This window comes from Trachemys scripta, chromosome 2 (assembly GCF_013100865.1).
Source record: "Trachemys scripta elegans isolate TJP31775 chromosome 2, CAS_Tse_1.0, whole genome shotgun sequence".
In the NCBI taxonomy this organism is placed as follows: domain Eukaryota; kingdom Metazoa; phylum Chordata; order Testudines; family Emydidae; genus Trachemys; species Trachemys scripta.
Genome location: NC_048299.1, coordinates 225,977,258 through 226,049,346, shown reverse-complemented (window position 1 = coordinate 226,049,346; position 72,089 = coordinate 225,977,258). Strand labels below are relative to the sequence as shown.

Here is a 72,089-nt window from a genome sequence, read left to right as displayed (position 1 = left end):
GAAAAGATTCAGGAAAAGGCAACAAAAATGAGTAGGGGTATGGAACAGCTTTCCATATAAGGAGAGATTAATAAGACTGGGACTTTTCAGTTTGGAAAAGAGACGACTAAGGGGAGGATATGATAGAGGTCTATAAAATCATGGCACGTGCAGAAAGTAAATAAGGAAATGTCATTTACTCCTCATAACACAAGAACTAGGGGTCACCAAATGAAATTAATAGGCAGCAGATTTAAAACAAACAAAAGGAAGTATTTTTCACACTATGCACAGTCAACCTGTGGAACTCCTTGCCAGAGGATGTTGTGAAGGCCAAGACTATAACAGGATTCAAAAAAGAACTAGATAAGTTCATGGAGGATAGGTTCATCAATGGCTATTAGCCAGGATAGATGGGGATGGTGTCCCTAGCCCCTGTTTACTAGAAGCTGGGAATGGGCGACAGGGAATGGATCACTTGATGATTACCTGTTCTGTTCATTCCCTGTGGGGCACCTGCCATTGGCCACTGTCAGAAGACAGGGTACTGGGCTAGATGGACCTTTGGTCTGATCCAATATGGCCGTTATGTTGAGCTTCGTATTTGGCCAAATACTAAAATTAGAAATGGTTTATTTGTAATACATTGTTAAATTTGGGCTATCCTAAACATGTGCTATCCTGAATTAGGACATAATGCAAAGAATGGGAAAAAATATTATTTAAACTGGAGATTTAAGTGGTATGACTTATTTCAATTCTTTGCCACTGCTGGTGGGTAATTGAACATAGAAGAGTTCCCTTTTTTTTTATTTTATTATTTTATTGAGGAAAATAAAAACAAAACCAAAAATAATATTGGCAGATATGGCATGATTATATATTCATTGTATCTCTATTTAGGAAATTCCTGAAAATTTACTTAAAGCCGCAGAAAATAACCTTACCCTTCACTTAAGGAAGTTAGAAAAAGAAGGAAAAGTGTGTAAGTTTTTTCTTTTATAAATTATTTCTTACAGTATTTTGTTAAATTATTTCCTGGCACTCACACATTGATAGTTTTTCCACACAATTTTTGTAGTATTGGTAGTCACTCAGACAATTTAAAGTAGAATTACCTTAAAAACTAAGGTGATTTAACGTTAAGGATATATAAAGTTCTGGTAAAGATCATATAATATGTTTGAGAAACTGTCTGTGACAATAAATACTATTGTAATGCATATATTCAAGAGATCAGAATTAAAGAATATACGCGTTACAATAGTATTTGTCATCACATGCAGTTTCTCAGATACGTTTTATAATGTTTTTTTAAAAGTTTAGATCAGCTGTGATTACATAACTAATGACTTTTTTAGGCATTTGTTATTGAGGGGCAAAGTTAAAAATTGTGTAAGCTTATCTTTTACATTTCCTGACTTTTATAGTAATTAACTGCAATCTTAATGTTGTATTAATTTAGGGGGTTTTGCATTTTACTTTCAAGTTATTTTAAAATAAAAATGGTCAAGAAGATGTTCCAGTTCTGTAATAAGACCCCTTAAGAAAAGGCCACGTAATGGTTATTAATGTCTTTAGAAAAGTAGGCACTTGAAAACCTTAACAGGCATTTGCCAAAGGCTAACAAGTATATGTACCAGTATATAAAAATATAAATGTGTACAAGTGAATAAGCTGTCAGGGCTTGCTGAGTTTTAAATAAAAGCATTTAGCCCAATTTTCTTCAAATTTGTGGGGGAGTTTAAGTGATAAATAAAGTTTGAAGAAATGGGTTTGGTATCATTTTAAGTTAAAACATCTCAAGATAGAATTTTTAAAAAGGAAGCACTTAAGTCTAAATCATGTCTTCAAGCACAATCATTGCTTTGGTACCATAACTGTAGAGGCTGAGGAGGTAGTACTATGAACCATATTTTGTACATAAGAGCGATGCAAGCAGAATGCAGAAGGGCATCATTATGATCCCTTGAGCTCACTACACCTTTTAAATGGTGTAGCATGTGTTCTCCTATCCACTGCTGGACACTAGCAAGCACACTGAGGATAGGTCCTGGCCACTTCACAAACTTGGCTGAGTAAGACCCCTGTGGGCCTTATGTGCTGTTGACCATACTAACAAGTCCCTCCCTTCCTCACCCCCAAAGCCTCATCTGAGGGAGCACAATTAACAGGCTATTTTCTGGGCCTTGTGCAGATACCCAAGGAATAGATGAATAGAGGCTTCCCTTGCCCCTCCTAGGAGGAGCCACAACTTGCCCATTAATAAGCTGTGCACATATGCACAATAAATCACCTTAAATGTACATCTGTCAATTTAATATGTTCTGTTGTGCATGCTCAGTATGTACCTTTCAAACGGTCAAAAGTTGTTAGCGCCAATTTTTTTCCCCATGTAAGAATTTTTTCACTTCTTAAAACCATAAAAATTCACCTTTTGATAAGCAACCAAGGACACTGAGCTTCAGTCAAAAAAGTCTATGCTTCAGAAAGAAATGAGCATCTGAAATTGGCAGCCTTAACAATTATGGGTTGTTCCAAATGCTGGCTAGAATAATTCTTGTGACTTTTCTTCAACGTGTTACTTTTGATGCATATAGAATTAATTTACATGTTCCACCTTCCTTGGAAGAATGAAAACGATGTTTTCAAGTCCTTTATCCATATTGAGTATTCTTGTGGGAGGTTGATGGGGGGCAGCAAAGTTGAAAATATAAGAACTGTGGTTTTTTGCTTGCTGATTTGTACACTTTGTGATGCAAATATTAAATTTGTAAGTACTAATTAGAGCTTAGGTTTGTGATACACATGACAGCACAATACCTTTGTCAATATTTCAGTTCAGCTTAAGGATTTATATTAAGAAAAATACATATTATTAGTCCTGAATGAGTACTATACAAGTCCTTGTATATTCATACCACTGATCATTGACCTTTGATTTTGTTTTGGTACAAAGCCATTTTTTAATACAGTGTGAGCTGCAGTCAAAAGAAAGTTTCTTCTAACTTTCACAAAATATTTGTCCAAAGAAATCTCTTGTTAATGTGCAGCACTGAATATGCCTAGCATATTTTATTCCATTGTTATATGAAACCTATAACAGTAATTTGGCACATGGTTCTATCTAATGGAGTCACTAACTCTCCATGTAGTTCTAGAGACTGCAGTGTGGTTCTACACCTTTTTTATCACCTCATTTCAGAATTGTACTGCCTTTATTGATTTGTATCTTTTTTTTTAAGAGTGTGTATAGTAGTGTTTTATAATTTGTGTATATATAAACTCTGCTCTCTCCCTAATTTGGATGAAAGTATTGTAAGGGCCCTTACATTAAAGTCAGTATTTGACAGTTTAAAAAAGATGTCATGAATGGATCAAAACAATTTCTGCCAGGTTTTGAAAACCTTGATAGAAAATTATTGTGCTGTTAACCTAACAGTATGACTTACTTTCAAACTGGGTACAAACTTTAAAAAAACATGCTCTGTTGCCCAAAGATTCTTAATATTCAGAAGTTACAGTATGTTTTCCTTAAGTTTTATAATTATATTCATTAAAATTCATTCTTAATATGGTTTATATCCCTAGAAGTCTGGTTTTGTTATAGTTAGCCAATTTGTGAATGTTTAACAATCTCCAGTAAATTAAACACTTAACCTTAACCTTCAGTATTCAGGTGGACAGCATTGTGGCTTTAAAATAAAATCTCCTAGTGTGCATGCACAAATGGATTTTAAGATATGTGGTGTGACAACTTCATGTGTCCGAGGTTAGAATTAAGCTTCCTGAGTTACTTCATTTTGCTAATATTTTCCTTGTCCATAGCAAAAAACAGTTATATTTAGACCCAACAATGATAGCTTTCAGTGACTGACTTGGCCAGTTTTACTTTACTTTTTTTTTCCTTAACAGTAAATGAAAAATCTCCCAACTTCACGTGGAAAAGCAGTTTGTAAGTGAGGCAAGAAACAGAAACAAGATTAAGAGTACTCTCAAATACCTACACACAACCTCTTTATATAAATACATGAACTTGTATATGCAGATCATTGGATGGAGAATTAGAGGAATCCAAAAGCACTCTGCTGTTATGTAAAATCAGAACAACATTTTTGTTAAGAAAAAAAATTACATAATTCTGCTGTCTTAAATACATTTTATGTAATCTATTGTTACAAAGTACTCAGATAACAATGATTGTCATATTCTGTCTGATGGGAATTGAAAAAACTTGTGTATTCAGTTAGTCAAATGAAGTTACTGTGAACAGCTGTATGTTGTCTTTTTTGTAAAATTGTTGACTTTCTGCCAGTGACAGAAAACAGCTAGTAAAGGTACTACTATAGTATAAAGTAATTGATGACAACTGTAGTGCAAAAACTGATCGTGAAGGTGGCAGAGTGACTTTCACGATGACCTATTTTCACTTGTTCATACTAGTGCAAAAATGACTTTATTTGGGATTTGTGAGTGCTCAACCCTTCTGAAAATCCAGCCACTTTTATTAAGATATCTAAGTATTGATTTTTGGAGCCTAATTTTAGACGCCCAAAGTTGAAATTTTTGGCCCCTATGTGGGCTGTTGCTATTTAATCTAGAAAGATTCAATGCAAGAGCTAAGTGAGCAAAAAAGTAGTTTCAGCTTTTTGTAGGAAAAACCTTTCCTAGCAGATTCAGTGTAAGGAGCTACTATTAATTTTAACTATTCATGCCAGTTAAGACAAATGTTTAATAAAATAAAATCATAGCAAAAGTAATGCAAACAAAACTTTATATGTGCAAATGAAACAATGTCAGATTATACAATCACATGATTTTTAAAAATACTATACAGATAATTATTAGAGATGTATTGAACACTAAGCAATTGAAGTCCCAGGTGTTTGCCAGTTTTAAATATTGATTTATAAATTCTGCCCTCAGTTACCCATCAACGTCATATAAATTACAAAGGTGGAACAAGGCAAAATTTGACTAAGACTCTATATACTGTCTGTGATTTAAAAATACAGTAGAATGTTTTAATTGAAGATAATGTTGGACCTTAATTTCAGTTTTCTGTGTAGCTTAAACTTTTGAAGTAACTGAACTTGTAAATATTTGCACTACTGTGTGTATTCAAAAAGTACATAATGTCTGTATGGTTTAAATGTACCTTCTAATTCTGGCACAAATCTTGTTTTGAAATCACTTAATATGGAATACGGATTCATTTATCTTTCATGCCTACGTCCTTGGAAAATCCTTTAAAGACTTTTAAAATTGTTCAACCCTATATTTTCATATGTGGCATGTGCACATTTGTCAGGTAGATTTTTTTATGTAGGCTTTAGAAGTTGTATTGTTCCAATGTTAGTTGACAGCAAATACACATGGATTATGGACAGGGTGGATTTGATGTAAATCACTAGTCAGGAAGACTCGATTGAATCATGGATTTCTACATACAAGTACATTGTTGTTAGTTGTTATAACTTAATACATATTCTTCACAACTCAGAGATAGATGTAGGTTTCATTTTTAGAAGGTACACACTGTATGTTTTTTAAATGATTTATTTTGAAAACTTTTCAGGTTAGTTTTACAGCTATATCAGAAAATGAATGATTGTTTGGTTATTTCATTTACCAAAGGTAATTGAAGCAGATATTTATGAAGTTATTGGGAGGTGAACTATCTCCAGTTCAACAGGTTAATCATTAATATTTGGAGGATTTTCTTGCCATGCTGTATTAGGAGGAGAACATCACCAGACAGACTTTTAAATTGTTTTATTTAACTAAAACAACAACATTATGTATTCTGGATATTTTTTCTTCAACAGCAAACCTTAATATTTTAACAAAACAAGCATAGGAATTTTTAAATTTAAACATTCAAGTTTTTTTAAAATCAGATTTGTTTTTGTTAAAATTGTTTTTAACTAAAAGAGTTAAATGAAATAAAAAAAAATGTAATCAACTATATCAGCCAGGTCAACATGAGAAACTTAAATATTGATTTCTGCAACTAACTGAGTCGTCTTCACCTTCATTTTCCTGTTTGTTCTAAATCTGGAAAAGAAAAAACAAGCTTTCCTGCCTTTTCAGATCCCAAATGATTTCTCAGTTTGGAATGAATTAGTCCAAAGAAAGAAAATATTCTTTCTACACCGGCAGAAGAAGCTACTTCTGTTAAAAGTGAGATTATCACTTCAACAGTCTCTGAATCCAAGTGCTTCAGTGACTTCCTCCAGTTCACTGGTGTGACTTTCTTTAAAACATCATCAGCCTACATATATTTCTTGAATGGTTCTTATTCCCAAACTGGATCTCTTTTAGGGCCTGCTGCCATTATAGGTTTTCCCTTCTAGTGAGAGAATAGTATGGGAGATCTCAAATCAATGAAGGCTACACTCAGAAAGGCCTCAAGACTTCTGGAATTTGCTGCTCAAACAGTTTCACATTTGTTTCTACTACCTGTCCCTCTCTTCTCACATTTATCTCCAGACTACTACTTCTTGTCCAGTTCTATTCCACCCCCAATAATTCATTGAACTTTTTGAAACTTTGCACTTTTAGAGAGGAGAGGTAAGGGATTGACTGTGTACACAAATCTGCAGAGGGACAATAGAGTTGAGGTCTTATTTCTCACCTCTGTATATTATTTATTTATAAAACATTTTTGCTGTTAACAATCATGTTATCTCTGGAGACACAAATTGACAGTTTGAGAACTGCAAAACTAAGCATCTCTGCTGGTATCCTCTAGACTGAGCACTGAGTCCCATTGGGTAGATAGAAAGATGAACCTAAATAATCTATACAGAAGCCCCTGGAACCCCATAAGATTGGGACCTTAATCCATGAACTATTGATTCTCATTTACAAAACTTTTCTTAAATATTACATGAATATATTGTCTCATACTATAGAATTAGAATTTATAATTCCTATTCCATTATGAGAGGTTTTCCCCTCAAAAAGCATTTTATAAAAAAAATCCAATTTAATTTTAAAAAATTGGATTTTTTTTTTAAATCATTGATTTTTTATCCACCCTGATTATACAGAAAACAGCAGAAGGTCATTTTGTTGCTCTGCTCTTTTGAGTGATGTCTAACTTGTCAGCATCTCTAGGAATGGGTTGCCAAAATTGAACATAATCTACTAGGTGAAGTCTCACCAGAGCAGTATGGAGAGAAAATGCTACCTCCTTGCTCTGTGGAATCATCCTTTTTGTGTAGGCAAACTGTATTAGATTGGAGCCGAATCGTACTTGCTTGCTCAAGTCTAACTTTTGGTCCATTATCATTCTTAAGTCTTCAGCATTACTGCTTTCCAAGTTTCCATTCCTTGTATGTTTGTGCATTGAATTGAATTAAGATCTGTTAGCTAGTATTTTTCCAATTGAATTATTTCTGTCCATGTTTCTAATTTGTCAAGGTCCTTTGGAATTCTCTCTTTTGCCTTTCCAGTGTTTGGAATTCCTCACAGTTTACCCTGTGTGAATTTCTACTTACCATTTATGGTCCTGTTGTTCTGTAGCTATTTCATGAATTTGTCCCCATCTGTTCCATTGTTAGGAATAAAAATTCAATATATGGATTTCAAGGATCACTTTTTATTTTTTGAAAACTTCATTTGTTTTTTCCCAGTCTTTTGAAACTTCCCAGTTACCTGAATTTCATTTCAGAAAATAATGGTCAATAGTACATAGAGTAAGTTCATTAACTAATTCTGTTAATACTGTATGAGCCATATTTTCCAGAGTGGCTAATTTGTATATGGTCAAATGTTCCAAGTATTTCCTTATCTCTTTATCAATAACAGGGTTTTCTTTCCTATTTAGTCAGTTTTCTATATTTTCTTTGTTGATCATTATTTTTAGAGGTAGTATTAGCCATTTGTGTCAATTTCATCTCCATCATTTATTAAATAACCAACTTTCTCACTATTACTTATTTTCCTCAGACAGCTTAGATTTGTAAAATTTCACCCTTATCTGGCTAGCATTAACTCATCCTGCCTCTCTTCTCCCCTCCCCTGCTTTTATCTTGCTGGAAAATATGAAGCTACAGTCTACCGTGATTCTTTCATTAGGTATTACGGGATTGATACTTTTGCCTGAAGCCATGACTTTTGGACCTCTTCCTTTTCTCACTTACCACCACCTCTCTCCCCCCCCCAATATTATGAACAATATGTAATTGTTTGATTCACACCAACTATTTAATCATTCTTAACTTTCACAACATTGGGAACATTGGAGTTTAAGTTATCAGTAACTGATTTGCTTAGTCTTTAAGGATTTCTAGCACTCCTCTTTATTTGAATGTTGTGGAAGCTTCCTATGGGGAGTCAGAAAGAGGGAAAATCTTCTGACACCAAAATGGTATTTTGGACTTTTGCTTGTCATTCTTGTGAGTGCAGTGAATGATTAGTTTGTAGAACCTTCTGTCATACTGTCTGGAGTGGCTCACAACTCTGAGTGCCTATCTCAGGACCAACTGCCAGAAAACAGGGCAGATTTCCCAAGCTGGTGGTGTGTTCTATAATTAGAGTTCACCACACCAGTAACAAATGTAAACTCCTGGATCATTATACCAGTCTTACATTGGAAAGTCTAAGGCCTGGTCTACACTACGGGTTTAGGTCGACTTTAGCAGCGTTAAATCGAATTAAGCCTGGACACGTCCACACGACGAAGCCCTTTCTTTCGACTTAAAGGGTCCTTTAAACCGGTTTCTTTACACCACCTCCGACGAGGGGATTAGCGATAAAATCGGCCTTTGCGGGTCGGAATTGGGGTAGTGTGGACGGAATTCGACGTTATTGGCCTCCAGGAGCTATCCCACAGTGCTTCATTGTGACCGCTCTGGACAGCACTCTCAACTCAGATGCACTGACCAGGTAGACAGGAAAAGACCCGCGAACATTTGAATTTCATTTCCTGTTTGCTCAGCGTGGAGAGCACAGGTGACCACGCAGAGCTCATCAGCACAGGTAACCGTGATGGAGTCCCAGGATCGCAAAAGAGCTCCGGCATGGACCGAACGGGAGGTACGGGATCTGCTCGCCATATGGGGAGATGAATCAGTGCTAGCTGAACTCCGTAGCAGTAAAAGAAATGGCAAAGTATTAGAAAAGGTCTCCAAGGCCATGAAGGACCGAGGCCATAACAGGGACACACAGCAGTGCCGCGTGAAAATTAAGGAGCTACGGCAAGCTTACCACAAAGCCAGAGAAGCAAACGGAAGGTCAGGGGCAGAGCCGCAAACTTGCCGCTTCTACGCGGAGCTGCATGCCATTCTAGGGGGTGCAGCCACCACTACCCCAACCGTGTGCTATGACTCCGTCAATGGAGAAACACACAGGGAAGACGGGTTCGGGGAACGAGGAAGATGAGGATGGAGGTACTGTAAGTAGCTCACAGCAGCAAGGAAGCGGAGAAACCGGTTTCCCCAACAGCCAGGATATGTTTGTGACCCTGGACCTGGAACCAGTAACCCCCGAACTCACCCAAGACCCTCAGGGCACACAGGAGACCTCTGGTGAGTGTACCTTTGTAAATATTTGTAAACATTACACATGGTTTAAAAGCAAGCGTGTTTAATGATTAATTTGCCCTGGCAATCGCAAACAAAATTGCAGTACATCTACTGCAAAAGTCTGTTAACGTGTATGGGGATGGAGCGGAAATCCTCCAGGGACATCTCCAGAAAGCTCTCCTTTATGTACTCCCAAAGCCTTTGCAAAAGGTTTCTGGGGAGGGCTGCCTTATCCCGTCCACCATAGTAGGACACTTTACCACGCCAGGCCAGTAGCACATAGTCTGGAATCATTGCATAACAAAGCATGGCAGCATATGGTCCCGGTGTTTGCTGGCATGCAGACAATATCCATTCCTTATCTCTCTTTGTTATCCTCAGGAGAGTGATATCATTCACGGTCACCTGGTTGAAATGGGGTGATTTTATTAAGGGGACATTCAGAGGTGCCTGTTCCTGCTCTTCTGAACAGAAATGTTCCCCGCTGTTAACCACGCGGTGGGGGGAGGGGTGAAGTGATCATCCCAGAGAATCGTGGGGGGGGGAGGGGTGGTTTACTTGGGTTTGTGCCGCATGTTAACCGGGAAACCGCAGCCCCTCCTTTTACATTGAAAACCCATTTTAAATGGCCAACCCAATTCATCCTTGATATGGGAAATGCGCTGCTGTTTGAAACCTTTCCCGCATGTTAAGAAGGTTAAAAAAGCCAAATCACTGTGGCCTACCATGGCTGCCTGCAAGCCGAAATATGTTGCCTGGGGCACTGCGTGAGTGATCTCTCATACCAAACCGGCAGGCAGAGGAAAAATGCAACCTTGTAATGAAAGAGTGTACCCATTGTTCTCTAAAATGTGTCTTTTTTAACCACCTCTCCCTTCTCCTCCACCAGCTGCAAATGTTTCTCCTTCGCAGAGGCTAGTGAACATTAGAAAGAGAAAACGTGGGACGATATGTTCACGGAGCTGCAGATGTCCTCCCACGCTGATAGAGCACAGCAGAATGCGTGGAGGCAGTCAATGTTGGACATGAGAAAAGCACAATATGAACGAGAGGAGAGGTGGCGGGCTGAATGGCGGGATGAAAAGAGCAAGTGGCGGGCTGAAGACGATAGGTGGCGTCAGCTTGCAGACAGACGGCAAGAGTCAATGCTCCGTCTGCTGGAGCATCAAACTGATATGCTCGAGCGTATGGTTGAGCTGCAGGAAAGGCAGCAGGAGCAGAGACTGCCGCTACAGCCCCTGTTTAACCAACAGCCCTCCTCCCCAAGTTCCATAGCCGCCTCACTCAGACGCCCAAGAACACGGTGGGGGGGCCTCCGTCCACCCAGTCACTCCACCCCAGATGATCGCCCAAGCATCAGAAGGCTGGCCTTCAATAAGACTTAAAGTTTTAAAATGCAGTGTGTCCTTTTCCATCCCTCCTCCCCCACCCATCCCAGGCTACCTTGGCAATTATCCCCCTACTTCTGTGAGGAACTAATAAAGAATGCATGAATGTGAAAAAACAATGACTTTATTGCCTCTGCAAGCGGTGCTCGAATTGGGGAGGGTGGGGTGGAGTGGTTGGTTTACAGGGAAGTAGAGTGAACCGGGTCGGGGGGGGGGGGTTGGAGGGCTCATCAAGGAGAAACAAACAGAAGTTTCACACAGTAGCCTGGCCAGTCACAAAACTCGTTTTCAAAGCTTCTCTGATGCGCACCGCGCCCTGCTGTGCTCCTCTAACCGCCCTGGTGTCTGGCTGCGCGTAATCAGCGGCCAGGCGAGTTGCCTCAACCTCCCACCCCGCCATAAAGGTCTCCCCCTTACTCTCACAGATATTGTGGAGCACACAGCAAGCAGCAATAACAATGGGGATATTCTTTTCGCTGAGGTCTGAGCGAGTCAGTAAGCTGCGCCAGCGCGCTTTTAAACGTCCAAATGCACATTCCACCACCATTCGGCACTTGCTCAGCCTGTAGTTGAACAGGTCCTGACTCCTGTCCAGGCTGCCTGTGTACGGCTTCATGAGCCATGGCATTAAGGGGTAGGCTGGGTCCCCAAGGATCACGATAGGCATTTCAACATCCCCAATGGTCACTTTCTGGTCCGGGAAGAAAGTCCCTTCCTCCAGCTTTCGAAACAGAGCAGAGTTCCTGAAGACGCGAGCATCATGTACCTTTCCCGGCCATCCCACGTTGATATTGGTGAAACGTCCCTTGTGATCCACCAGGGCTTGCAGCAACATTGAAAAGTACCCCTTGCGGTTTACGTAGTCGGTGGCTTGGTGCTCCGGTGACAAGATAGGGATATGGGTTCCGTCTATGGCCCCGCCACAGTTTGGGAATCCCATTTCAGCAAAACCATCCACTGTTGCCTGCACGTTGCCCAGAGTCACTACCCTTGATATCACCAGGTCTTTCATTGCCCTGGCAAATTGGATCACAGCAGCCCCCACTGTAGATTTGCCCACTCCAAATTGATTCCCGACTGACCGGTAGCTGTCTGGCGTTGCAAGCTTCCACAGGGCTATCGCCACTCGCTTCTCAACTGTGAGGGCTGCTCTCATCTTGGTATCCTGGCGTTTCAGGGAAGGGGAAAGCAAGTCACAAAGTTCCATGAAAGTGGCCTTACGCATGCGAAAGTTTCGCAGCCACTGGGAATCGTCCCACAGCTGCAGCACCTTGCGGTCCCACCAGTCTGTGCTTGTTTCCCGGGCCCAGAATCGGCGTTCCACGGCATGAACCTGCCCCAGTGACACCATGATTTCCACATTGCTGGGGCCTGTGCCTCGTGAGAGGTCTATGTCCATGTCAATTTCCTCATCACTCTCTTCGCCGCGCTGCAATCGCCTCCTCGGCTGGTCTGGGTTTCGCCTTGGCATGTCCTGGCTCTGCATATACTCCAGGACAATGCGCATGGTGTTCATAGTACTCATAATTGCCGCGGTGATATGAGCGGGCTCCATGATCCCAGTGCTAGCTATGGAGTGTGACTGATAGCCCTCAGCATCTTTCTGGGCACTTGGCAGTTAGTGTATTACGATGGCCTTCAGGCCTATTGCACAATCTGCTGCTCAGGGAAGACTCTGCTAATGTGCGATGAGCCAACTTGTAATAGGACGGTTACCAGTCGTAATACACCATCTACTGCCAAAAGGCAAGGGGCTGGTGCAATGCAGCCCCACGGCTGCCAGCACCCAGATCGCCAATGAAGGCTACCAGTCTACTGCACCGTCTACCGCCAAAAGGCAGTTAGCAGCTGCTGCTGTGTAGCAATGCAGTCCCATGTCTGCCGGCACCCAGAGGACATATGGTGACGGTGAGCTGAGCGGGCTCCATGCTTGCCGTGGTATGTTGTCTGCACAGGTAACCCAGGTAAAAAGGCGCGAATCTATTGTCTGCCGTTGCTGTGACGGAGGGGGAGGGGCCTGACGACATGTACCCAGAACCTCCGGCGACACTGTTTTGCATCATCTGGGCATTGGGATCTCAACCCAGAATTCCAAGGGGCGACGGAGACTGCGGGAACTGTGGGATAGCTACCCATAGTGCAATGCTCCGGAAGTCGACGCTAGCCTCGTACTGTGGACGCGGTCCGCCGACTAGAGCACTTAGAGCATTTTATGTGGGGACACACACAATCATCTGTATACAACCGATTTCTATAAAACCGGCTTCTATAAATTCGAACTAATTTCGTAGTGTAGATATACCCTAAGGGGACAGTCTGTGACTTCATGGTATCTTGCTACCTAGACAAACTGAACTTTGTGGTAAAAGGTTATTAAAACCAAAAATCACACCCATACCAAGAGACTAGCCACTTACCCCAGATCAATTGGCACTCCAGAACTTACACCAAAGACAACATTGGCAGCCAATTCTATAGGAAACTAACTATAAGTTTATTAGCTAACAATAGGAATTGAGTCATTGAGAGGTTAACGCAGGTAAAATATATTAACAGGTGAGTCACAGTTTGTAATTCCATATGATGTTAATGATGTAATAAACTGCCAGTTTCCCAGAAGGCTTTCAGGGTACCCAGATTGTCTCTGGGGATCTCTGTTTTGCATCTGAAACACTTCCCTGGAACAGTCCAGTCAGATCTTTGAATCCATATTTATAGTTTCTTCATATAGAAAGCAAGCTGACACTGTCTCTACCCATGTGGGCTTTTCCTTTGATGATGGTGAGTGAAGAATGTACCTAGTCTTTTGACCTCTGACCATCATGTATATAATGGCCACTTGCTTTGAAATTAGCGTTCTATGTTTAAGTCCTTCATTATTGTGTCACAAGATTTCTTTGATGGGTTGTTTAGTTGCAGGGGTATACATAAGGTAAATGTGTATTACGTTATAACAGGAACATAAGTGAAAACATGCAAATAACATCCCATTAGTTTTCATGAAGTTTAACCACACAATACACTCTTATACAACTGACCATTACTTTGATCTGCACTAATACACAAGTGAATTGAGCCGAATACATTCTAGCATGACCTGGTCCACCAGCATCACACCTCCGTGTATCTACAATGAAGAAATAACATTAAATTTAAGATAAAATAGAATGCAGTGATTGTGAAAGGTGCCAGATTGATAGTCTCAGAAAGTGAAACTTCTGTTATCCACAGAATCAAGTCCAGTATGTAGAAGTGCATGATACCTCATCAATGTGCCAATATTATTCTGAAATATGAGGATAATTTAGTCTCTCGACTCTCTGCTGAGAGTATAAAAAGAGTTGGCAATTGTGGTGGAGCATTTTTTCAGAGAAACCTTCCTACTGGGAACTTTGAGATCACCAAAGATTACACACAACACATTTGGACAGCTGACAGACTACTGTCTTATTCGCTACTTTTCTGAGACAGATTAGAAAATTACTGGTGTGGTGAGCAAAATGTCAACTCTGAACTCCCCCCCCCCCATGTATTTTAATGTTACATTTTAAAAACTGACACTGGCTTTCGCCTTCAGAAATTACAAAGAAGTATTACCATCCTCCCCTTAGGAGATCATTATCTAATATAGTAATGACATCTCATGTAGAGCAGCAGCTCAATGAACAAAGGGTATGGAAATTGTTCTGGTCAGGCAGTAGCATGTACTGGGGAATGGGGCAGCAAGTAGGATAAATGCTTTTTATAAGACATGTTTAAGCCAAGAACCTGACAGTTGAAAGAATGTACCATGGTGCTGGGCCATTGTTCAGTACAATCTGAGAAAACATTACTTCCTTCAGTTTATGTTCCAATGAGGCTTCCTGTCCAAGTAAGGACCTGACCTGTCCCTGTTCAGTTTGAGGGAGAAAATTAACACCCAAAAATATATGCCTGAAAGCATTTCAGTTGTTACACCATCCCCATTCACCTTATCCATTTCTGCAATCACATCCATAGAATATTTTCCTGCTTGCAAAATTCGTAATTATCACTGGTTGCTACATTCTTTATAAATTAGAGTTATAAAGGATGGGTAACTTGCCTACAAATGTTTGACTTTTAATGCGTAAAGAAAATCTGGTATGATGAAATATAAGGGCCAAGTAGAACAGATATTAAAAATAACCGCTTGCAGAAATTCTGCAGTTTTGGAAGAAAGGAGATTGGGAGGGAAGAAGAAGGAATCCTTGTAGATTTCTGATGCCACAAATCATTGCCAGATATATCACCTGATATCCCCATTTAATACATTTCTGCTGTGACTTTTGAGCATGTCAAAGAGCTTCAAAAACAATTAATTACTGTTCCCAACACATTTATGGGACAGGAAAGTATCCCTATTTTACTGATGGGGAAAACTAGGGTAGAAGTCTGTTGAAACCCAAACCCTGAACTCCTGACTACCAGGCCTGTGTTCTAACCACAGATTCATTCTTCCTGTCTTATTTATTGCATGATTTCTAAATTATTTTTAACTCTGTGGATATTCTCTGGTCTTATTATCTTAAGAGCAAGTAATCTCTTATCTGACATTGAAGGATGCAACTACAACTGAGCATCTCCCAAAAGAGATCACAGTAAGCTGGTGCTCCAATTTTTTACCCTACTTCTGTGTAGTCTTACTTAGTTTCCTTCTCCCCTCCTGTTATGGCTGTTTGCTTTCCTCTTTCCTGCTTTATCTTTGTATTTTTTCTGCTGCAGTTGCAGCTGTGAGAATGTTTTCAAATAAATGAATTTTACATTTCATTCAGAAATGAGAGATTTTTGGTTGTCCTCTGGTAAGAAACTACAAAGCACTAGCCCAGTTGCTAGAACCCTGCAAATCCATGGATAACCACATCCATGGACCATGTTTGCGCATCGCAGATTGGATGCAGACACAAATTTTATATCCGCGCAGGGTTCTGCTGATTGCAAAGAAAGCTTTATAGCCTGCTGAGGTGGCCAGTTTTTTTAGTTCTAGAGGAACACAGCTGCCAAGAGAAGTTGTCATTTTCAAAAGTGAGGTGTTGTTTGGGCCAATTTAATGAAGAACCTTGAAGATTAATATTTAATCCACTGATACTCATTAAAAATATTTATAAGTAAATAGTTGCTAATAGTCTTAGCAATGACCTCTCTGTTTTTAATATATCACTTGCTATGTTTTTTACTGTGATTTTTAATTTGGAATTTTTAATTCTAACTTTTTATTTTTATAGCACAAGTTTATTCTGTTGGATCATGTGACTTCCAGTCTGACTGATTTCCTGGCCTGGTGTCAAAACTTTGCTTTCATTTGATCCACTACTGGGGATTGCCTTTTGTAACTGTTATTTTGCCTCTCAATCCAGCCCTTAGTGCTTTTTCACATGTCACTGCTTGTGTGTAGAACTTGATTCTCAAATATTCAATAAGGGCAGTACACTGTCTCATAGTAAATCCTTCTTAAAAGCAAAAATCTATTGTAAGTTTTGCTGAACATAAGACTAGCCATAGTGGGTCAAAACAATGGTCCATCTGGCCCAGGATCTTGTCTTCTGACAGTGGCCAGTGCCAGGTGCTTCAGAGGGAATGAACAGAACAGAACAATCATCGCATGATCCGTCCCTTGCATCGTCCACTCCCGGCATTTGGCAGTCAGAGGTTTAGGGATACCCAGAACATTGGGTTGCATCCTTGATCATCTTGGCTAATAGCCATTGATGGCCCCATCCTGAGGAACTTATCTAATTTTTTTGAACTCATAGTTTTGGTCTTCATAACATTATGAACACACATCTACAACCCCAACATAGCTTGACAACCACAAGAATTCAAAAATCATGAGTTATACACCCTCAAGTCATGACATCTTTTAAATGATATTGGGTTCTTTTTATATGCCTCTTTGTTCCTGAGCCTTTAGGGTATAGTAGGCCCAGTTCCACAAAAGCAGGAGCCTAAACACCTGAAAGAATCTTGGCCTAGCCTCATACTTTTCCTGTTGCCTGTCCCCTACATTTCATATACCTATGGCCATATCTACACTACAAACTTAGGTTATGTGACAAAGTTCCTCCTCTATCTTGGTGGATCCTGCGCTTATTGGTGGATTTTCTTGCCTCAGAGATTCACCATGTGGGTTGAGGAACAGCCCAGAGATATTCCCCTCTGGGAGAACCCACAGTCCAGGTCAATTGGGAGGTTTGGGGGGAACCCGGACCCACCCTCTACTCCAGGTTCTAGCCCAGGGCCCTGTGGATTGCAGCTGTCTATAGTGCCTCCTGTAACAGCTGCATGACAGCTACAACTCCCTGGGCTACTTTCCCATGGCCTCCTCAAAACACCTTCCTTAGTCTCATCACAGGACCTTCCTCCTGGTGTCTGATAACGCTTGTGCTCCTCAGTCTTCCAGCAGCACACACCCTCTCACTCTCAGCTCCTTGCACCTCTTGCTCCCAGCCCCTCACACTCCCCCCACAAACTGAAGTGAGCTCCTTTTTAAAACCCAGGTGCCCTGATTAGCCTGCCTTAATTGATTCTAGAAGCTGCTTCTTAATTGGCGCCAGGTGTCCTAATTAGCCTGCCTGCCTTAACTGGTTCTAGCAGGTTCCTGATTACTCTAGTGCAGCCCCTGCTCTGGTCACTCAGGGAACAGAAAACTACTCATCCAGTGACCAGTATATTTGCCCTCTACCAGACTCCTGTACCCCACTGGTCTGGGTCTGTCACAGTTAACTCAAGTTACATCAGCATACAGTCACCACAGTTAGTATGTCACTTGTGTGCATGCCTACTTGACTCGTTTTCTGCAGTGAGCGTACTTACCAGAAGTGCTTGTATCGATTCAGAGTGTGGTGCACCATGGATGATAAGTATCCCATTATGCAATTCGCCACTGTCCACCGCACTGTATTTTGGGAAGTTTTGGCAACGCATGCTGCGGCCCAAATGGGTCGCACAGGAATTACTTTGATCATGGGATCAACTTTCTATAAGGCAATGTTCACCATCCCCTAATTTTATATGTATTGCATATGTAGAATTATACATAATTTCCCCCCTTTTTTTCCTAACTCCCACAAACCCACGTGGCTCTCCTCAGTGCCAGCCATCTCTGACAGACGCATGGAGCCTGCACAGCTCTGCATTATTGTCATGAGCGTTGCAAGCCCAGGGTGCATGATCTTGCAGTATTTGCAGAACTGCAAGAAAAGAAGGGAGATGATGATTCCATGCAGAACAGATTGCTGTGGGACATAGCAACAACCAATTCAAACTTCTTGGTGGCATTCATGGAGCAACTACAGATGGTGGAGTATCAGTTCTGGCCCCAAGAAACAAGTTCCACCTGATGGGATCGCATCATACTGCAGGTTTGGGATTATGAGCAGTGGGTGCTGAACTTTTGGATGTGCAAGGTCACACTCCAGGATCTGTGTGCTGAACTCGCCAAAATGAGAACTGAACTGACTGTGGAAACTTGCAACACCAGATTGCTACCAGTCAGAGGTCTCTCAACTAGGGTTGCCAACTTTCTACTCGCACAAAACCGAACACACTTGCCCCGCCCCACCCTTCCTCCAAGACCCTGCCCCCCCACTCACTCCATCCCCTCTCCCTCTGTCATTCGCTCTCCCACCCTCACTTGGGGTGTTGTGGTACGGGGGGCTGAGGGCTCCACTGGGAGTCTGGGCTCTGATGTGGGGCTGGGGATGAGGGATTTGGGGTGCAGGAGGGTGCTCCGGGCTGGAATCTAAGGGTTTGTTGAGCAGGAGGGGGATCAGGGCTGGGTGAGGGGGATCAGGGCTGGGTCAGAGTTTGGGGTGCAGAAGTGTGTGAGGGCTCTGGCTGAGGGTGCAGACTCGGGTGGGGCTGAGGAGGAGGGGTTTGGAGTGTAGGAGAGAGCTCTTGGCTGGGGCAGGGGTGGGGGCGGGGGGATGAAGGCTCTGGCTGGAGGTGTGGGCCTGAGGATGAGGGATTTGGGGTGCAGGGGGGTGCTCTGGGCTGGAATCGAAGGGTTCAGTGAGCAGGAGGGGGGATCAGGGTTGGGGCACGGAGTTGTGTGTGAGGGCTCTAGGTGGGGCTGAGGATGAGGGGTTTGGCGTGTAGGAGGGTGGTCTGGGGTGGGACTGAGGGGTTTGGAGGGAAAGAGGGGGATCAGGGCTGGGGTTGTGACACAGGAGAGGGTTGGGGTGTGGGCTCTCGGTGGTGCTTACCTCAAGCAGCAGTTCCCAGAAGCAGCAATATGTCCCCCTCTGGCTCCTAGAGGGAGGCGTGGCTAAGCAGCTCTGCACGCTACCTGGTACGCAGGTGCCAGCCCCACAGCTCCCATTGGCAGTGTTTCCCGGCCAATGGGAGCTGAGGAAACGGCGCTTGGGGCACGGGCAGTGTGCAGAGCCTCCTGGCTGCCCCTACGTGTAGAATTCGGAGGGGGGACATGCTGCTGCTTCCATGAGCCACACAGAGCACTGTTTATGCTGTTTGGGGGAACCCATTTCAGTGATCGCTGCAAGATTTGCAGGTCGTTTAAGCCTCGGACCATGAGAAAAAGGGACATTAGACTCCAGGCTATTCTGATGGAGTTGGCGCTGACCCCGGCTCCGGCGTGCAGCTCTGAGTCAGCACCGGGCACCGCGGTGTCGGTGCGCGGCGACCCTTCAGTGCCATTGACTAGTCGGCACCGCTCCCCATCCATGGGGCATGCCAAGAAGGCTAGGAAGAGGCTTTCTTCGCCGCAGCACCAGAGTAAACCCAGGACAGAGGCTAGACCCATGTTGGAAAGTCCTCGATCCCCACCAGCCTCTAGGCCTCCGACTCAAGTCAAGCGGAGTCGCCTGGCCTATTCAGAGCAGGCCTCCCCAGATGTCCGGATGCCCTCCACACCGGAGGCCCTGCAGGCAGCCCAGGATGTTATGTCCATGCCGGTTCCAGGAGCACCGCCGATGTTGGCCCAGTGCTCGAGAGGCAAGCCACAGCGGGGATCTCCGCAGTCACCCCCGGTTCGGTACCGGTATCGGTCGAGGGAACGTTCCTGACACCATTTGCTGCCCAGCGTCCATTCAGGTCAAAGTCCACGTGGATCGCCCTGTGAAAGTGAAATGAATTATACTAAAGATATAGAAGGAATTAAAGAATGCTGTATGTACCTTTAAGTAGAAATTAGAAATGCTGCAAGCCAGGTGTGCAGGAAAGCAGACATTAACTGCTTAACTTGCCACTTAAGGGCAATTGGTGAAGCATTAGTCTTAGATCAATAAGAGTTAACAAGGAAGCAGGATATGCATATTGTGCTCCATGCATATTTTACAATTTTGCTCTCTCTGTCCTTTTGTTTAGTTTGCACCCTTTTATCTGTATAAATAAGACTGTTTGAATCTTGCATGGAGGCTCACATTATCTGAATGTATTAGCAGAGCGCTGTGCTAATAAAACAGAGTGGTCTGACAAACTATGAGTCCTGAGTCTAACTTTGACAGCCCTCAACGCCCACCAGGCTGTCTGGTTGGGTTCCGTCTGACCAAAACTCTCAGCACCGCTCAGCCTTGAGGAGCGAACACCGACGGACCCAGGCAGATGACGCCAAAGGTCCTTGTCTGAGAGGGCTATCGCAACCAGTCACGGCACGAATGTCAACGTCGTTCCCATTCATCATCCTGCTCCAGGACCTCACCACGGCACTGCCTCCACAGCCCCAGGCATCAATCTCCAGCATCCTGCCGTCGTGGGTCCGCCCACCAGAGCCGATCGCGGAACAGCTGTTACCGACGGTACCGGTCCTCCACATCGGAATTGCAGTCCTGTGATCAGCATCGCTCCCGGCGCCGCTGCTCCTCCCAGCCCAGGGACCGCGGCAGGTCATATGTCAGCCTGGCCTCCCTTCGTAGTCGTCCATTGATGGACCAGGCCAGCCAGGCCGAACAGCCAGCTCCGCCAGTGCCACAGCAGGTACAGTTCCACCAGGCCCCGTGGCCGGCCCAATGGTACCAGTGGGCACCATGGCCCCCGACGCAGCCCCCAGTGGGGGTTCACTTGGTGGCCAGAGCCTCAGAAGGGCCATCAGCCTCCCTCTCCAGCCCTCCGAGGAAGGAGTCAGTGGGACGTACATCTTCGGCATCATGCCCAGAGACCGACCAGATGATGGCCCCTCCTGTGCCAGTGGACAGACAAAGTACCACGCCGGCCTCCTCACCCTCCCCGGATGAGGCGATTACGGTCCCTCCATCCCACAGGAGGACTTTAGGGCCTACCCAGAACTCTTAAAAAGGGTGCATCAAGCCTCCACCTCCAAGCAGAAGAGATGGAGGAGCCCTCGGACTCTCTGTTTAATGTACTGTCCTCCTCAGCACCGGGCAGGGTGGCCTTGCCTCTTCACAAAAGGATGGCGAAAATTTCAAATGCCCTGTGGCAAACCCCGGCCTCATTGGCCCCCATCTCTAAGAGAGCAGAATGCAAGTATTTTGTACCCACCAAGGGGCATGAATACTTATACACCCACCCTGCTCCTAACTCCCTGGTGGTCGAGTCAATCAACCACAGGGAACGGCAGGGCCAGCCAGCCCCTACACCACAAAATAAAGATTCAAGGAGGCTGGACTCATTTGGAAGAAAAAACTATTCGTCCTCGAGTTTCCAGTTACGGGTGGTGAGCCACTATGCTCTCCTGGGCCGGTATGAGTTCAATCTGTGGACTGTGCCCAAGTTTGTGGACTCCCTCCAGGGGCACGAGAGGAGGGAGTTCAAAGCACTGGTGGAGGAGGGCACAGCGGCTGCCAGGGCAACCATACAGGCAGCTTCAGATGCAGCAGACACGGCCATGCAGTCCAGGGCCTCCACGGGGTCCATGAGAAGGGTGTCATGGCTCCTGCTCTCTGGGCTGTCCAGCGAGGCAGAACCTCCTGTTTGACAGCAAAGCTCTGTTTGCAGAACAAACGGATACAAAGCTGCATGGCCTGAAAGACTCCCGCACGACTCTCCAGACTCTGGGTCTCTGTGTTCCGGCTCCAGCTAAACCTAAGTTCAAGCTGCAGCAGACTCCCACTCAGGCCACCCATTCAAAATACGAGACCGCTTATAAGAAGTCACGGGACTATAAAGGCACCCACAAAGGCAGTCTCAGCCTGTCCCCCAGCCTGGGTCCTCCAAGGGCAAGCAAGCGGGGAAAAGGCAGTTTTGACAGGACACCTAGGGTGCCCTGCCAGTTCTCATCAGGGATCCACCCTCAATAAAGCTTCCCTTCTCCTATCGGTTGCGTGCTTTCCTCCCGGATTGGTCGCGGCTGACCTCGGACCGATGGGTCCTCAACACCATCCCCCGGAGCTACACCCTCCAGTTTACTTCCTCCCCGCCCCCGTTCCTCCTGGGGGACTCCTCGCACAAGGCTCTGCTTTAGCAGGAGGTGGGGCAGCTCTTGGGCCCAGAAGCGGTGGAAGCAGTACCAGGGGAGTTCAAAGGCAAGGGATACTACTCCTGCTATTTCCTTATCCCGAAGGCCAAAGGGGGGCTCAGGCCCATCTTGGATCTGCGAGGCCCGAACCAGTACATGGTGAAGCTCAAGTTCCACATGGCCTCCCTGGCCTCCATCATCCCCTCCCTGGATCCCGGGGACTGGTACGCTGCCCTCAATCTGCAGGACGCGTACTTCCACATTCATATATTCAAGGGGCACAGGCACTTCCTCCTTTTCACGGTGGGGCAGGAACACTACCAATTTATGGTCCTCCCATTTGGCCTATCCACTGCCCCCAGGGTATTCACAAAATGTATGTTGGTGGTGGTGGCCTACCTCAGGTGCCAGGGGATCCAGATTTTCCCCTATCTGGATGACTGGTTCGTCAAGGGAAGCTCCCCGTCACAGGTGCAGGATCACGTGGCACTCCTTCTGTCCACGTGCACCACTTTGGGCCTGTTGGTAAACAACACCAAGTCCACGTTAGTCCCGGTACAATGCATAGAGTTTATCGGGCGGTCCTGGACGCCTCATTGGCCAGAGCCTCCCTCCCACCAGACAGGTTCGAGACCCTGAAGGGGCTCATCGACACGGCCACAAGGTTTCCGGTGACAACAGCCAGAGTGTGCCTCCAGCTCTTGGGTCACATGTTGGCGTGCACGTATGTGGTCCATCATGCCAGACTCAGGATGAGGCTCCTCCAGCTCTGATTGGCCTCGGAGTTCTCCCAGCCCAGGGACAGAAGGGACAACGTGCTCACAGTGCCCGAGCCAGTGATCACCTACCTACGGTGGTGGTCCTCCCCAAGAAACATGCTCCAAGGGGTCCTGTTCAGGGGCACGGCCCCATCGCTGGAACTGGTGTCTGATGCGTTGGACCTGGGATGGGGGGCCCATGTGGAGAACAGGTCTGTGGTCAGCTCAGGATCTGACCCTCCTCATAAACATCAAGGAGCTCAGGGTGGTACGGCTGGCATGCAAAGCCTTCTGCTTGCACCTGGAGGGTTGGGTGGTCTGGGTCCTCACGGACAACACGGCCTCGATGTTCTACATCAACAGGCAAGGCAGGACCCAATCCTCTGCCCTTTGCCGCGAAACACTCAGGCTGTGGAACTTCTGTATAGCCCAAGACATCTGCCTACGGGCCTTCCATCTGCCAGGAACGCGCAGGCGGATCGCTTGAGCAGGGACTTCTCCTCTCAGCACAAGTGGTCTCTCCACCCAGAGGTGGTGCACAGACTTTTCCAAGTGTGGGGAACTCCCCAGGTGTACCTGTTCATGACTCGGAAGAACCGTCGCTGTCCCCGGTTCTGCTCCGGGGGGAGGCTGGGACAGGGCACTATCTCCGATGCCTTCCTCCTGTCCTGGTCAAGCCAGTTTCTCTATGCCTTTCCCCCGTTCCCGCTGTTCGGCAAGGTCCTGGAAAAGATAAAGACGGACAAGGCCCGGGTCCTTCTGATTGCCCTGGCATGGCTCAGGCAGCATTGGTATGGGACCCTCATAGGCCTGGCGGTCACCCTGCTGTGGCCGTTGCCGTCCCGCCCTGACCTGCTCTCCCAGGATCAGGGCTGCCTCCTCCACCCCAACATAGCGGCACGCCACCTCACAGCGTAGCTGCTCAATGGTTAGGTAGGGAGGAAAGGACATGTTCGGAAGGGGTTCAGCGCGTCCTCCTAGAAAGCAGGCGGCCCTCCATGCACCGAGTCTACTTGGCAAAGTTGTCTCAGTTTTCCAGATGGGCGGACAAGCGGGGTGTTTCCATGGTGGCTGCCCCGATCTAGCTTATTCTGAGCTACCTCCTTCACCATAGAGCCCAGGGCCTGTTGCCCTTGTCAGTCAAGGTGCACCTGGCGGCCATATTGGCCTTCCATCTGCTGGTGCAGGGCCACACGGTATTCTCCCATGCCTTAAGGGGTTGGATCATCTCTTCCTATATGTTAGGTCCCCAGTCCCGCAATGGGACCTAAACCTGGTTTTGGTCTGTCTCACAGGGCCTCCATTTGAGCCGCTAGCCACGTGCTCCTGGTCACACTTCTCTCTGGTTGCGATCATGTTGGCTAGGCGGGTCTTGGAACTCAGGGCCCTGACCTCCGAGCCCCCGTATGCGGTGTTTCATAAAGATAAGGTCCAGCTCCGACCACACCCTTCATTCCTCCCAAAAGTGGTCTCCGCCTAACACATGGGTCAGGACATTTTTCTGCCGGTCCTCTGCCCCAAGCCCTATGTGTCCAGTGAGGAGCGCCACCTCCACATGCTGGATGTGAGACGGGCTCTGTCTTTTTACTTGGAGCAGACTAAGCCATTCAGAAAGTCCTTGCAACTGTTCATTGCCTCGGCCGAGTGCATGAAAGGTCGGCCGATCTCCACTCAGCAGCTGTCCAACTGGATCACCTTGTGCATCCGTACCTATTATGACCTGGCAGGAATCCCTCCGCCACCAATTGTGAAGGTGCACTCGTCTAGGGCGCAGGCCTCGTTGGCTGCCTTTTGGACCCATGTCCCCATTCAGGATATTTGTAGGGCTGCCACATGGTCTTCAGTTCACATGTTCACCTCACATTATGCGATTGTCTCTCAGACCAGGGAGGACGCCGGGTTCGGCAGGGCCATTCTCCATCCTAAGAGTTTGTGAACTCCTTCCCATCTCCAACAGATATAGCTTGAAATCACCTATTGTGGAATACACATGAGCAATCACTTGAAGAAGAAAAGACAATTACCTTTTCCGTAACTGGCGTTCTTCGAGATGTGTTGCTCATGTCTATTCCACATCCTACCCTCCTTCCCCTCTGTCGGAGTTGTCTGGCAAAAAGGAACTGAGGGCGGGAGGTGCACGCAGCGCTCCTTATCCTGCGCCATGGAGGTGCCACTCCAGGGGTCGTTAGAGCGCTCCCCTACGGGTACTGCTAGGGGAAAAACTTCTGGCACCAGTGCACGTGGCAAGCACGCACACCTATTGTGGAATAGACATGAGCAACACATCTCGAAGAACACTAGTTACGGAAAAGGTAACTGTTTTTTCCTCACTGCTATAAAACTTCGAATTTTTTATCACCTTGCAGTAACAAAGGTGTTTGAGCTATTCTGAAGTAACACAATAAGGACAAGACACTTGAGTTTTAGCAGTGAGTGAAAAAGCTCAATAAATTGTCTCAAAAACAAGATCAGAGAGCAATGTGCGGACATGTATGCGCCATGGTATGAAAGCGTCATTTCTGTGTTGAAATCTTGTTGCTCAATATGTTAACAGTGACAAAGGGAGGAAGTCTGTATAAAGCACAATGGTAGATTTTCTGTTTATTAGCTTGTTTTCAACAAGAAATAAGTATTTCAAATACTATTTACATTTTACACTACTTTCAATGTTTTGTGGGCATTCAATGTTTCTTTACTAATAAACAGTATGACCTACTCTGCAGTGGAAAAGGACTAATAAAGAAATACTCGGACCATCATTCAGGGTTTTGCATACAATAGCCCTGAAATTCAACTCCGTAGAATGCTTTCTATATCATTCTGAAAACACAAAACACTTGGTTCTCTCTCCTCTAGAAAGTTGTTTTTTATCAAGTGTTATGTAATAAGTATTGTGATGATGTTTCCTAGGCAGCTTGTCATAAAGCTAAAGTGTCACTTATTATTTTTTGAGCTATAAACATCATGGACATAAGGCACTTTAGTTTTACTACGAGATAACAGCTGATTCGCAGGAAGCCGGGGAGGGGGAGGAGAAGCCGGGGGAGCATTCATGGGAGGAGTTGGAGCAAGGTGAGCTGGGGCGGGAGGAAGGGCAGGGAGCTGCTGGAGCTTTTGTTAAATTTAAAAGTCCCGTGAGGGACAACTGGTTCTAAAAGGGCTTCTAAATTTAACAACTGGTTCCCGCGAACTAGTGGGAACCGGCTCCAGCTCACCTCTGGCTTATTCAGAACATTTAATAAGAGAGATACAAAGTATTACTGTAACCTTACCCTTACATATACATCAGTCGGCCCTGGGAATTGGTGAGAATGGATTTAATAGGGCCATTACCAACAACAAGAAGGGATACCAGTATATACTGATAGCCACGGATTATCTTACAAGATGGGTAGAAGCATTTCCACTTCAAAATAAGTCAGCATATGAGGTGGCAAAGAAAATGTCCAAAATTATCATTCGCTTTGGCTATCCACAGTGGATACTGACAGGTCGCGGTTCTGAATTAAATCATGAGGTCAAGACTTATTCTTGTGGTTATTTTTACTATTTCTTCAACCACACTATCAGGTCACAGGGAGTTGACTGTGATCCTGGGCTTCATTGCCCTCATGATTTTCTTTTAATGTAAATTGTTGCTGACAAGTTTTTCTGAACAACCACACTATTTTTTCTTACCCACCAAAAAAAACTCCAACATATTATTCCAGGTAGTAATACTAAAAGATGGGATAGTAAACCACAGTAACTGCACATAAAAGCAATGTCAAATATGGGAAGGAACGTACATACAGATCTGTCCATGGGCAGCAGGTATCGCAAGCCAGGGGAGGCCTCAGCCTCCCCAAACAGCCAGGCATGGCCCTGCTCCACCCGAAGCTGCCTCCTGCTTCCTGCCGTTTCTCCCGTGGCCCCAGCCCAGGCAGGCTGCTCCTCTTCCCCAAAGCGGGCTGGGGTTAAGGATAGGGTGGGCTGGCCTGGGACTTGGGGCAGCTGGGGACAGTGCTGGGGCCCTCCAGGGCTGGGGGTGCTGTGGCTGAGTCACCTAATGCTCCGGGGCTGGGGGCACTGGGGCTGCCCGCCAGGTACTCTGGGTCTGGGGCCACGCCACCTGGCACTCCGGGGCTAGGGATGCTGAGGCCGCACTGCCCAGTGCTCTGGGGCTGGGGGCGCTGGGGCCACCCGCCTGGCACTCTGGGGCTGGGGTTGCGGCGCCTGCTGCTCCGGGGCTGGGGCACTTGGGTGGGCCATCTGGGTGGCCCAGGGCTGGAGCAGGGGGACCAGCGGCTGCAGTGAGGAGCTCGATGTTCCATCGGGGAAGAGGGGTAGAAGGAGCAGGGGAGGGGTGGAACCTTGGGCAGAAGGGGCGGGGCCGGAGGTTAGCCTCTCTGAACAGGCAGCTCACGCACTGTCCAAAGGAAAGTTTATAACAAATTTTCTTTCAGTTTAATCTGGATATGTGCAAAAAAAGGTAATAGAATGTAGCTTCACCAGCCCATACCACCCATAAACCAAAGGATTGGCTGAAAACACTAACAAATCTATCAAAAGGTAATTTTAAGGATGGGAAAATTATTGTACTAAAGGCAAGTAGAATGCACCATGCCAGAAGCTACAAATTGGTTCTAAATCTTCAAAGTTAATTTATTACTTTGCAAGTCTTTTTACCATATCACATGTGAAATGAAAAATAATCATAGCAATGCACTGTGATAGCCTTCTCCTTACACCTTTTTGATTCCGTATAATCTGTCTCAGTCAAGACATTACATTTACTTTTTTTCCCACAAACTAATCAATCACCATTTATTACAGAGGATTGTGGAAGTTGTTTGATGACACTGGGAGTACTTAGGATTAATTTCTTGATGACTTTTTTGTGTGTGTGTGATCTAAACTGAACATGACAACAAAAATGTCACCCTTTCGACTACTGTATGGCTTTGAAGCAACATTTCCAGACCAAGTCTCAGAGAATTATGTGGTAAGTGTATTTAAGTACCATCAGCTTTCATGTAAATATGTTATTCAGTGATTCTTTACTTCACAAATATAGCCCCATCTCCATTTCTTTACAAAGCCACCAAATTTCAAGGATCTCAGTGAACAATACTACAAAGAGTACTGATTAAATCTGAAATCTAGAAAGGATGCTGACATTGCACTGGCTCTTAGTAATACTTTTAAAGCACAAGAAAAACAACAAATACAGTATGCTTGAAGAAAGAGTTCTAAATATGGGAAAATAACATTTGAGGTTGGGCACTGTGTTATGTTACTGAATGCAAGAAAGATAACAAGAAAGGGATGGCCACTGCAACATACCTATTGTGGACCATACAAAGTTACCACTGCTATGGGTAAAAGAGTTAAATTGGAAACCATCTCAGGGAAACTTAGGATCTATGTACAGTATCTCCCACTTAAAGCCATTTAAAAAGCCACCAACATTAGGTGCTGAAAACAGATCAGAGGAAAATATGGAAAATCAAACTGCTTTGGGTGACATTGAGAAAACAGTCCCCTCCGAAGAGATTGGAAAAAGGGGTAGCAATGTATCTCACAAGCCTCATGACAGCAGAGTTATAAACGTGGAGGTCACAGACACAGAAGAAGAGGAGCGTGTAGTGGAAGAAGTTGCAGGCAGCACTCCAAGTCAGAATGGCTTCTGAAAGGTAATTGCTTACCGCACCTTTTTTTTTTTTTTTTTAAACAATTTGTAAACATATTTCCATTTATGAAGTATGTCAAAAGTTTTCATGTAAAAATGGCAGCATTCACAATAGTAAAACAGAGAAGAAGGAAACTGTTTGTAATGTGTGTTACCTTTTTTTTTTTTTCCGTCGTAACATGTTTACAGACCCACAAGGTTACACAGAAACTGGAGGCCAAAATGAGAAAAATCAATTTGTATAATTTTTCATTTCATGGCCTGAAGCCAAGAAGATGGCTGGGTGATGAGGTACATTTAAATAGCAGCAAACATGGATGGTGACTGGACTGATTTGTCAAATATTTTTGAAATTTTAACTCTTTTTCATATTCTGTTGTAGGTTATTGATGTGTATTTGTATTGTGTGGTCAAGAAAACAAGTGGAAAGGTAGGCCACTTATTGTGATGCTACATGGAAATATCAATTTTATCAGTAATTAAACCATCAGATGAATATGTGGTAAAACACATTTAAGTCCAAATAGCCTGAAAGTGTGAATATAAACCTTTAATTGCAGCATTTTGCTGTACTTATTGCTGCCAAACATGTAATCAGAAGTATTTTGATTTATATACCTGAGATACAATCCTTACATCTTGAAGGCCACATTAGTTCTTCAAGTGCTTGCTCATGTCGATTCCATGCTAGGTGTGCACGCGTCACATGCACCGTTGCCGGAGATTTTTTTCCCTTAATGGTATCCATAGGGACGGCCCTAGCACCCCGTAGAACCCCGTTCCTCTGTACCAGTATATAGGGCACCGCTGGCCCCACACCTACTCAGTTCCTACTTACTGCCTGTGACAGTTACTTGAATGGCTTTTTGCTTCTGCAAGGCTTTCCTTCTATAGTGGTTTGGTCGTCTTCTTCACGTAGTCTGTCAGTTTGACAACGAAGTTTTCATGCTATCTCTTTTTGTGGATTCTAGAGTGACTCCTAAATCCAAAGCGTGATGCACATACTCGTAAGCAGATCGGGCAGACAAAGTCATTGGTGAGGGTCTTGGTAGCTATAGTAGTGGTATAACACTTTTCCCTTTCAGCTAACAGTCTATTATTTCATCCTCTTCAAAGGCTTGGAAAGCTCTGAATATTGTGTGTCGCCATGCTGATCTATTTGACACACACTTCTCGAGATCATGCGGTTTTATTGCACTGAAGTGTATACTGTTCTTGATGCTATCCTTATAGTGCTTTCTGGGGTGGCCTTGAGTCCAGTGTCCTTGTGCCAATTCTCCATAGAAAATTTTTTCTGCGGAGTCAATGTTCAGGCATCCTAATGATGTGTCCAGCCCAGCGTAGTTGGGCTTTTATCAACATGGCCTCGGTGCTTGTGGCATTTGACTTTTGGAGAACCTCCAGGTTGGTAATTTTGTCTTGCCAGCAGATCCCTATAATGGCACGCAGCGACCATATATGGAAGGCCTCTAGCTGTTTGATATGCTATTTGTATGGTGTCCAGGTTTCACAGCTGTAGAGGAGAGATATAAACACAAAAGCATTGTGAAGTTTTTTTTGTTGTTGAAAGGGTTATGTTGTGGGATTTCAGGACTTTGTTATGTAGCTTTCCTAGTGTGGTCTTCACAGTTTTGTATAGAGTTACAATTATAGTTATAGTTAGTTTAGAATTAGAGTGTAGCTAGTTGTCCCATTCTTAGAGGGGCATCATCCCAGGGACTGGGCATGCCCTGGTCTCCAGGCTTCAAACTGTGCTCTACCTGCAGCAAACCTATGCCAGTGTGAGCGACCCATATTCAGCCTCTCTGAAGTGCCTTGGGGAAGCTCACATCAAAGACAAGATCATGTAAGATCTGCAGGGGCTTCAAGCCAAGAACTCAAAAAAACAGACATTCACCTGAAGGCTCTACTAATGGAGGCAGCCCTGAGACTGGTTCAGAGCCGTCCGCTCCGAATCAGCACTGAGAACTACGGCTTCAGTATGAAGTGCACCACTGGCACCTTGCTTTTCCTGGCACCGTTCGCCATCCCCAGTGCAAGAAAGAGGATGTTCCCTGTCGCCAAAGAGGGTCACAAGGGGGGATGTGAGGAGATTCATGCCAGGCCGCTTGTCATCCTCAGACCTGTGGTCAGCTCCAGCAACACCTCTCTCCTGTCCCCCTCCCCTCCCCGAAGGCACCAAGCCCAATTCGGGACCCACCTCCGACTCCTGGGAGCAGTCATGATCCCTCACGCCTCTTGACTCCACAGGCTTTCCAAGCTGTGAAGGACTTGTTGTCCCTCTCGTTACCACCCACTCTGTACGGGGAGATTTTGGCAAACCAGTAAAGTGTCTGAAACCACTATTGCTTATTGCTAAAAGCAGCCATGTCAAAAAGCCGTAAATTGGCCATGCAGCAGGGTGAGAGGCCGGAGTGCCCCTTATACCAGTATATAGTGCATGGGTCCAAGGGGATACCTCTAAAGGAAAAAAATCTCTGGCAACTGTGCTCATGGTGCACACACACCTAGCATGGAATGGATGCGAGCAACCCATCTTGAAGAACAACAGTTATGAAAGGCTAGTAGCCATTTTTATTTATTGATTGATTGATATACAGTTCAGTGGGGCCATGACTTCATCACCCGGATGTGCACTGGTTAGTCAGTTTTTAAAGTAAGAAAGAAAGAGCACATGGGATCTTAAAAAGAAAAGATTTGTAATCCATCTTACATAACTTATTTGTAACAGTAGGGATCCCTTCCATGTATGTATTTATGAACTACATTACATTCTTTGTGTGCCACAATGATTAATACATTAAAAACTTGCTTAAATGTCAACAGGTACAAGCCGTCTTGTCAATAGTTTCCATTGGTGTTCTGTCAGGCAGAGCAAGACAAATGAAACTGAAGAAGATAAATGTTAACAAGCTTTCATGCCCAACATGGGCAAAATCATATTTTCATAAAGGCAGATAAGCACAGTCTTAAGAAACAGCAAATACAATGCTATGTTGGGGAATGAGTGATAATAAGCATATACTGAAATTGAGAAATACAGAATAATCTACACTGAATGGTCTGCTTCATTGAAAAGTATAACTGCATTCTTAATTCTTTTTTCAATGAAGCAGAGTGGAATTATGCAAAGTTTGGGGGGAGGGATAGCTCAGTGGTTTGAGCATTGGCCTGCTAAATCCAGGGTTATGAGTTCAATCCTTGAGGGGGCCACTTAGGGATCTGGGGCAAAATCAGTACATGGTCCTGCTAGTGAAGACAGGGGGCTGGACTCAATAACCTTTCAAGGTCCCTTCCAGCTCTAAGAGATAGGATATCTCCATTAATTACTTAAATTATATATTATTGCTTCCTTTCAACACACCAACTCATCAGGTTATTGTGGTAAGATGTTTTTCATGGTTATACTTTGGGATTGTATGCACTGAATGTTCTACTACATAACAGGTTTCAAATACAGCTATGTAGCAGTGTTATAATTTCCTGTATTATGAGTTTTCAATACAGTTGAATACATACAAATTAAATTGGAACTTCAGTGTAAGTCTTGAAGTTTAAAAAATTCTGAGGACTGAAGTTTAAAAAATAAAATGCTAGTGTGAAGTGTTATTATGTTGGTAATGTAAAATTAAAGAATATAGTCTGTAGTGTTTTAATCAAGGAATTCACAATATGATTTTATCTTGTGTGTTAGTAAAACATAATAAATGAGAATATCTGCATGCAATGTTTTGAAAAATCATTATACAATTGTTCAAATTGTCATATTACCAATAACATATGCATATGTATTTACACTTACAGATAACATTAATGGAAACAAAAGAATTGTTAATAATTAATCCCATGTGTGATGAGACAACATATGAAAGAGCCCCCCTGAGGAACTGGAGGTGATTTTTTAGATATTTATTTTCATAGTTTACATGTAGTGTTAATGTGAAAGTATTTTCAGTAAATGTAACATAAGTGAGGATAATATCTTCCTGATATTAAGAAAGAAAAATGGAAACAGCACATACTTGTGTTCACTATGCTTAATAATGGATATTGAGTGAACTTGTGTGATTTGAGCATGGCTAACTGCTTCACTGAACGTGGGCACAAAACACTAGCATCTAGCATAAGTGAGAAGATATTATTAGCAACACAGGCCAGAGTAAATCAATATATAGCGTAAGACTCTGATACGATAATATGAAACCAAGTGTATATATATATTAGCATTAAATCATTGCAGCCATTCAGTAAATAGGGGGTGCAGGCTGTGGGGTGGGGCCAGGGATGAGAGGTTTGGGGTGCAGCCAGGGGCTCTGGGTTTGGGGAGGACTCAGGGCTGAGGCAGGGGCTCAAGATTGGGGCTCAGGCTTACCTCAGGCGGCTTCCGCTCAGCAGCCAGTGGGGATAAGGCAGGCTCCCTGCCTGTCCTGGCTCCGCACTGCTTCCTGAAAGTGGCCAGCAGGTTCAGCTCCTAGATGGGGGATCACAAGGTTCTGTGCACGTCTCTTGCCCGCAGGCACACCCCCCAGCTCCCATTTGCCAGGGCTCCCAGCCAATGGGAGTGCACAGCCGGTGCTCAGGGGCGGGGGCAGCGCACACGACCCCGTGGTCACTACCACCTAGGAGCTGGACCCAGCCACTTCTGGGGTGCAGTGTGGAGCCAGGACAGGCAGGGAGCCTGCCCTAGCCCCACAGCACCGCCAAACGGACTTTTAACAGCCTGGCTGGCAGTGCTGACTGGAGCCACCAATGTGTCTGGCAACCCTAGCTCTGGGGCTGAGGGCGCTAGCCTGGGGCAGGGGCTGGCGGCCAGGGTGGAGGTTGGAATGGGCAGGGCCTCAGGTGGAAGGGATGGGGTTGGGGGCTAGCCTCCCCCAGCTGTGGTTCAGGTGCTGCCCATTATTTTAATGTTCATTTCAGTAAAGAAAAAAGTGTTAACTCTCTAGCTATAAATATGTTTAGATGCTAGTTTTTGAAAAAAACACTGACATGTAAAGTAAGCTATTCTTGTTTATAAACCTTGTTACAATAATAAAGTTTTTAAATTTTTAAAAGTACCTCTCAGGGCGTCCACATTTACAATGGAGATTTCAAAATGGTAGCAAATTGTAAAGGGCAACAACTGTCACCATGGTTTGCTACCTCACCGCTTGATGTCCGGTCAGAACTTGCTCCCCCGGGACCAATGAGACAAGGGGAGGTAGCAAATTGTGACAGGGCACCTTACGCGTCAGTGAACCCTGCTGGTAGCAAAATCTGCCCCACCTCAGCAGTTTTTAACACTAGCCCGGCCCTGAGGCGGGGCATTGTGATTGGTCAGTTTGAACGTCAGCGGCCCGAGCAACAACGGGGAGCCAACGGCCGCCCTTACCCTTACCGAGCGCCCCGCCCACCGGACGGGAAGGAGTCAGGACAGGCGTCGCCGCCGCCCGCCAGCAGGTGGCGCTGCCGCTTCCCGCCGGCCGGCCAAGGGTTCCCTCTCTGGCCGCAGGCGGCGCGCGGAGCTAGGACGAGCCACTTCCCTCCCGTGCCGAGCGCTGGAGGAGCTGGGCGGGCCGCCTCCTCTTCCGCCCCTTCCTGGCCGCGGCGGCTTTCAGCTCCTTGCTCACCACCATGGCGATCCGCAAGAAGAGCAGCAAGAACCCGCCCGTGCTGAGCCACGAGTTCATCGTGCAGAACCACGCGGACATCGTCTCCTGCGTGGCCATGGTCTTCCTGCTGGGGCTCATGTTCGAGGTGAGCCGCCCCCGCCCTGGGAGCCCGCCGCTGCCCGCACGGCCCCGGGGGGTGCCCACCCCTAGTGCCCTGACCGGGGGAGAGGGGCCTTGCCGCGGTGGGGGTGAGCCCGGAGCGGGGGGTGCAGGGGGCGCTGCCCTGCAGGGTGGATGTGTGTGTAGCTGATACGCTGATCTGGCCCAGCCGGGCGGGGTTTGGGCTGTTCAGGCTCCTCCTGCCGCTGTGCGGGGGGGGGGGGTTGCCGAGCACACCTTCCCCCATCCCCCCCATACCTGAGGGCTCCTAACCTCGCGGGCTGCTGGGGGATCTGCCCCTGCCGGCCGACACGTTGCACAGGGAGCAGCTTGCAGGAGGGGGCTGTTGGAGCTGGGCCATGCTCTGTTCCCTAGGACACCGCCCGCAAGCCCTCCGCCCTTTTGTGCCGGCGCGGGTTGGGTTATAGGGGCAGCCCCGCTGGCGCTGCAGCCGGAATGGGGGAAGCGGCGTTTCCCCTTTGTGCGGCAGCAGCAGCGCCCTGCGGCTTTTGCTGCCCTCGGCCAGGTTACGTGGCAGTCGGAGCGGAGCGGCTGCCGGGGGGCGGGGGACGGAGCGACTGGCTCGTAGTGTTGTGGGAGGCGGAGCGGCGGCTGGGGCCCAGCGAGGCTGCCGCGTGTAAGCAGCGGGGATGATGGGGGGGGGGGGGGGGAAAGGCCTTGTTGAGGAGCGCGTTTCCTGCCTTTGCAGCGGCGGCCTTGCCCCCAACTAGCTCCCGGGAAAGGGGAGCAAACGGTGACGTGTCCCAGGCTGCCTCTTCCCCGGCTGACCGCGATTGCCGTGTTCTGCTGCCCCGGTACTGAGGCGTCATGAGCAGCTGCTTACTCGCTGTGTGATTCACACCCCCCGCCGCAACACGTGTGAGAAACAACAGCAGCGCTCGGCGGGGAGCCGCACAAACAGTAGTGACACGCGGAGGTGCGCTTTGCATCTCCAGGCAGCCGCCGAAGGGGAAGCTGTTGGTGGGCAGATGCGCTCCATTTTCCTGCCCTTGCAGTTCAGTGGTTTAGTGTCTTGTTTGGATAGTAATTATTGGGAAGGTGGATGACCTTGCCATGCAAAATCAATTTGGAATTAGTGAAGATTTATATCCCACTCCTAAGTATCCATCCACTAAGCTTTAAAGAGTCATCTGTCTGCATTCAATCTCATAACTGATTTCTTATGACAACCGGCCAGAAAAGTGGTGATATGTTGCTGCCTGGGACAACAAAAAATATGTTTGAGATAACTGAAATCTAGTTATTTTCTAGCTGCTTCTGAGACAATGGTTAAAAGTCAGGGTACACTTACTGACTAAACTATCTAATCAAGTTGAAAATTAAAACTAGTCTTCTAAATTTTCTTTTAAGTGTCACTGAAGTGAAAAAGAAATGGCAAATTTGTCTCCTGGATCTCCTATTTTGCAAAATGTCTCTTTTGCCTCTCTTCAGTTGCTTTTTGAGAGTGCACAAAGACTGTAATATATGTGCTCCCTTCAGAATAGCACTCACTTATTTTGAGCCAAGATAAGAGAGTCTGCATCCGAAGAAGTGGGCTGTAGTCCACGAAAGCTTATGCTCTAATAAATTTGTTAGTCTCTAAGGTGCCACAAGTACTCCTGTTCTTCAATTTGATGTGCTAGTAGTCAGTCAGTGTTACCAGGATCCTTAAGAGCATAATCAATCCCTTATTCGTTTGGTGAGCAGCCTGAAGATTTATAAGCATTTTATATATATGACTAGTTTTTTATATCAGTTTTTTCCAACTTTAAGTAATATTCAGTATCCAAAGGCCACAGAATATCAACATAGGTTGGAGAGTAGGGGTTTAAAAAAAAAATATAACTCTCCTATACTACACTAAGGCTTGCCTCTAAAAGCCAGACATGTCTGTCTTCCCAGATGTTTTTGGTTGTGAAAGCAGTCTATACATTGTTTTTATGTGGAGAGGAAAAAGGATGGATTTGAATTTTTTCTTTTTTATGTACACCTGTGATTCACGGTTTTCAAAAACAAAGTGGTAATGTCTTATTGTTTATTGTAGTAACTGATTTTGCTAATGCTGAAAAGATTTTTGTATACTGGAATGTAAGTTTTCGATTTTTTTTTAAATAGTTTTTTCTAAAGAAAGTTAGCAAATTTATTCTGCATTTGTTCTGACTTTCTTTTATATATTTTTTTCATATAGTCCAGAATAATCAATGGCATCACTACTCTAGCCACATTCTGTTCACCTTGTTTTACTTTTTTGTGTGCTTGTATTTCTGTGTTGTCTAGTGTTCAAAGGTTTCTAAGGGTATGTCTTGATTAGCAGCTTCAACTAGCCGTGACAGTGCTTTAACGTGGCTGTGTAGTCGCAGCACCAGCGCTGGGAGAGATGTCTCCCAGCACTGTGTTTAAAAAAAAAAAAAACCCACTCCCACGAGAGGAGCACTGTCTACATTGCCACTTTACAGTGCTGAAACTTGCAGCGTCCTGGGATGTTTTTTCACACCCCTGAGCGAGAAAGTTGCAGTGCTGTAAAGTGGCAGTGTAGACAAGGCCTAATTCTTTTGAGCCTGGTATGCAATTCATTTTTTTTTTTTTAAGGGATCTGTCAGCATCAGCTCTATATGTTGTCTGCCAGCCCACCCCTATCCTCCTGTTTGTGATTATTTTTATTTTTAGCTGGGATGTTAAAATTGAGTTTGAAACAAGGCTATTGTTTGATGATTGACTAAAAAAAAGTTCAAAGATGGTCTAAAATAGGTGACTTGGCATTACAATACTTCGGTATATTAGAGTGAACCATGGTGGAAAGGGAATTGCAGCTTGTGTTATTAGTTTAATGTGGTGGAAAGGGATTAACTGGTAAATAAGCAGTTTGGAGGAGACTTTTTGGAGAGGATTGTTAAAGTATTCCGGCAATGCTCAATCCCTGCATTGTGGGAGTTTGCTTTCCTAGATAGGCAGTTCTGTCCGTTGAAAGTCAGATCAGATGACTTTGAGATAAAGTTCCTTTCTTTTATCATTGCCAAGCACCCTGCCTCCACCGCTTTTCTAGTTCAAGCCATGCTGGATATGTGTTTTTTGATTAGTAAACTTTTTGGTTTGTTTTAATTTAGATTTTATAGCACTCACTTCGTCTTGTTCTTCCAGATTACAGCAAAAGCCGCCGTCATTTTTGTTACACTTCAGTACAATGTTACCATTCCTGCTACAGGTAGGTGTCTTTTGAGAATTTAAACACTAGTACCATGGAGTAGACAGAATTTTCATAAATTGTTGATATATTGTACGCTCCCAAATTGAGTGTTCATTGTAAGATTGACCCTGTGCAAGTCTGGATGCCGACCAAAGTAATTCTTGCTAATCCACTGTTAATCTTAAACTATGTCATTTGAGATTAATTTTGTGATAACATTTTTAAGGCTGTTCTGTTGTGTTCATCATATTAAAAATATTGCCTGATGTGGAGATGCACATGAATCCTCTTAATATCTTTTTGATTAGGATTCTGGGCCTGTATGTAATGCTCTGTGCTAGTCAGAGGGGGACAAATAATTTAAAGTAGTCAAGAAGGAACTGTAAGAGTTGAGTTTTGGAGTTTAAATACATCAGTTATGTTTTCCATTGTACATCTCTACAGACACAAATTTAGTTTAATGGGAGGGAGTTGATTATTATAAACAAAGTCTCTAGTGAGTTAGGCAATCATGAATCATTAATTTGGTTTCAATTTGTATCCAGTACAAAATAGGAATATCCTTTTTAATTGATTTGTTGTCTTAACAATACTGCTTTGAGAAATAGACAAACATATTGTTAATTGAACTGAATGGGATCTTCATAATGAGCTTTCTAAAAATAAAACTTTGTTTTTGTCCTGTAGAAGAACAAGCTACAGAAACAATCTCCCTTTATCATTATGGTATCAAGGACTTGGCTACAGTTTTTTTCTACATGCTGGTAGCAATAATCATACATGCCATTATTCAGGAGTATGTGCTTGATGTAAGTACCAAGTATACATTTCTTCCATTAAGATAAATATGGTATAAATTATTATTGTAAGATTTAATTAGAATGCATGGCTACATTAACTTCAGTTTTAGATATTTTATGAAAACTATACTTAAGAAACATCTAACCATCCTCCTCTTAAAACAAATGGTTCAATATGTTTATCAATAACATAAATAACTTTTGTTTTAGAAAATTAACAGGAGAATGCACTTTTCCAAAACAAAACACAGCAAGTTCAATGAATCTGGACAACTTAGTGCATTCTACCTTTTCTCATGTGTCTGGGGCACGAATATTCTTGTCTCTGTAAGTATGTCTTTTATCTTTCATTTATGTTGTCAGATATCACACCCTTGCTCATCTAATTTTTGTGCTATGAAAATTACTTACTGTAGTTTTCAGCCATGTATTTTAATATTAGATCAGAGAAGTCTTTTGCCTATTGTATTTAGATCTCTGTCACAGTTGAATGCCAGTTAGTACTTGTGATGGTAGATTTCCTTCCCCCACCCTAATTTTGGGGGTTCTGCTTTTCAAACAACAAATCAGTATTTGAGTATGGGACTGAGTCAGGACTCCTTGTCTTTGTTCCAACCTTTCATTGCCGTATGACTGTAAACAAGTGACTATGCTTCTGGTTACTTACCTCTAAAATTTATTTTAAATACTGGTCAAACTCTCCGGTGTTAAGGCATAATTACTTTTTGTGAAGAGCTTTGAGATGCTCTTAAAAAGCAAAAAAAATCTCTACTAAATTCCAGTTTCCAGAAACAGAAGTCTTTTCTTGTCTCCAGTAATACGCAGGGCTTGCTGACATGACTAAACTTACTGGTATAATTATATCATTATACTGGAACTAACTCTGTGTGAACACTCTTATTCTGGAATAAGAGTGCATTTTCCAGTTTCACTTATACTGCTTCCGTAGCATGTGTGCTGTAAATGAGAAATGTGACAGACTTTCATCACTGGCTTCTGTATTTGTCTATCTGTCCTGTGATTAAAAGGTAACCAACAGTTTTATGTATTTTCAGGAGAACTATGTATCGGATCCAACGTCTCTGTGGAAGGACTACCCACACGTGCTGATTCCGTAAGGTTTATTCCTTCTTCAGTGTTAGAAAGTAGTGATTATCCTTCAAGATTTATGGCCTGGAGTAGGTATTTTGTTTAGACTAACTAATGGGTGCAGTAATGGAGGTGGTTAAAATCTCTGCTTAGAACTTGATGCTCCACAACTTTAAAGTATCTACCAGAGATAGTATTTCTTAAGGGCAATGTTGCAGAGAATGAAGTTGCTAATAAGCGTTTAGCCACTCTTGTACAGGTTTGTCGCATCTTACGTGCATTTAACATGCGCGATTTCAACTTTAAGCCGTCGGCAAAAACAAAAAAAGAGAAAAACAACGATTTCGCCCGCCATTGAACTCAATGGGATTTTGGTTATATGTGGTTTTCGCTTTACGCGCTAACCGCAGAACGGAACCCCCGCGTAAGATGAGACAGACCTGTAATATCTTTTTCGGATCATTGTTATTTTCCAAAAACCTTATTTCTGTGAATAGTGTTGAGAAGATGTTGTATTTGTTTTATTGAAAATCCATGGTTAACCAAGTGTGCAGGAAACTTTGTGAAAATTTTGAGTTTGGACTGCAGTTACAGAAGTGATGTTTTTTATTTTATTGCTGTACCGTGCAGGTTTCAAATGAAGTTTTTCTACATCTCACAGTTGGCATACTGGTTTCATGCTTTTCCAGAATTGTACTTCCAGAAAACCAAAAAAGTAAGCTGAAAACTTTTTTTATCTTAATGGTGAAAATACTACTGTGCTCTCACAACTGTGCCAGAAATGAAGGTTTCAGTATAATTATATAATTTATTTGCTTCTGTATCAACCAATAGTTCACTTCTTTTTGTAGACCAACATCTGAACATGCTTTCGATTCTCTGTATCAAAGAGCTGATTAGATATTTATTGAAGCATGTGTTAAAGTGTTTTTCTGAGTAGTTACTTTGAAATACCTATAATTGTTTCAGTATCTGCATTGTGAATGGAGCTATTGTCTTTCTCGGTGGAAGCTGTTAGTGTAAAACTACTTCCATGCAAGCCCTATTTGGTGCAAATAAGATTGATGTTCTATTACACACTTTAAAGAACTGCAAATCAAAAATTCATTTATAAGGTAAATTCTCAATTTTAACCAGTGTTTTAAATAATACTTTTAAATCAGTTTGTTATAAAAACGTTACTTCATAACTTTCAACACTCAAAGGGTGAAACAGTCAATCCAATATGACAAAATCAAAGTTGTGGCTTCCAGTTTAATTGTTGTTAAAAACAACTGAATCTTGCCGTTTATGGTCTAATCTTGCATCATTGAAGTCAGAGGGGTTTTTGCCATTGACTTTACAGGGGCAGGATCCAGCCCTGGTTCTTTGTAATTAGAAGTGATTAAGCATATTTAAGAACATAAGGCTTAGTAGATTAGATTTACCGGTGGTCCAGCTGATCCAGTATCCTGTCTCTGAGAATGGTCAGTTACCAAATGCTTCAGAGGAAGTTGCTAGACACCAAACTGTAAGTGGGGTCTACATAATATCTGTCAGATTGGTTTATATCTTGAAGAATGAGTTTATAATCCCTTCAGTTTTTCCTTGCTTCACTAAGTATGGATGTTCTCTCATTTTCCTTCAAAATTTTTTTTAATCCTGCTAATTTATTGACCTCAGTGATATTTGTGTAGTCATGTATTTTCTCTAAATACTAATACGTGCTATGTGAACAAAATTGACTGTGGTCGTCTGATTTAGTAAAGACAAATGTCAGAATTCTTTCCGTGTGCATACTGAATGTAAGTTTCAGTTTCAAATTTCTTTTGTTTAATTAGTAGTCTGAGTGAGTAAGTTTTCACTAAAATGAAAAAAAAAAATCATATCTGATGCTTATTGCAGGGTTGGTAGCAATTATTGTCTTATTTACCAACTCCAGGGAATCTTAAATAGATATCTTTGGGGAGGTAGGGTAAAGATTACCCACTTGGCCAGCTCAAGGAATTTTAAGAAAAAGCACATATATTTATTCAGCAAAGGGAGACTGTCCTGAGTTAGACTGTGTAAAATCAAGTATTGTATAGATCCCATTAGAGCTGATCTTGGGGTGGGAATAGGTGTGAGTTCTGTAACATAATTTGACTGCCCCAAAAGTGCGTGTGTTTCCAAAAAATTAACTAGTTTCAGAAGTCACTTTCATGGAGAAGAGTAGACAAGACATAGTGTTGTCAAAGTTTCTTAACCTTCCCAATCACATGTACTCTCTTCTTTGAAATCTTAAATCTACTATTGATTTCAATAGGTGCATTATTGAGTCCTGTTAATATCATAATCTCACCTCCATTTGAAAATGGGCAGAGGCCAAGTGTTCTTATTTTATTAGTTATATCTAATAAAGTAAAATAACCAAAACCCTTTCCTTGTCTGTGTTCAGGACTTGATAGAGCTGGTTGGATTGTGTTACTGGGCGCCTCCATTCTTTTTTTTAATGAGGTTTGGAAGGTAATGCCTGCCAGGTCCCATCTAGCTCAGTTTGTGAAAGAGTGCCAGGATAGATCACAAGGGCTTTGGGTCTGCAGTGCCTACAATATGCTGATTATATACACTTCTCCATCCCCTTTTCATCAGATTTGAACACTGGAACTTCCTTCCTTTCTCATTCTCTGGCAAAGAACTAATTTTTTGTGTTCTTGAGATAAGATAAGTGATAAGTTGATTATTGGTAAGGGGAGTTAGGTTATGACTGCTTCATCTATTGTGTGTGTCCATCTCTTACCAAAACAAAAGTTTTTAAAGCAGGAAACTTGTGTCCTCAACTCAGAGTACTAAAAAAGATTTTCCAGGTCACAGGCGCTGCAGTTAACAAATAATACCAGAGTATTCCAAGGTCCAAAAGTACGCAAGAGATTGTGAACTTCCTTGGTAAATTTAGGAGAGCAGTCACTAAAGTGTATTTATGTGCCAACTTGCAGATATGTCTAAACCCTTAAGTTTTCACTTGGCATATAAATAGACCTCAGTGAGTACTTTTCTAAATTTACGTTAATACACTTTTCAAAATTATGCTACAGTAATTAGTAAATTTAGATCACTGCATGTATACTTACTAGTACAATTAGGGCTTGTCTATATAAACATGTAGTTTGCGGCAAGCTGGGGTCTGGATCTACCCCACTCTATTCTGCTGCAGACTGTCTGCATGTACCCTACTGGTGCGTGTTAACAATTTGTTAATGCACTTTGACTTAGTTCTCTTTTAAATCAGAGTTGGGTCCATGTGGCCAGACAGTCCATGGCAGACTAGCGTGAGGTAGATTGACAACCCAGCTTGTTACAAACTAAATGTTCATGTAGACAGGTTCTTAAATGAAGCTGGTTAAAGGCCTGATTCTGCTACCCTTAGTCATGTTGGATAATACTTTAAATTAGTAGTTCTACTGAACATAAATATGGGTTGGGATAGTCTTTTATTGCTGAGAATTCTAGTTTTTGTGATTCCTCCAGCAACAAGAGACCCTCAACTTAAAAAGCAAGGCACTTCAGTCACAGTGGTGATTGAGTCTGTCATAGCAGTTTGATGAGCTCACAAACTTGTATGCCTTGATTTCCCTCAGAGTGCATCAAACTTTGTGCCTGAGTTTTTGAAGTGTGTTTGAAGTAGATGATAGCCAAGTTATCATGATCACTTTTTTCAGTTTTCTGGCCTGACTAGCAACCCAAAATATCCAGCAGATGCCTCTGAGATCAAATGCTTGAAGTTGGAACTTAAATAGCAAAATTTGAATTTTATGTCTGAATTAAGCTTTTTAAGGATAGGGGTGATCTTTGAGGGCTAAATAACAAGCTCAAGGGTGTGGTTAATACAATCCTCAATATCATTGAGTGTCTTGGCCTGTAGACCATTTGAACATTGTGTGTTTGTGTGTGTTTGTGTGTGTGTGTATGTATATATATATATATATATATATATACTGCTATGCTATCTAAATTCAGATCACCTAGATTTGATTTGAGCTCCACTGTCTTGATCCCCACCATTTCTAAAGCTGTGTCCATTCCCTGCATGATTTCATTAGCTGTCCCAGACTCTGTTTCCTGCATCAGCAAAGGATACAAATCTGATGCACACAGATACTTGCTCAGCTACAGACCTGTTAATGAATCCATCAGAAAACAAAGTAATCTAGCTTTCTACATGAACTTCTAAGATGATTCCTTAAGAGAATTTGCAATTGCCTCAAGTCTTTCCTTCAGTGGGCATTAATAAGTCTTGACTAGATTAAGGCTGTTTCTAGCTTGTAAATTGCAGAATATTTTATTCTAGTGAATAGTAACTATTTCATTTTAGTGACTAAGCAGTTTTAAGGTGGTAAACTTGCATTTCTTCAAATTACATTTTAATGAGCAATTTTGTGTATATGAGCTTCCTTGTAGTCAAAGTGACTTATCTTCTGGTTTCCTGCGTTTCACGTGGGCAACAAAGTATATGGGGGATCAGTTCTGATGATGTTAGAATCCATTTACAAGAGGATTGTCCTTATCAGCGTCTCATTCTTTCGACAGGATAAACACTTCATCTTTCTGACAAACCTGTGGATGTCTAATTTTCCATAAACTTTGGAAAGTATTTACATCAAGGTTTCTTATATTCTTCAGGAAACTCTTATGTGCCGTGTCCTTTATGGTTATATGGCACAGTGTGTTCAGTGTCTGCTAATTCAGGCTGATGACATTTGTTTTTTAAACCCAGTAATTTATCAAGTTAGTTTGTGCTTCCAACAAAGGCTGACTTAAAAAGAAAAATTAACCAATCTGTGTGTATTGTTTTTGGGGGAGGAGGGGTTGTTGCACACTATTTTAAATTTCTAAATCTAGGATTGTCTTGCAAATTAAAATGCCTGGCCCTGGTAATAACAGCAGAGTTTGCAGTTGCAAAAGGCAGCCACTTTGAGCCAGAGGACCTGAGAGAGCAACTAGGACATCTTTTGTCTATTATGGATCCTTGCTGTGCTTAATTGGGGTGGAATAATAGGAAGGTGTGGTTCACCTGTTGACTGTTTAGGCTCTGCCTGCAATGACAGCCTAGGAAATACATATGTGCCAGAGTTGTATTCCTCAGTAGAGTCTGAAGCCACAGGAGGTGTATTCTTGTGACCTGTGTCATGCATGATGTCTCAGCTTCCATCTGCTAGGATGAAAGAAACTACAACATCAGGAGCTCTTCCTTCCTTCACCTCAACCCCATGCCGCTTAGTTTTTGGGCCTGATTTGTGAAAGCTCCTTGCTCTCAAAAGTAGAAATCTGGATCCTTGTCATCCATTTTGCTTGCAAAATAAGGGTACTTCCTCTGCTTACTACAGGGTGTGATTGATCTCATGTGATCTTTGCCAGGAAATCCCTTATTAATTTTATCCTAAGGGTTTCTCAAGATAGGTTTGAAAAAGAGGTCTCTGCTCCACTCAGTAGCAGGATTTTCCATTGGGGTCCCATCGTCTTGTAACTAGGTTTCCGTAAGGTAGAGGCTGCCTTAGACTCCAGTGGTGCTGGAACAATTTTTATAGTCTGGGTGCTGAGAGACTTTGAACCAAACTGTAAATGGCACCCACTTCAATCCAGTGGGTGCTGGAGCACCCCTAGTTCCAGCACCTATGTTAGACTCTCTAGTAAATCTCCTGGTTTTCTACCTTGGAGCCTAAATTCTACTTCTAAATGTTGTTTGTTCAGACTAATTTGAACTTGTGCTTGCCTTTCCAAGCTGTCTTCTGTCCACACTCTGCGGCCAGGCTTAGTCTGCTGGCATTTCCTGGATTTCTGCCCGGCTTACCTTTCTTGAACATAACCCTTCCATGAGTCCAGGTCTCTCTTTTTACTGTTCAAAGATCCTCATAGGCTGGGAGATAGGTATCAGAGCCTGCATCCAACACTCCTCCCTTGCAGGTGTTTCCAACCCAAAAAAAAACTTTGAGGAAAGATCCCTCAGCTGATGCCTGTAGTCCAGCTAGTGGCATCTCTAGAAGGTATGACTTGAGCCTGAAGTGGTTGTCCAGCAGATCTTTGAGGAGACAGTTTTCACAAGTTACCAGAATAGTGGCCCTTCTGCATTGACTGGGCCACCACCTGATACTGGGCCGGTGCCTTCTTGAGCAGTCTTATGGGAGGGTCTCCATTCACCCTAGCGGGCTCAGGTCTAGTCTTTCCCCTCACCCATCACTTTAATCTTGCCCATTTTGGCTTATCCAGAGTTACTCTTTCTCTTACTGGAATTTCAGCTGAGGTGGTGGTGTTTTTTGTGGCAACACCCATATGGACACCCACTCCGGACATCCCAGTGGGCCATCAAGCTCAGACAAAATGACTAAGCAGGGGAGTGTACCCTAGCGGTAATTTTTTTCCAGTTCTGGAAGGTTTCAACTGAAGAAACCTGTTGTCACCCTCCTCCAGGGAGGAAGAGAAGGAACTGAGCTGTTATCTTGTATCTGTATTAGCTATTCTATATTAGATGGATAGTCGTGGTGGTGGTGGTACATCATAAAAGAAATCATCTCTTACCTTGTTAAATTGTTTTTTTTTAAAAGAAAATCTGCTGTATTGTGCCATTGGTGTTACTTCACCATTAGCCAACCTGTACCCTGTGATATGTTTCCTTCTGATGCAGCTTTTAATGAGGTGAATTGGCTGTTGAGTCTCCTTACATATGAAGAAAACAAAACTTAGCTTTAATTCTTATTTTCAGAAGTTATAGATCCTCACCCCCTGCAGAGCCTGAAGTGTATGTCTTCTCTGTGCATGTAACTTTTCATCTTTAAATGACAGCTGCTGTTTGAAGTGAAAGAGGAGGAGTTTGGTGACACCTAATAAGGAGGCATGACATATGGTATTTCCTTGCTGGACAGTGAACAGATCTAGAATTCTACCTTGCAGAATTTTTGCTTGCCATGTATTAAGAGCATGAATCTTAAAAATGCCTGTTTATAATAAAGGTAATTTTCTTTTTTTTTTTTCATCAGACCATTTGTGGAAGGTCATGCTATAACCATGCCTCAGTGGATCACAACTAAGGATGCCAAATTTAGGACAAACTGCAGAGAAATAGGGCAGATACACCCCCAAGACTAGTGGCTAATCCCCAATAGGATATACCAAACCAGCAACAAAAGTAAACTTCTTTTTCACCACACTGGCTAACAAGAAGTCATAAAAGCAGTTTCCTTGGGCATTCTCATTCTTATGTCACCACCAAAAACACCAGATTCAGAGATGAGTGGTTTTTTATAACCAGTCTCATCAAATAGGTTCTTCTGATACCAAAGGACCAGCCACGCACCCAGGTCAATATATAATTTAGATTTTTACCCACAAATCACACTGATGCCAATCCTTTAGTATCTAAAATATAAAGGTTTATTCATAGAAAGAAAAGTGAGAGTTAAAATTGGTTAAAAGAATCAAATACATACAATAATTGCACAGTTCTTGGTTCAGGCTTCTAGCAGTGATGGAATAAACTGCTGGCTTAAGTCAAGTCTCTGGAACACATCCACAGCTTGGATGGGTCATTCAGCCCTTTGTTCAGAGCTTCAGTTTGTGGCAAAGTTCCTCCAGAGGCAGGAAGCAAGATTGAAGACAAAAAAGAGGTGTTTCCAGGGCCTTTTATAGTTTTTGCCATGTGGAGGGCATCCCATTGTTCTTACTGTGGAAAAATACAACAAGATGGAGTTTGGAGTCACATGGGCAAGTCACATGTTCATGCCTAATTTCACTCAGTCATTGCAGAAAGCTATTACCTACACTCCAGACAGCATGTTTACATGACAGTCCACTCAAGTGAGGCATCTCCCACAGTCCATTGTCAACCAAGTATTTCTTGATGAGCCCCTTAATTTGAATAGTTCCTCCAAGATGTGCTGCCTAGCTACCTTGTGGGTGGTACCCCAGGAGCCAACATTTGAAATCCAGGTATAGAGCCAATACTTATAACTTCAAATACAAAAATGATACATGCATTCAGATAACATAATCATAGCCAGCAAATCATAACCTTTTCATTGACGCCTCACTTGACAAACTTTGTACAAGATTTGCTGCAAATACATAACAGTGGTTGCAACAATGATCTATATGATCATATTTTAATCGGATAACGTCACACATGCTTTAGCTAGATTTTTGTATCTTACTAGGTGTTATGGCATGCACACAGATTTGCACATGCTAACTTGATTTGAAATGAAAATACAGGTCTGTTTAATGTAGTTCTTGCTGGATGGATTTTTCACAATTTCCACTACTATTTAATATGTGCAAGCGAAAACTGAAATACTTGACTCAATCTGTAGAGGAAGCTCATCCAAAAATGTAGAGGTTCTCTGAAATGTTGTCAGTGTTCTGTACATTGTGTGTAGCTCTTTAAGAACATGACTTATATTGCACTCCACATCATTATGTATCACTGGAGTATATATGGTCCTATGGGTGATTCTTTAATATTTGCAAATGGTTTATAATTATTCTTAAATCGCTCTATCTACTTTCACTCTCTCTGGCCCTACTCTTATTCTTATCTCTTCCTCCTGCCTGTTCAGACTCTTCCTCTCTCTGTTTAACTTCCCTGTTGTATCATCAAAATACCAGTTAAAAGCCTAACTTGAAGTGCCAGCACATACACTGGTATCATTTCTAATAAAAAATTCACTGTGCTGCCAGCATACAGATCCGTCTAGGAGGATGGAATCCTGAAATGGAAGCATCTCGAGGATCTCGCATTTCTAAAACAGATGCATTCTTAGCATTGCATTTTATGTGAAATTTCTTGTTCATTAATTAATAGAACTTTTTTTTAGTGTATATAGAAAAAGTAAAACTGAGCAGAAAATAAACTTTTAAATTGTAATTGGGTTAACCGTGGATGCCATAATAGGTAATTTTGGTGTGTGAAATATTATTTGTATATTTTGATGTATAAATGAAATATATAGTACAGAGGCATAACTTTTCAAATTTGCCTTAAGAAAAATACTTGAGCTGCTTTGAAAAGCACCTCTGATTTTTATCTGACACTTGATTTTTCTCCCTCCCCCCCCCCAACCCCCCCTTTACTCTTCTTTATTCTGGTGGATGCTTAAGGTAACAAATAGATTAGTTAGTGGTAAACTCCTGAATGAGACTAGTATGGAATTGAGAGAATCAAATCTAGTCATGGGAGATACAATAATATTATGAAAGGAAGGATTAAGGTGTCTGAGCAGCCTAAATGAAATTTCTAAAATCAATCAACATGAAAACATTGTGTCCCATAGACTAATTCATTCTTCTGTCTAATAGGAAGATATCCCTCGCCAGCTTGTCTACATTGGACTTTATCTTTTTCATATTGCTGGAGTTTATCTTTTGAAGTAAGTCAGTTTTAAGATAAATTTCATTGGATTTATCTGCTATCACTAATATTTCATAAAATGTTTGAATACTTGGTTTGCTCTTGTTTTGTTACAGCCTCACCCGTCTTGGACTTGTTCTTCTGGTGTTACATTACTTTGTTGAATTTCTCTTCCACATCTCCCGCCTCTTTTACTTCAGTGATGAAAAGTATCAAAAAGGGTAAGTGTTTATCATAACTTTAACAAAGAAAACTACTTTGTGGCTCACAAGCTTCTTGCAAAGTTTGTATTTCTGCTGCACAATAGCCACAATAAAAAATGAGTTCAGTTAGAATTTGCTTGCCCTTCAGAAGTGACTTCTATATTTCTAATATAGAGTACTACTCCTTAATTGTATGCTATAAAACAAATAATTTCATATTACCCTATTGCCTACACAAGCAATTGATACAGCAGTATTCTGTTCCTTATTATATACTTTATATTGATATATGCAAGAAAATTATAATGGGATATTTGGTGTAGCAGACACAGTAAACTTGACATAATTCCAAATAAAGGCTCCAAATTCATAGCTGCTAAAAAGTATCACTTTAATTGTTTCCCTTAAAATGGAGGTTAAAGGCCAAAAGTTGAGGTAGTTTTTCCTGTTAAGCTTTTAGCTCACAATCAAAATTAGTAGCTCCCAATTAGCAACTTTATCGCTTTGTTACCCTGCTTAGATAACATTTTGAAGTTGGATAATATCTAGTGTCTTCACTTATGCTGATCCTTAAAACTATACATAAATGACAGTGCTGTTTATAATCTAACTTTATGTATCTTAAATATGGTGATAGTCCTTATCACCACTTCTTTTCTGTAATTAAAAAAAACCTCAATTATTACATCAACTTTCTTATTCAAAAAATTATTAGAATTTTTATTTTAGTAAATGTGTAAACGTTTGAGAATTGAAAGGAGATTAGCAGTAACATCTCGTGTTGAGTATCAGTCCTAATTTTTAAAGAAATCTTGATAGTTTTCTCTAACTAAACAGAGTCCCACATAATGGAAATAAACAGTCAGATTAATGATTTTCTGATGTTATCCAAATAATGAATATGCATATTTATTGACTTGCGGCACTTTCTTTGTAGGTTTTCGTTGTGGGCTGGTCTTTTTGTTTTTGGAAGACTTTTGACTTTGATTCTCTCTGTTCTCACTGTTGGCTTTGGCCTGGCAAGAGCAGAGAATCAGGACCTGAATTTAACTACTGGAAATTTTAACGTTCTGGGTATCAGGTATGGTAAATTGAAACCTCTTTTTAAATATTACTCCTGAGGGAATTCTGTGCCAAAATATTTTTAAAATCTGCATTTTTTTATCAAAATAACACGATATAATGACACCATTTTCAACTATTTGGTGACAAGTATTTTGAAATAAATTACCAAAATAATTGAAAATGGTGTCATTATATTGTTGTTGTGTTACTGTGTTATTTTGACAAAATATGCAGAACTTTGCAGAATTTTAAATTTTGTGGCGTAGAATTCCCTCAACAGTACCAGGGTTCTATGTGTGGCAGAATCTGGGTGCAGGCAGTTCTGTGGGAGGTCTGGATGCACGGGGGTTCTGGGCGCAGGAGGAATGGTACTCTGCAGGGCAGTCCAGGTGAAGATGGTCAGGTCTCAGCGACAGGGGGCTGAGTGCTGGGGGAATGGGGTTGGCTGGGGGGTCAGGGTGCAGATTGTTGGGGCTCAGTGGGGTGGGGCCCCGGTGGGGGGGGGGGTCCCAATGCAGGGGGTGAGGCTTGGGGGCGGTTGGTGCAAGGGGGGTTCGGTGCAGGGGGTGAGGCTTGGCGGGGGGGGGTCCGGGGGTCCCAATGGAGGGGGGGCTCAGGGGGGGGTTCCAGGAATAAAATACAACTTAATGCATATTATGGAATGTTCTGTATTCATATTAGACTGAGGACATTTATTAATTTACTTAAAGCCCATATCCTCAAGTCCAGAGCTTTCGTAGCAGTGGTAAGGCATTTGCCCAACTCCATAACAAAATTATTCACTGAAGAATTCTTGTACTACTATAGAGCATAGTGTTGGTTGTCTTGCAAGAGAAGTGCAATTTTAGACTTAAAGGGGCCCTCTGATATACAGAAGTTTTAAGTCTCTCAACTGTCCTAAAATCTGTAGATTGGCCTCTAGATGCATCCTACTGAAAAAAATCTTGTAAGTTCCAGTAAACCAAGCTTTAACGTATGGAGTTATCTACAGATCACCCTCTCGGACAGAAGAATGGAGCATTTCTCTTCCCTCACCCAGGAAAACGAGCTGTGGGTTTTTCTGGGAAGTCTTGAAGTTCTGAAGGCATTAATAAAAGGGGCAGGGCATTTGTTCAGGGGCCTAGAGAGTCTTCACTGCTGGTTGTGAGGTGTTTCTTTCATCTGCAGTAACATGGCATAGTTAGGAGCCGTGCTGTTGTCATACCCTATGCACCCTCTACCTTTCAGGATTTTAATTTGTGGAGGAAGGAACGTATGAAAATACTGCTAGGGTCAGGGATCATCTTATCGAATAACTTCACAGTTTTAGGGGGAGTAAAATGCCAATCCACACCTTTTCCCCCAACCATAGCCCGCTGGTAATCTGAGGCGCTTTTCTGACAAACGTGGGAAAGGAGAGAGATTGCCACAAAGCTGCTACTGCGTCCATTTTTGCACATTTGACCAGTCTCCACCCTTTTTAGGTCTCTCACTCTAACTTTGCTCTTCGTTTGCTAAATCCTATTTCCATATCTGTGTTAACATCTGTCTATTAATGGTAATAAAAAATAAGGAAGTAAAGTCAGAACCAGGCTGACTTGTGCCTCATAAAAAGGCACAAGAAAAATCAGTATTTGCCTACTGGGAAGAGTTTCTAATTTGTTGCCTATTCAAAAGAATGATTGCTTGCATGTGTCTGAGGAAATTTTATATACTTTGGTGAGCAAACAGGCAGCTTCTCTTGACAAGTACAAACCTTGAGGGTTAACTGTTTGGTAAACTTGACAAACTTATTGACATGCCTTCATCTGATACTTGTTTACATGACTACCTCTGCTCTCTCTTAAATCTGTTTATAGAATCATTGTACTGTCCTCAATCTGTGGAACTCAAGCCTTTATGATGTGGAAGTTCATTAATTTCCAGCTTAGAAGGTGGAGAGAACATTCTTCTTCTCAGCCTCAGTCACTGAAGAAGAAATTTGTAACAACTAAAGGTAGACCATCCAAAAAAGAGAGAGGTTTGTATTGCAAGGTTTTTCTTTCTGAGGATAGAGTTAAACCAATATGAAAAACTTATATGGCATAATTGGATAAAGTGCTGTTGGATGTTTGCTGTGTGAAATGAGATGTTTCTGGTTTTGATACTTGAACTCATACTGATGGAAACTAATATTGGTGGTTGATACCAAGGAGGAATACCTCCGAAATTGTTCTCACTGGCTGTTTATAACCCAGATAATATAAAATAATATACCAGATAAAATTACCTGAGTATTTCAAAGGTGACTCTCAAATACCCACCTGACTTGTAAAAATTAAGGTAATGTGTTCCAGTTTGCCAGGTTAAAGGGATATCTAAAAATCTGTGGCTGGTTTAAGACTTTGCAGGTCACCTCTAAATTGCATTCTACTTTTACCTATCTCACTCTTGGCCTGAATTACATGAGAGTAATCCTTTTTGAATGTCTCTTAAAATTGACTATGGGCTTTGTGTACATGGAGATATACCTATCTCATAGAACTGGAAGGGACCCTGAAAGGTTGAGTCCAGCCTCCTGCCTTCACTAACAGGACCAAGTACTCATTTTTGCCACAGATCCCTAAGTGGCCCCCTCAAGGGTTGAACAACCCTGGGTTTAGCAGGCCAATGCGCAAACCACTGAGCTATTCCTCCCCCCGGTGCTTTAGTTTGCACCAGAGGGGTGTAAACGTTAATCCACACTAGCTTGTCGTGCACTAACTGTCCTGCGGGGGCCCTGCTGGCGTGCACTAGAAGTTCACTGGTGCCTGTTAATATAGTCCTGAAGTAATACTATGTGACAGGCACAAGGGAACTTCTGGTGCATCCCAGCAGGGTCCATGCAGGACAGTTAGCATGCGACACACTAGGGTGGATTAACATTTACACCCCTCTGGTTCTCAAGCAGTATGTAGGCAATTTGCCTAAGGGAACAATTGGCCCTATTTGGAGTTCTGGTGTGATGTGTGAGACTTTGTTCTCTAATTATCTTTTTGTTTAAGTAAATAACAGGTTCTTCCAGCTGGGTTTGCAGGTTAAAGTAAATGGGACTTGTGCTTCCATGCTGCTTAGGACCCTAACTTTAGGCTCTTAGTTTTGTAAATTTTAGTCTGTATGATTTTGTTTTTGTTTGTTTTAATCACAATTCTAATGTATTGAAAGTTTTAATAATTCTTACTGGTAATATTAATGCAGTAATTCTTTTGCCATAGTTTTATAAAATTCAAGATACTCTTCCAGTACTGGTATTTTACAAAAATCAAACAAACAAAACACCTCAGTTTATTTAAATTGTAATCTAATTAGTTTTGCAAAGATTCAGCATGACTTAATGACTTTTTAAAAAATCAAGTGATTTAAATCATAATACAATTAATAACTTAAATCACCTTGATTTAAATCATTGTAGTACCCTCGTATGTGTAATGTAGGTGAGTTGCAACACACACTTCAAGGTGAATATTAGTTGGTAAATACATATATCATGAGAACAACAAAAAGATACACTTTACTTTATTTTGTGAAATATCACAATTCAAGTTATGTAGGTGTTATACCTACCCTGAAGGCCCACAGCCAATTTTGGAGAGTTTATAGCTACCTTTCCCATTTAATTTTTTGTCTGTCTTGTTGCTATGTGAAAAACCATGGGAGAAGTGCAAATTAAAGGGAAAAGTGGCTTAAAACCCTCCCAAAAGTGTCTTTCCTTCCTTTTGATATTATACACAACCTTATCTCCATTGTGAAGACTTAAAGCTGCTCAGGCGTGGCAGCAGTATGTATTAAGCACATGTGCTTGAGTGCACCAAACTCCACACCTGCCAACAGCATCTGGGTGTGTGAGAAATAGCTGTAGAATTAAAATGTACACATAGTGAGATTGAGACTTTGGTGATGGGGTGGGGTTGGGGCTAGATGGGTATATTGGTGTATGTCACCCTTCCACTGGGAAAAGGGCAGAAATCCGTGTGGCAGGTCTTGGTGCTACAGAGATTTGGTCCCAGCTCTTTTCTCCCTGTGCGAGAGTGTGCGACTCCAGGTCTCTTCTCCCCCCCCTCCCTTTTTTTTCTTTCTGCTTGGTTTTACTTACTTCAGCTGAAGCCAGGAGCAAACCAATAGGGACCAGTAGGGCAGAGTGATATAGCTAGTTACCTGTCATTCAGGCAAAATTGAGTGTTAAATCTGAAATTGGAGTGATATAGGGATTGTTGAATGCAAGCTCTGCAGAAGCTTGAGCTGGTTGCAGATGACTGCTGTACAGGTCAAATTTATGGATGTGATTATTGGAACTGTACACTTGTCTGCTCCTGGGTGTTTTTGTGGTAGTGTTGGTGGTGGTTGCCTGAAGGCAAAGACCACATGAATTCCCAGTTCTGTGATGTATCAGAGGGGTAGCCGTGTTAGTCTGAATCTGTAAAAAGCAACAGAGGGTCCTGTGACACCTTTAAGACTAACAGAAGTATTGGGAGCATAAGCCTTCATGGGTAAGAACCTCACTTCTTCAGACTTCTGTTAGTCTTAAAGGTGCCACAGGACCCTCTGTTGCTTTTTACAGTTCTGTGATGTTGCTGCTGCTCCTTCTGCTGGGGTTTCTAGGATGCAACAATGAAGCACCACTTCGATGGTGAGTGTCTTTTTAGGATTCACCATGCCAGAGTTAGTGTAGGAAAGTACCAAACAGTGGTAGTGGTGTGGAAAGCAGTTTGGAAAGGAAAAGAAATTTTAAGCCCCTATCACACTTTGCCTGCATCTGCAGACAGATGTTGTCTACTATGGTTTACATTGCAGAACGTACCTAACTTAATTGCAAGGATACAGCAGGTTTAAGAAATCCATAGCCTAAGGAAACCCTATCATTGGACAGTCAAGGGTTAAAAAGGCTTAATTTCCAAAGCCTGTTGTTATAGAAGCATATTACAGAGATTGTTTGGGAGCTGGATGAATCGGGGGGTGGGGGGTTAGAGCTACATTTTCTACTTTTAAGGTTGAGTAAGTGCTTTTGTTATGAAAGGTCATTTTTGGATTACTAGAGCTTCCTCAAACTCTGTAGCCTTCCAGGATGGAATTTTCTCAAACTAAATTTTTCAAAACGTCTGTCTGAGCAAGTATTTCAGGCATTTTCAAGAACAAAGAGAAAGGGGAATGACTGCTCTTGCCATGATTTAACAAAGAAAAGAAAATTCAACATTGCAATCTCTTGAACAATTTAAGTATTCCAGTAGGGGAGATTGACAATTTGAATTTTGGCAGGGGCATAGTTCTCAGGTCACAGATCTGCCTTTGTGTACTGGTAAAAAACACAATCTTCTGGCTAATTTATAAGGGGTTTAAAAATGTACTTAGATGCATGCATATGGCTTTTGCTTTACAATAAACTAAGAATCCAGCAACTTTCCATTGGCACTTCACATGGAAGGAAAGTCTACAGAGAAAGAGGCAGGAGAAAAGATCACTAGTACTAACATATATTTACAAACTGCACATAATATACTGTATACATTATTACATGTGTTTGATGCTGTGGTAGAAGAGTTTTGTTAACATAAATTTGGAATGGATACATTACTTAAGAAAGGTGAATCCATGAGTGACTTATGTAAGTCATCCCAGATGAATGCCAGTAAAGCTTTTTGCTGCACTATACTATGTATTCTCCACACATTGCAGAAAAGCAAAAGGTTTGAGTTTCTAAAAAATTGTATTGGGATTATCTCTTTAGAACCCTTCATCTGTAAAGTTGGATATCTTGGTTACTAGGAGTTCAGTTGTACAGAACTCTAAATCAGTCTCTATTTTAAAATCTTTTCTGCAAACTATGTAAAAAAAGAATATTTTTAAGCTATTGCAATTATTGCATCATGAAAGTCTCTTAAGACAGCATTTAGCAGAATAATACTTACATTAGAATAAAATATACAAAAGCTATATGTTGACTTAGAAACTACTTAAAGATAATCAAATATAAAATGTTGTTTTGCTTGGGAAATCATCAATTTTTTTCTTGTTCCTAGAAAATGGAGTAAATGGAACAGTAACCTCAAATGGAGCAGACTCGCCTCGTAGCAGGAAGGAAAAATCATCATAAAAATGAATTTTATCAAGTTAACTAATGTCCCCAAAGAATCTGCTTTTTACTATGAAAAGCCCTTCAGCACTAGAGATCTTACTGATTACAAAAATACAATTCATGCTTTTTGATTATTGCTATTGTTTTGTGAGACTTTTTTTAAAAAAACATTTTGACTTTAAATAAAGAGTGGAAAGGTTATCTGTTTTCAAATGTTTAGGGGGCCACAACACTTTTTAAATAACCATGAACACTTTTTTTAAACACTTAGTGTGATTAATATTAATCAGAATTCTACTTACTGAGGATCAGTGATACAGTGTATTATTCCTTCCAGTTTTTATAATCTTGGTAATATCTTGTTACAGCAATGTCATATTTTTCAAGTTCTTCAAGAAGTATTGCAAAATTGAAGTAAAAAAATTAATATCTGTTTTTAGATATTCTCGAACGTTCAGTATATTACTTTGAATCAGATTTGCAGCTCAGTACTGGTTTTGTAAGACCATCAAAATTAATGTGCATTATTTTTGTAGGTAATAGCTGCGTTCGTTTCAAGAAATGCCCATGTCATTAAAACAAAATCTAACTGATTGGAAACATTGCAGTGTCTTATTGTCTATGTTGGCTGGAAATCTCTTGTATAAAATACTTGTAAGGAACAAAATCTTTCTGATGTAGCTTTAGCTCTTGAAAAGTGGAAAATAGAGAATGTGTTGTACAGAGAAGAGTGATTTGCATAGCGCTACTTTAAGGTAATAAAATAACTCATAACTGTGCTTATACATGTGCATATTGCAGAGTACTAGTGTGACATAGCCCTGCTTTGAAAACTCATTTTGTCTCTGATTTTTAGATTGCATCTTTTTTTTAAATGGGTCAGATTTTTAATTTAGGATATATTTTAATGCTTTGTGGGGAGGGGATTTATTTAGACAAATCAAGTTCTGGCAAACTTTTGTTTGTTTGTTTCCATCTCTTATTGGGAAACAGTTCAGTGTATTGCATATATCTATAGAGAGAGAGAGAGATGAAAAAATATATTTAAAAGCTACAAAGTTTTTAAAAATTGAACTATTGGTGATCTTTGCTCCCATTAGGACCATTGTAACTTAATTTGCATTTTTCCTGTTTTTCATAGTTTTAAGTGCAAAGGTTTGTCCAAATAATTAAATTTTCAGTTGAATCTGCAATTAATATTTGCATTCATATCTTTGTAGTCTGTAATAGATATAAGCCCAGCTCATTTCATTCCAGAAAAACCTACTTAATAGTTTACCTTAAATGAAATTGCTAGTTAGATAGCTTTTGTTAGACCACTTATTGATAAATAGGAGCCCTTATGAGAAATCTGTTAAGCTCAGCGAAACAAAATACCTACAATTATAAATTGAGTATATTAAATTGAGCCCAACAAAATAACAATAAAAACTGCATTCACTGTCTTTCTTTTCCCCTTTAGTTCCTTATAATATTTTTGTTTTGTATACTGATACAAAATTTGGGCTGCACTTAATTATCCACTCTTAAATAATGTATAGCTATTTTTACATGAATTATTGTAAATTTTGTATAACATGACTCTTAATTCTTGATGCAGTTGCTTCAACAGCTCCCCCCCTGCTTAGAATTGCAGGCAAGCATGGACCTTGTTACAGTAGTAGCCCTGTTATGGGGTTGTATACCCTGAAATTTGTATTGTTATGGAAATAGCTACGTCATGTTTTGGTTTTTAAAAAATAAAAAGTTAAAAAGCTGTCTAGGGCAAAAAGATTCCATCACATCTGATCATAAAACTGTAAGATCAGAGTTCAAAAAGTGATAAATATACATGTAAAATCTCCATTCCATGGACCAGCGTGCTTTATATCTGATGTTTAACACCAGGACATTCTTTGTGTGTTGTGCCTTGTTCAAAGATTGTACTTGAGGGGGGAAGAATGTTGAAAACCACTAATCATGTGTGATTCCAAAACTGTCATCTGAGAGTTTGCCCTCTTTTGGCCATGTTGGTACTATCTGGGGAGTCATAAAGAGAGCTCTCAACCTCCTGGTAACCTTTTTCCCCCCAGAGATCTTGAGATGAGAAGGAATGATCATGACCATCTAGTTTGATGTCCTGCATATCACAGGCAATAGAATTTCACCCAGAGGAATTTCGAGGAGTGGAATCTTCTGTCAGCAGAAGTGAAACATAGGTTCTGATTACTGATGCATGAATCCCTTTTATTTAACTAGCTACCATTCTGAACATAATTATTTAGAGCTTTCCCTTAAGTGATTTATTGGAGCCTGAGGTTAATAATATCAACTGGTTTCCAGAGAAATTATTCCTTGAACTCTGAGTGTCTTACAGAATGATTGAGATTTACACCTTAAAGTGTAAACTTTGGCTTCACCTCCAAAATCCTCTGCAGAGGTATGTACTTTTGTCTGTTAGTACAGGTTACTAACATTGTTCACTCTTGATGGATGTTCATGAAAGGCTTTTAATTTTCAGAAGGTCTGCATTTCCAAATTCACCCCTCTGAGTGGTCATTTTCTTATCTGGTAATGGGAAGTCCCAGTTTTATTTATTTTTTTATTTATTTTAATGTGCTGAAAGCTAGCAGTAGTTGTCTGACTTGTAACTAGGAAAGGTCAAGTAGTATCTTGAAGAATGTATTTCTGATTTACTATAGAAGTAATTGCTTTTGTTTTCTCTCCATAGTCTTTTGAAAAGTATTCTGATCAAGATGCCAAGACTATATGATCCTGATGTCTCTATTTCCAGTCTGCTGCCACCCATTCTTAATTCATGTATTAAGATCCTTTTTGCTTTGCTCAGAGAACTCTCGGTTGCTTAAATTTCTGACTTCCAAATCATGATCTCTGTATTTGTCTCTTCAGTTGCAGTCTGGAATTTACAAAACCTGAGCAAAGTAAGTTAGTGCAGACTTAGCAACATGTCTTACAAATATGGTTGGAAATTGTAATTTTTTTCCTCTTGTTCTGCTCTATTTCCTAATCCAGTGGTTCCCAAACTTGTTCCGCTGCTTGTTCAGGGAAAGTCCCTGGCTGGCCAGGCCGGTTCGTTTACCTGCCGCGTCCGCAGGTTTGGCCAATTGCGGCTCCCAGCGGCCACGGTTCGTTGCTCCAGGCCAATGGGAGCTGTTGGAAGCAGTGGCCAGTACGTCCCTCGGCCCGCGCCGCTTCCAGCAGCTCCCATTGGCCTGGAGCAGCAAACCGCAGCCAGTGGGAGCTGCGATTAGCCGAACCTGCAGCTGTGGCAGGTAAGCAAACCGGCCCAGCCCGTCAGGGGCTTTCCCTGCACAAGCAGTGGAACAAGTCTGGGAATCACTGTCCTAACCTAAATCAGGTGCAAGAAGTTATCCACTTTTTTTAGCCTGCTTAGTTTCTGCGGCTCTGAGCTGGAAGACCAGATTTGCTGATCCTGGAGCAGAGAAAACTGTGAGGTCCTCTGTGATTTATGAGGTTGGGCTACATTTGTGAGTCTGAGCAAATGGCTAACAGGATGGTGTATGTCTGTGAAGAATTAGGGTGGGGAAAGATCCGGATGTTTGTCCATTCTTTCATAGGTATGGAATCACAGACGTTAGAGATGGGCAAGACCTATGCGATCATCTAGTCTGGTCCTGTCCCTAATACAACTTTGTTCCTAGGCTGCAGGAGACCTTTATGCTTTGTCTGTGTTAATTGTAAGTTCCCATATATCCCATAAAGAGAAAATTGTACTCATTTCCAGCCTAAATTCTTGTTCTATCTCATATGGATTTGGATACCTCTTAAATATATTCTTGCAAATTTTATTCCTTTGTCAGTGTCTGTCTGAAAACCAGCTCTTCTCTGTAGCTGGACTTAAAATGTTCTCTTTATACAGAAAATAGGAATGTAAGACCAATGCTGAACGGTCATGAACTGCCCTAGGCATTTAAAGTCCATAGGGTAATTGTCCTAATGGAGTTCATCTTCAGATAATCCATCCAGGTTGTTACCCACACACTCTAGGGGACACCTACCTTTATCCTTTCCTAGGGCTCAAGGCATAATCCCACACTCCAGGGCACCCACCCTTACCCTTCCAAGGGCTCACGGCATAACAGTCCGCAGGTTTGCAGGACCTTTTACCAGCGGAAGAGACTTATACAGTAATATCTTATTAACAATCACCAAGCATAATACACATGCTAAGCATTCTATGCTATGCTCACCAATCCTGATCACACAGGCTTACATTCCCTGTTGACCAGGCAAGGTCATTCTCACCTGGTTTCTGGTTGCTTCACATCATGCTCGTGCATAGGATTCTAGCAGCTCTGTTCTCAGGCTGTCTTGCAGGTGAATAGTCGTTTTTCTTCCAGGTCTTTCCTTCTTATTCTTTACCTTTTCCTTTTTCCTTCCCAGCTGGTTTTCTTGGATCTCAGTTTATATCGTGAAACTTGAGTCCGGCTTAGCTATACTTTAACCAATCATTTTATTATAACGGGTCGGCAACTTTTCAGAGGTGGTGTGTCGAGTCTTCATTTATTCACTCTAATTTAAGATTTCGCGTGCCAGTCATACATTTTTAGAAGGTCTCGTTCTATAAGTCTAATATATAACTAAACTATTGTTGTATGTAAATTAAATAAAGTTTTTAAAATGTTTAAGAAGCTTCATTTAAATTAAAATGCAGAGCCCCCCGGCTCGGTGGCCATAACCTGGACAGTGAGAGTGCCGCTGAAAATCAGCTTGCGTGCCGCAGGTTGCCTACCCCTGTATTATAATATTACAAAATAATTCTTTGACCAATCCTAATACATTGTGAAATAATTCTTTACTCAATCATACCCTAGCACCTTAGTTGATTTGAATCTTACAAAACTAGTTATGCAACAGACACCAATAAAAAAAGACAGAAACCATACAAATAAACGATAGAGAAGCAGGGACATAAAGGCAAAACAATAAAGAAGTAGAGATTTCACAACCACAACTGTTGATAAGCGATTCCTTGACAGAATGCTATCAAACAACGTTTTCTTTAAACATCTTAAGATCTGTTTCTTTATCTGGTGGTGGGCACTATTCGTACAGGATTGGCTTCTTAACAGACTGATATTTCGTTGTTTTGTTTAAATTTAGATGGAACGTTAGGCTGTGACTTTCTGCTTCTTGGCTCATGGCTGCTGCAGAAAAAGGCCTCGAACCTTACCAAGTGTGTGGTGCAATGTTTTGTAACAAAGATATTTCACACTCCAGAAGAGCCAAAGGCTCATTCCGCAAGTTTCCTAAACACCTTCTTTGCTTATTTGTGTCTGTCTATTTTAAAAGCAACTCTAGGTGGAATTCTCTACGATCTGCTTTATTAAATTTTCAAAGTGCTTGGTTCTTCCTGTAGACTTCCTACTGTTTGCTAGCCCCAAAGAGTAACTAGTCCCATCTGAACTGTACATGACTCAAAAACATTTTAAAATCACTAAGCCTATTTTTGGATCCCATTACCAAATGTAGTATACATCAACCCTTCTCACTTTGTATGTTCTTCAAACAGTCCCAGATTAATGAAGCAGAGGAAAGTAATTGGAGAATTGCAGTTACTAGTAAGCAACTTAATTACTTCAAAGGAAAGTTATTCTCTTATTAATGTGAAGTTTTTATTTCAGCTTATAAAACTGCACTATCCAGAACTCTAGTCGCATCATGATCAATTAACACAAATAATTAGACTTTCCACAAGCTTAAATTAAGACATTTCCACTCAGAAAATACCTGTGTAAATAGCTCTGAAAGTGCACAGACTTGAGTTCTGTTGGAGTGGGGAGGGGGATGAATCCTAGAGTTTGGAGCCATTACTGCAAGGCTGGCAGTTTTTAACATTTATCTAGAAAGGCTGTTCTATTTAACATCTCAACTGAGAGAGGAGTTGATGTCTAAGTGATGACCCCAAACTAAAGCTTTTTATGGGTTAAAATCAACTAATTGGAAAAATGGCAATACGTTCTTCTCTGAGGGTTATACTTGAGCTGTCATGGTTTTTGACGTTGCACATACGAAGATGGAAGTCAAAAGGAGTGGTTCCTCTTTTCATCTAACCAACGTTGGCTAGGAAACTAACCTTTCCTCTGATTTCTGCAGTGCTCTCTACTTCTATCGAGAGGACTCAGCTAATTTACCCTATGATCGTTATTTTAAAGAAATAACACTTAGAAATGTGTAACTGTTGCTTCTGCTGCATTTTGGGCTTTCTGGGACTGCAAAGAGGCTCGAAATAACCCAGCCACACGTCGAACAAGAACTAAGCCTGGCTTAACTGCAAACAGGCCTGGTAGAAGCATTTTTCAACCTCTTGTGCACTGAAAATGTAAGCATCCAAGAGGGTGGGTTTGTTGGGGAGACGGGACAGCCATCTGGTTTGTGATACTCTCAGACCCACTCATGGCTTACACAGCATAAGGTGGTTGCAGTGGATTGTGGCTACTGCCCATGGGCTGTAGTAACAGCCTCAACCTGACAGTGCAGGTATCCTATGTTCTGTCACTTGTGCTTTGTTCCCTGTACAAAGTCTAGGCTTTGGGAGGAGGAATTGGAGAAACTCTCACTTCAAACAAACACAAAATACCTGTGGGGATTCCTCAAAGGCCCATGAGTTATTCTCTTAGCAAAGGGCAGGATGTAGCTCTCCTGTGACTAATCAGGGCCCAGCTCAAGTCTGAGTCAGATCACCATGTTGGCAGTGAATTGTCCCTTTGTCACTGGTCTGCCTTGCTTTCTTTTTTTAATATTGAAGAATTTTTCACCATTTCTTTAATCCTTAAAGTTTGAAATAATACATTTTATTGTAACATACCCAAGTTCTTTTCCATGCTTCATATCATGGACTGTTTTGGTGGTGGTGACTGCAGCACTGCTCAGGTTTATCCCTGTTATCCTCCAAATTTCCCTCAAAGGAGAGCACATCATCTTGGGTCCACTGCGTGTGCATGCCCATGCATGTTACAGCAGTTGGAATGCTCCAAAAAACAAAACATAAGTGATGTCTGACTATAAATATCTTACGTATATTGTTTTGTTAACTGTTGAGGCCCTTGGACATGATCATCGTTGCTATTTGGGGATGTGGTTTCCCCCACCCCATTTCTGGAAGTGAAACTTCTCCAACGGTAAGTAGGTGGTTATAATACAATTGTCATTTTCCAAGTATAACATTCTAACACAATTCACGTTCAGATGCCAAGAGCTTGTGTGCTACTAACATCCACAACTGTCAGTTCTTTTACTAGGAATGGTGGGTGAGGCGCTCCAGGTTGCAGCTGTGTTAGGGGGAAGTTCTTTTTGCATAGAACAATATAAAGAGAGCCAACTCTGATTGTAGGCTTCGAACACAGCAATACTGGTTCTGAGTCAGAGAAGAAGTTTCCTCTTGGTGTCTCTTTCTCTTAAGTTTTCTCTATCAATTTTTGTTGTGGGTTTCTGCAAATATTTTCATTGCATCCAGATCAGTGATGGTAAAACTGCTCAAGGCTGGGTGCCAAAAATGACATTTTTCTTATACATTTGAGTGTTTTCACAGAACAAGAGCATCTGAGGCACAGTCTTAGACATTAGTTGCCAGCTTTACAATATTTATTTTTCTTTTTACAATGGTGGTTGTGATTAAAAATCAATGATTGCCAGAGAGTTACATCTGCAATATTGTAGTCACTTCTTTACCCTAAGAATAGGCAACTACTGTGCTGTAGTAAATATCACAGTGAAGTAATCACTGGCAAGTGATGGCTACTTAGTAAGCAACCACTCTATGTTCATGGACAGTTTTGTCCATCTCAATCTTCTCCATTCTGAGGCACTCACCTGCCACTCTGTCAGAGGTTTGGAGCCAGGATCAGGCCCAGTGGTTGGAGCCAAACTCAGAGATTAAATGCCGGCACCAAGAGTCAAGACAGGTTCAGACTCAGGAATCAGAGCTGAGGATCAGAACTGGATTACTCGGAGACTCCGTGTGGGGGTTGGGATGTATGGGGGGGGTGAGTGCGCCAGCTGGGGGTGCAGCCTCTGGGATGGGGCTGGGACCAAGGGGTTCAGAGTGTGGGAGGGGGCTCCAGGCTGGGGCAGGTGGTTGGGGTACGGGAACGGGTGGGTGCTCCAGCTGGGGGTGCGGCCTCTGAGGTGGAGCTGGAGATGAGAGGTTTGGGGTGCAGAAGGTGGCTCTGGGCTGGGGCTGAGGGGTTGGGGTGTGGGAGGAGGTTCCAAGATGGGGCAGGAGATTGGGGTACAGGAGGAGGTTCAGTCTGCAGGCTCCAGATGGCACTGACCTCAGGCAGGCCCGGCATTTCCTGGGGATGGAGGAAGTCCATGCAGCTCCAGGGAAGTGGCATCATGTCCTTCTGGTTCCTAGGTGGAGGAGTGACCGGGGGCACAGTGTGTTACCCCCGCCCACAGACACTGCCCTTTGGCCGTGGTTCCCAGCCAATGAGAGTTGCGGAGCTGAGTACGGAGCCTGCCTGCCCCACTGGTGCTGCGGCCAACCGGACTTTTAGCAGCCCAATCAGCTGTGCTGACCGCAGCTGCCAGGGTCCTTTTTTTGACCGGGCGTTCTGATTGAAACGCAGATGCCAGGCAACCCTATAATTGACTAGTTAGGCTGGCAGGAGACTGAGCTGGTGCAGCTGAAGGGCCTTACTCCTGCCATGGTCATTTGGCAAAAGAGGAAGGACAGGGTGGTCATGAACCCCTGAAATCCCTAAGTTGTGAACTCATGTTCTAAATGTATTAACAAACAGAGATTGTAACGTCTGGGCAAAGACTTTGTCCTTGCCTATAAAGCACCTAGCAGACTTCTATTATTATATTCATTACAAAACCTTTTAAATATTTAGAAATGAATCCTCCTGGATTGTGGTAAAAGCTGGTAAACTTTGCGTGTGGTGGGGATACATTACTGGACTAGGAATCAAGAATCCTGAGTTCCGTTCCTGGCTCTGCTACTGACTTACGCTGACCCTTGATTCATGCATCTGGGCAGAGTTCCTCTGGGCCCTGTCTGCTGGCTCCCTAGATACCTTCAAGAAGCAGTGGGCGCTGTCCGGGTTTTCTGGTAAGTGTCTTCTTCTGGATCCCTGATTTTGAACCTATGGCCCTCATGCTCATTCCCATTTTATCATTTGTTGCCGCCATTCTCATTTGAACCCTGAGCCCAGTAGCTCCTCCCCTTAGCCTGGGGGAGGGCCTTCAGATGTGAGCGGGCTTGCGCTTGCCCACCCCTGGGATTCAATAGGTACTGACTTACTCTGAGATCTCAGGCAAGTTGCTTCAACTCTCTGCCTCCATTTCTACCCTTCATCTATCTTGTCTATTTAGACTGTAAGTTCTTTAGAGCTGAGACTGTTTTACTAATTGTATGTACAGTGCCTAGCACAGTAAGGCTCTGATACCTAATTTTGGAGTCTATAGGCACTATTGTAATACAAAAATAAACAGGTAAATCATCTGGATCTCCTAGTAAAGCGTACATAACGAGCTGAAGGCAAGGCTCAGCCTGAGCAATCTAAAGCATATATCAACCCAGACTGAGGCTCACAGAGGCATCAAGACTACAGGGTTTTGTTCTCATACTTTGAGATTTGGAAGACTACATTAAAGCTTCAACTTTGGTGTAGCTTGGACTTGATCACTATAAACCCTCATGCAGCTCTTCACATCTTTGAAGTATCTTGCCTGGATCCCTGGCTTCAGAACCAAAGGGTTTGTGCCAGGATGTCAGTAGGAACATCAGCTGCGTCAAGGATATATGTATGATTCCAAGTATTGTCAGAGGTTGTCTCAGATTAGCTTGGGGTCCAAGCGGGTCAAATCCAAGTGCCCCATTTTCTCAGGTGAGTGAAATTTTGAAGACTGTATAGACTCGCCTCCGGTTTCATTGATGCAGATGGAGTAAAACTCTGTTTGGGTCCAAAGAACAACTTTAATGTATGAAATATGTTCCATCCCATAGGCCGTTTTGGTATTTCAGGATAGTTTTAGGCATTGGGTGGCAGTTCAATGGCTTGTTCTCAATGGGAACTGTAGAGCATTGCATCTGAAGAAGTGGGCTGTAGCCCACGAAAGCTTATGCTGAAATAAATTGGTTAGTCTCTAAGGTGCCACAAGTACTCCTGTTCTTTTTGTAGAGCATTGAACTCTTGAAAATCTGGGCCCTGAATGTTACCTTCTAAGGTGACTAATTGACAGCTGTGTGCATGGACCAAAAGGCCAAGAGTGTTTATCTACAACGGATACTATTCTTGGCAATCTTCAGTAATATGTCTTCGTTTAGTGCACTTTGAGGGCATCACAACTTCCCTCTAGAAAACTTGTATTACTATTTGCCCAGTCCTAACCCTGACTTCCATAGCTTATTTATAGATTGTCTCTATTAAAAGTTGAAATAAAATGTTAATTGTATGCATTGTCTGTTTTCCCTGATGAATTCAGTAACTAGATGTAACTTACTCTTCCACGTAGTACATAGTTGTAGCTTAAAAAGAAATTGCACATAAAATTTAATGAAAAAATAATTGTATAGTGTTAGAAAACTAGCCACTTGCTATGTGGCTGTCACCAGGAGCTGACTTACATTTTCCATAATTGGTGAGATTTCTACACAGGCAGGCACTGTAAGGGGTCAGGGTTTGGATGCCTGCGAAGAGGCAGGATCTAAACTCCTGCCAGCCTGTAGTGAATCCTACTCTATTTCTCCCTTGCTAGTTATTGCTCACTTTCCCCTAGTCCTTTCACTGTGTCTCATCTCACCCTGCTGCCAGGTCCAAATATACATTGCTGTCCTGTGTGTGGCTGGAGCAGAGATTGACTCTCCAAAGTCCAAAATCATGTTGTGATTTTATGACGTTGGAAAAACATCGGGTAGGGGAAACCACAGTCATTTTCTGCATGTAGTTTAAACTCTGATGCACAGGCTTTTTGCCACTGGTCATTCGTTTCTTCCCCTTTTGCCTAGCCTTAATTTTTATTTTTATGCCTTTTATTAACCATAAAAATAACCACAATTAGCATCTCATTATGGTACCTATACACACATACAGTGCCAGAAACTGAAGAACATGTTAAAATATGCAAGGCTAGCGCTATTTGGTCACAAATTATGAATCTTTTGTATTTGAAATGATGGAATTTGGAGGCTTAGTTGTTAGACTCATTTTAATGAAAATCTCAGACTGCAAAACTTGGATTATGGAACCAGTGTCAAAGCCTTTAGTAGGGCTGTCAGTCAATCACAGTTAAATTGATTTGAGTTAATTGCTTGAGTTAACTCGATTAAAAAAAATTCGTGATTAATTGCAGTTTTAATCATAATGTTATAGAATACCATTTTAAATTTATTATAAATATTTTGAATGTTTTTCTACTTTTTCAAATATATTGATTTCAGTTACAACACAGAATACAAAGTGTACAGTGCTCACTTTATAGTATTATTGGATTATTTTAAAATTTGTACTGTAAAAAGATTAACAAATAGTATTTTTCAATTCACCTCATACAAATACTATAGTGCGATCTCTTTACAGTGAAAGTACACTTACAAATGTAGATTTTACAAATGTAAAGCAACTTACAAATGTAGATTTTGTTTGTTTGTTACATAACTGCACTCAAAAACCAAAACAAGGTAAAACTTGAGGGCCTGTTGTGACGGATTGGGTCACAGAAAGCCCCTTGGGAACTGCCACCTGATGTGCTGAGACTACCTCTAAGCCAAGCAAAATAAAACAAAAACACGCAAGTCTAAGCCTAATACAGTAGGAAACTAAATGCAGGTATATCTCACCCTCAGAGATGTTACAATAAGCTTCTTTGACAGACTAGACTCCTTCCTAGTTTGGGTCCAGCAATCATTCACACTCCCGTGGTTAATGTTCTTTGCTCCAGTTTCTTTCAGGCATCTCTTTGGGGTGGAGAGGCTATCTCTTGAACCAGCTGAAGACAAAATGGCAGGGTTGCCAAGGCCTCTTATATTCTCTCTTGTGCCACATCACAGTCACAAGATGGGGTCTCTAGCCACCTGGGCAAGTCACAAGGCTATGAATGATTTCAGCTTTTTGCTGGCCACTGTTTACATGTTAGTGTGAACATTCCCAGGAAAGCTCAGATACGGATTGGCATCTTCCAAAGTCCACTGTTAGTTAAGTACTCCCAATTACTTAAATAACCCCTTCACACTATGTTGACCAAATCTGTCTTATGTGCTTCCTACAGCAAACACTTTAAATACAAGCATAGAACCAATGCTCATAATTTCAGATATAAAAATGATACATGCATACAAATAGGATGAATCTATTCAGTAGATCATAACCTTTGCAAGGATATGTTACATGGCATATCTAGCACAAATCATATTCCAGTTATGTCATATTTACACTTATAAGCATATTTCTATAAAGCATTATGGGGTGCAACATCACACCTATAAATCCACTTTTTCAGTCAATCACTAAGACAAATAAGTTTGTTTACATTTACAGGAGATAATGCTGACCACTTCTTATTTACAATGTCACCTGAAAGTGCAAGGCATTTAAGTGCCAGATGTGCTAAATATTTGTATGCCCCTTCATGCTAAGATTTTTGGAGGATCTAAACTGGGTATATCCCCAAGTAGGGGATCCTATTCCTCCTTGGGACTTAAACCTGGTGTTAGCAAAGCTAATGGGCCTGACCTTTGAACCTCTGGCTACCTGTTCATTGCTTCATCTTTCAGTGAAGGTAGCCTTTTTGGTGACAATTAGTTCTGCAAGAAGAGTGGGAGAATTGAGAGCTCTGGTATCTAACCCATCGCATACAACCGTCTTTCACAAAGACAAGGTATACTTATGCCCTCATCCAAAATTTCTCACCAGAGTGGTTTCTCAGTTCCACATCAATCTGGCACTAGACTCACCAACTTTATTCCCTAACCCTAATGCTTATAAGGATAAGGAGAGACTCTCACACGTTGAATGTTAGAGGAGCCTTAGCATTTTATTTGGGTAGGACTAAACCATGTAGGTAATCTTTGCAACTGTTTATGTCAGTAGTGGACAGATGAAGGGCCTTGTAGTTTCATCTCAAAGAAGCTCACCATGGATTTCCTCTGTATACGTTTGTGCTATGACATGGCCAATGTAATTGTGACAGCTTTGGGCCCTTTGGCGTGTCACCTGCTATGCTGGGATGCCACTGAGTCAGCCTGTTCTGCCAGCCTGTGTTCCCTTTACCTGGCCTTGCTGGGTTAGGCTCACACGTCTCTTCTATCCAAACACACAGGCAGGGCCACACCCAGCTGCACAGAGAGACAGAGATCTGCTCTGGAAAGATTCAGCCTTAGGGGCTTGCTCCAACACTCTGGTGCCTATTCCTTTTAAGGGTACAAACCCAAAGGTTTTATGAAATTTGCCCCTTCCTCAATGTGGAGGGAGATATGCACAACTTCTTGCCCGCAGTTGGAAATTACATAAACTGGGTTATATTATAAAGAAGAAATAAGTTTATTAACTACAAAAGGTGAATTTTAAGTGAATATAAGAGATTACAGACAGAACAAAGGAGATTACTGACTAAATAAAACAAAATACACAAGCTAAGCTCAATATACTTAAGAAACAGGTTACAAAATGTAAATTCTCACCCTAAATGTTATTTTAGGCAGGTTGCAAAGTTTCTGTGGTTCAGAGTTCCAGTTATATTCCTTTTCAGACTGGACCCCTGTCTCAGTCTGGACTCTCCCCTTGCCTTCTCTTCAGGTGGCTTTAGCAGTCTTTTTCTTCTTGGGCAGACAAGTCATGGAGAGGAGTCCCGTTTGCCTTCCTCCCCACCCTTAAATGGAATTTACATAAGGCAGGAATCCTTTGTGTCCCAAACTTGACCCCCCTCCCCTTCCACTGGAAAGTTACAAGAAGTCCCAGGTAATGTTTAGTATCAGGTGACAAGACCACCTGACTCTGTAGTATCACAGCGTCATGAGTCAGTGGCAGTATGGAGAGTCCACAGGAAGGCTAAGCCTTTACACAGTTCATTGTCCTTGCTGATGGGCCATCAGCCCTGTCTGGCTTTTCCACTGTTGTACCTGAAGTGTTAGCAGTGAGCGTCACCCAAAGTAGCATAGCTGAAATACAGCTACATAGTCAATATTCCTAACTTCAGATACAGCAATGATACAGGCACACAAATTGGATAATCACATTCAGCAAATTATAACATTTCCAATGATATCTTACAAACCCCATCTTGCATAAAGTACATCTCAGTTATGTCATATTGATATCATAAGCATATTTTCATAAAGAATATGGAGTGAACTGTCACAGTAACTCTGCCAGACAGGGTGCTGGCATATTCAAGGAGGTCTCACACGGCCTCTGCAGCCTTTCTAGCTCACGTGCCTGTTCGGGACATTTGTAGAGCTGCAACTTTGGTCTTTAGTACATACTTTTGTTTCTCATTATGCCATCTGTCAATAGGCTAGAGAGGATTTTAGATTTCAGTGTGGGGTAGTCCTTCAATCATTCAGATAGACTCTGACCCCACCTCCAGATCGAACTGCTTATGAGTCACTGGAAGTGGAATGGACGAGCAATCACTTGAAGAAGAGAAAACGGTTATTAACCTGTTCTGTAACTGTTCTTCAAGATGTGTTGCACAGGACCATTCCACAACCCACCCTACTTCCCTTCTCTATCAGAGTCTGGCCAGTACGAAAGAACTGAGGGGAGCTGGAGGTGGCTCTGTCCTTTATACCATCACCCAACAACATGAGGCAGCAGAAGTAACTGGTTTTCCTAAATATTGAATAGGTCCCTAAATATTGGTGCCCCTGTTAGAAAATATTGGCACATATCTATACTATGATTTATAAAACAGTTTTATAGCAGAGTTAAGCCCTGTGTACACATTTTGAGAAACTGTTAGCACCTTGCTAGAGAACTGTGTGTTGTTGTTTTTTTAAAAAGAGAGAGAACAAATATGATTTCCAGACTCAGAATAGATGGGGCTATAGGTCCCTCAAACCCTCTCCATAATTGGGCATGTGATGAACCTGCTTTCCCTCTTTCTCTGGGAGCTCTGCAAAGTCTACCAGCAAGCTTCAATTGCCCGTGCTGTTTTGGAGGTGGAGAAAAACTTGTTAAATCTGGATGCTCCTCTCACTGACGTGCCAGTGAGTTTTATCTCCAGAGCCATGAAGATGTAACAGACCTTCCTTTGTGGAATATGAGGACGAGTAGAGCAGAAGAATTACTTCTCACTCCTGTTAATACATCCCAGGATGATGTTTGCTTTTTTTGAAACAGTGCTATACTATTGATTCATATTTAGCTTGTGATCCACTATGACTCCCAGATCCCTTTCCACAATACTCCTTCCTAGGCAGTCATTTCCCATTTTGTAGGTGTACAACTGATTGCTCCATCCTGAGTGGAGTACTTTGCATTTGTCCTTATTGAATTTCATCCTATAATATACAAAGGCATTGCAGATACATGACCTGTAAACTAAAAGCCCAAATCACTTGGTTCCTATAAAATTAAGGAGGCCAGCCACTGCCAAGGGGACACCACATGCCCACTCCCACTCCCTCACCCCCATTCTCCTTTCCTCTTCTCTTTTCCATCCCAGAATGCCAGAATTCCGGAAAGCAACTTTATATCATTTTGCAGCCAGTATCATTTTTTGACCAGATTGTTTGTCTAAGTCAGGGGTTGCCAATCTTCAGCACGCAGCCCATGAGAGTAATGCGCTGGCGGGCCGTGAGACATTTTGCTGACGTTGACCGTCCGCAGTCATGGCCCCCCGCAGCTCCCAGTGGTCACGGTTCACTGTTCCTGGCCAGTGGGAGCTGTGGGA

The 72,089-nt window shown here is 42.4% G+C and overlaps 2 protein-coding genes and 1 long non-coding RNA gene across 5 annotated transcripts in view; 2 read left to right on the top strand and 1 right to left on the bottom strand.

Annotated features, from left to right (window-relative positions):
- Positions 1–5,205, top strand: part of LACTB2 (lactamase beta 2) — a 16,834-nt gene extending 11,629 nt beyond the window's left edge. Inside the window, exons 6-7 of one of the 2 annotated variants that reach the window (XM_034763075.1) lie at positions 883–964; positions 3,895–5,205. In XM_034763075.1, the coding sequence (XP_034618966.1) occupies positions 883–964; positions 3,895–3,938 (126 nt within the window). In that variant the 3' untranslated portion in view covers positions 3,939–5,205. The remainder of the gene's footprint in view (positions 1–882; positions 965–3,894) is intronic. The other variant, XM_034763076.1, reaches the window with a different exon arrangement.
- Positions 5,206–29,265: 24,060 nt separating this feature from the next.
- On the bottom strand, positions 29,266–34,229 carry LOC117873565. Of its 2 annotated transcripts, none has more exons than XR_004644759.1 (3): positions 34,096–34,229; positions 33,091–33,189; positions 29,266–30,231 (listed from the first exon to the last, which is right to left on the bottom strand). It is a non-coding gene; the product is annotated as an uncharacterized LOC117873565 (long non-coding RNA). The 2 variants fall into 2 exon arrangements; XR_004644758.1 differs by having other exon boundaries at positions 33,777–34,102.
- TRAM1 (translocation associated membrane protein 1) lies at positions 34,193–57,016 on the top strand. Its single transcript, XM_034763074.1, has 11 exons — positions 34,193–34,454; positions 37,607–37,670; positions 38,340–38,461; positions 38,663–38,779; positions 39,508–39,566; positions 40,172–40,256; positions 48,845–48,915; positions 49,013–49,117; positions 50,037–50,180; positions 52,003–52,163; positions 56,176–57,016. Exons 1-11 carry the CDS (start codon positions 34,332–34,334, stop codon positions 56,247–56,249), a joined length of 1,125 nt encoding a protein of 374 aa, XP_034618965.1. The 5' UTR covers positions 34,193–34,331; the 3' UTR covers positions 56,250–57,016.
- Positions 57,017–72,089: the final 15,073 nt, after the last annotated feature.

What these genes read in the sequence shown, in the direction of transcription:
- TRAM1 (XM_034763074.1), top strand. Translation starts at nt 34,332, where the DNA reads ATGGCGATCCGCAAGAAGAGCAGCAAGAACCCGCCCGTGCTGAGCCAC. An exon ending in TGTTACCATTCCTGCTACAG is followed by an intron (nt 37,671 to 38,339) that starts GTAGGTGTCTTT and finishes TTTGTCCTGTAG; the next exon opens with AAGAACAAGCTACAGAAACA. An exon ending in ACTTCCAGAAAACCAAAAAA is followed by an intron (nt 40,257 to 48,844) that starts GTAAGCTGAAAA and finishes TCTGTCTAATAG; the next exon opens with GAAGATATCCCTCGCCAGCT.